This window comes from Marmota flaviventris, chromosome 17 (assembly GCF_047511675.1).
Source record: "Marmota flaviventris isolate mMarFla1 chromosome 17, mMarFla1.hap1, whole genome shotgun sequence".
NCBI classification, from domain to species: Eukaryota; Metazoa; Chordata; class Mammalia; order Rodentia; family Sciuridae; genus Marmota; species Marmota flaviventris.
The window spans coordinates 36,806,093-36,873,144 of record NC_092514.1 but is presented as its reverse complement, the minus strand read 5'-3'; the positions used below and the strand labels follow the sequence as shown (position 1 = coordinate 36,873,144).

At 40.1% G+C, this 67,052-nt stretch overlaps 2 protein-coding genes across 2 annotated transcripts; both read left to right on the top strand.

Moving 5' to 3' along the window:
• Window positions 1–6,357: 6,357 nt before the first annotated feature.
• Window positions 6,358–40,443, top strand: Utp6 (UTP6 small subunit processome component). The gene is made up of 19 exons (XM_027924190.2): window positions 6,358–6,565; window positions 7,868–7,952; window positions 13,176–13,217; window positions 13,454–13,546; window positions 14,981–15,028; window positions 15,462–15,525; window positions 17,054–17,172; window positions 21,530–21,607; window positions 24,753–24,834; window positions 26,063–26,144; window positions 27,206–27,390; window positions 28,085–28,164; window positions 28,565–28,642; window positions 31,897–32,076; window positions 33,106–33,186; window positions 33,365–33,474; window positions 34,210–34,276; window positions 38,076–38,148; window positions 40,173–40,443. The coding sequence occupies exons 1-19, from the start codon at window positions 6,474–6,476 to the stop codon at window positions 40,325–40,327; spliced, it is 1,794 nt and encodes a 597-aa protein (XP_027779991.1). The 5' UTR covers window positions 6,358–6,473; the 3' UTR covers window positions 40,328–40,443.
• A 3,688-nt stretch (window positions 40,444–44,131) lies between these two features.
• Window positions 44,132–50,005, top strand: Coprs (coordinator of PRMT5 and differentiation stimulator). The gene is made up of 4 exons (XM_027924179.2): window positions 44,132–44,276; window positions 46,750–46,816; window positions 48,551–48,769; window positions 49,566–50,005. The coding sequence occupies exons 1-4, from the start codon at window positions 44,178–44,180 to the stop codon at window positions 49,733–49,735; spliced, it is 555 nt and encodes a 184-aa protein (XP_027779980.1). The 5' UTR covers window positions 44,132–44,177; the 3' UTR covers window positions 49,736–50,005.
• Window positions 50,006–67,052: the final 17,047 nt, after the last annotated feature.

Below are 67,052 nucleotides of genomic sequence, written 5' to 3'. Positions count from 1 at the left end.
AGGCCCTGAATAGATATGTTGAAGGGAAACCAAAGAGACTGGTTTATCAGCAGTGGAGAAAACAAGGGGTAAGACTGGAAAATAAGGACAGAGAGGAAAGGGAGAAGTAGGACACCCAGTCATATTGGAACTTATATGCAAGTGAAAAATTTTAGTGATTGCTCTGAGTTAAGAAACATTGTTTTAAGCAGGGGGAGATGAAGTCTGACTTTTTTTTTTTTTTGATAGTGGAGATTGATCCCAGGCATTCAACCACCAAGCCATATCCGTAGCCCTTTTTAAAAAAATATTTTTATTTTTAAAAAAATATTTAGAGATGGGGTCTTGCTAATCCCATCTCTAAATAAAGGGCCTTACTTAGGCCCTTACTAAGTTGCTGAGGCTGCCCCAGCTCCTGAGCCTCTGGGATTACAGGCATGTGCCACTATGACCTGTGAGGTCTAACTTTTATTTTAACAAAATAATTTGGACTGCTGTGCTAACAATAGACTCTAGGGCTAGGATTGTGGCTCAGTGGTAGAGTGCTTGCCTGGCATGTGTGAGGCGCTGGGTTTGATTCTCAGCACCGCATATAAATAAATGAATAAAATAAAGGTTCATCAATATCTAAAATAATAATAATAATAAAAAAAGAATAGACTCAAGAGGGCCAGAGTCAAAGCATGGGGCCCCATTGGAGACTACTGTAATAATCCAGAGGAGAGCTATGGTGGCTTGGAACTAGTGGTGGTGAGGACTGGTAATATTTTGGCTACATTTTATAGATCAAGGAGAATTGCTGATGAATTAGATAAAGAGTTAAGGATGACTTCAAGGTTTTCGTCTGAGAAACTGAAAGAATGGAGTGCCATGAACCGAGATGGGGCAGGATTTTGGGTGAGAGCATCAGAAGCTTGGTTTTAGACATAAGTGATTTTTTTTTCCCCTACCAATCAAACCCAGGACCTGTGCTTGCTAGGCCAGCATTCTACCACGGAACTATACCTTCAGACCCATTCCAAATGTGATGCTACACATTTGGAAATTAGATAGATCAGTGCTGTGATAACCAAAATCTGAATTAATCAAGGGATATTAAAAATCCATTTTGTCACCAAAATTTAAAAATTCAGTTTCTTAAGCTACATTTCAAGTATTCAATAGACACATGTGGCTAATAACTACCATGTTGGATAGCACAAATACGCGATATTTCCATTATCACAAAAAGTTCAATTGAACAGCACTGATATAGATGACACTGAAGTCATGAGCCTGGGTAATACCATCTAGAGTTAGTGAAAGACAATAAAAACAGACTCAAAGTCTCTTTGTATAAATGTATCTAAGTATACAAATTGGTGGTTGGGGGGGTGGCAGAATGTTAAAGGTGGGCTTCCTTTTAAGCTAAAATTTTTTTTTAATGAATTAAACTTACCAAGTGGATAGTTGGATAAAAGACATTCTAGAGACAGGTAACAGTTTATGTTAAGAGGGTAAAAAATAGGGGTGAGGGCTGTGGCTCAGTGGTAGAGCGCTTGAAGCATTGGGTTTGATCCTCAGCACCACATAAAAATAAGTAAATAAAGTAAAGGTATTGTCCACCTACAACTAAAAATTTTAAAAATAAAAAAAAATAGGGGCTGTGGCTCTAGCTCAGTAGTAGAGCACTTGCCTAGCATGTGTGAGGCATTGGGTTCGATTCTCAGCACCACATAGAAATAAATAAATAATGAGTAAATAAAATAAAGGTCCACCGACAACTAAAAAATATTTTAAAAAAGAGAGATGTATAAAATAATTGCATGGTGTGGTTGAGAAACTACAAGAAAGCTGGCATTTTTGGAGCAAGGCCATATTACTTTAGTATAGTTACACACACACACACACACACACACACACTTTTACATGCACACCCTCTAAACCTCTTCTTTGCTTCAGCAGTTTGGGACTGAGCATGTGGTGCTAAAGCTAATCAGTCCACGTCTAATTGGAAGGCAGAATGAGACTGGAGAAAAAGAATTTTCCTTGTCACTTGCAAATTGTGAATGGGAACAGATGTAAGAATTAAGATTAGAGAAATAGATAGTACCTCCCAAGTTTCTTTCAATGATCAAAATCAAATGTGGTGTTCATTTTCTATTTTTGGAAGTTTTGTTCCAAAAAGATCTGAAAGTTACTTAAGCTGGAGCTGTATTTCTATCTGGATTTGGGCAAACTGAAAAAAAAATTGATGTAGCTAATCAGCTATGGCTTTGATGAAATGTATTCACACACAGACAATCACCAGGCCCCATCCTGGAAGCCAATCATTTCAGAACATGTTTTTTCAAGATGTCAGTTTGTTTTAATAGTAGGTTGTTATACCCAAACTACCATATTCTTGGCTTTCTTTCTTTTTGCTCTCTTTCTTCTTTTTCGTTTGCAAAAAGCAGTAACTTAAACCATAGGGGGAAAAAAATCACGTAACTGCTTTTCACCATTTAAAAGAAAACCTCTCCATTTACATGTGTTTTGAACTAAAATCTCTTAAAACGTGAAGATTTCATGAGAATAAAAAAAAAATCTTTAAAAAAAAATAGAATCTGTTAGAATCTCACGTTGTCATTCTTATGTTCCTGCAGTTAAAGACGATGTCATTATTTCCATTATACTTACCTCTTAATTTTCAGAGCTTATTAGCCCTGCTGTAAAAACTTGTTCCAGTTGAAATTTGGCAAGCTGACAAGGCTGCATGCCAGAAGTAATTTACTATCCAGTATGGTTTGCGAAGTAAAAGAAGCTATAAATAATAGAAAAAGAAATGAAAAGTTACTGGTTCCAAATATTTTAATGTGTGTAATGTGTGTCACCTCAAACTTTTCAGCTTTTGTTGTTGGCAATGGGAGATAACATGAAAGGTTTGAAAAGTACAGATGCTTTGCATTCCCATCAAACTGAGGGCTCTGATGTTCTTAGGCATCAAAGACCAGTCTGTGTCTATCACTTCTGCTCTGACTTTGAAGTATACCAGGGCTCTCTGTGTGGGAGAAGCAGGCAGGGGACTTCGAACAAGGCAGGGGGATGGGATTCCAGGTGCTTTACCACTCATTATTGCTGAAATTAGGTATTTCCCTTTATCAAATAACAATAATAGTGGGGAAAAAAAAGAGAAGCATTTTTTAACCACTGAGCTGTCTGTGAATTTAATCTTCAGATGTGACAATGTGAATATTCCAAGGAAAAGTTCAAGTTTACTTTGAAGTTTATGTTTAAGTACTTTGAAGGCAAGAATGAAGTTTTAACTTGGTTTGCAAACATCTGGTTAGTGTTCCTCTGGCAGACTCCTTAAGAGATTTTCTCAGAGCCCAGGCTTGGTGGCATGCGCCTGTAATCCCAGTGGCTCTGGAGGCTGAGACAGGAGGATCAAAGCCAGCCTCAGTGAGACTGGGTCTCTAGGTAAAATACAAAATAGGGCTGGGGAGGTGGCTCAGTGAGTGCCCCTGATTCAATTCTTGGTACCAAAGAAAAAATTTTTTTAAAAAAGAGAGATTTTCTCAGGTCCCTAACTGAGAGCCCTCTGCAGTTTTCCCACTGGGTCATCACATCAGAATGGGGGCCAAGTGTTCCTCTAAGCCTTAGGATGATCAGGATCCAACATATTGGGATTAATCTTACCTGACAATCTGGGGGAAAAATCATACGAATTTATTTTAAAACAAATACTAATATATTGTGGGTTAGAGTACCAAATTCACGTGAACTCTTTTAGAGAGGGGAAGTACTGCTCATTTATTGCAATATTTCTGACTTTGCCACACACATAAGAATAATAAATTGGAGCTCTTGAAGAGAATGATATATTTAGAGTCTGGTAATTAACTTTTACTTCTTATTTAAGGTATGACTTTCATAAAGTGTACAAATCCTAAGTGTATACCTCAGTGGGTAGATTTTTACACATGTATACATCCATGTGATGGTCACCTAGATCAAGTACAGACCATTCCCAGATGCAGAAAGCTTCCCAGTGCTCCCTCCTGGTCAGTACCACCTTACTAATCTGACATCTTTGCTGAATTTTAAAGATAAAATATAAGACTAAAACAAACAAACAAATTTTCTGAGGGACATCCATTGTGCAAATGGTTTCATCTGCTGTCTTGGGCTTTCTCTAGCAGGTTGTTTTTTTTTTTTTTTTTGAGTGCTGAGGATGGAACCCAGGTCCTAGAGCACACTAAGAACTCTCTACCACTGACCTAGACCAGCAGCCCTTAGTAGGTACGTTTTACTTCTTCATGAGCTCCTTGTGTTGATATTTTAAAATATCTGTGTAATGTGATTAGGAGGGTTAATAAATAAAGAACTTAGAGCACATAGTAGCTAGGCATATAGTAAGCCCTTGAGAAGTGGTGACTATTATTATGAGATGAAGAAGTGAAAAGGAAGTTTGCTATTTCCATTATAATTCTTAGAGCAATATAAACATAAAAGCTAAATTTCAAATAAGGGAGGTGAGTATTTATAGTTAGGTTGGCTTAAAAATCATAGTTAGCCAAGTGCAGTGGCCCACACCTGTAATTCCAGCTACTCAAGAGGCTGAGGCAGGAGAATTGCAAGTTGAAGGCCAGTCTCCAAGAGTTAAGCCAGCCTGTCTCAAAATAAAAAATAAGGACTGGGGATGTATGTAGTTCAGTGCTAAGTTGCCCAATACCTTAAACAAAACAAAACATAGTTAACTTCTTAAGGTCGATATCAAATTTGCCTTGAAATGAAAGATTACAATTTGATAGAGATTGCAATCTTCCTTGCACTTAAAGAAACTTTGTAAGTGCCTTTTCTTATTCTCATACATTTTTTATTTAGTAATTAGTATATGCTAGACATTGCTCTATCATTTCCAGTGAGGAAAATAGGGGGAAAATCATTTAACTTACTATGTAGTTTATCCCAACTCCTACTGTTAACAGGGAACCCAGAGATTTTACTATTTCAAAAACATTGCCTCTTGGTCTTTTTAATTTTTTTTTCTTTGTAATGGGGACTGCACCCAGGGATACTTTACTGGTGAGCTACCTCCCCATCCCTTTTTATTTTTTGACAAAGCCTCCCTAAATTGTCCAGGCCAGTCTTTTTTTTTTTTTTTAAATAAAGTTGTCAATAGACCTTTATTTTATTTATATGCAGCGCTGAGAATGGAACCCAATGCCTCACACATGCTAGGCAAGCTTTCTACCATTGTGCTACAACTCCAGCCCTAAGGGCAGGCTTGAACTTGCAATCCTCCCCTCTCAGGGCCTCCCCAGTTGCTGGGATTACAGGTGTGAACCACCTATGGCTGGCTGCATCTTTGTTTTTCACCCATAATTCCTTTAATTTCCCTCAAATATTACAACTGAATTAAGAAACCATGAAGCCCAAGCCAACCTTTGTCTCATTTCTGAGACCAGGGGGTAAAATGTGAAATGAAAAAAAGGAAGGAACCTGGTTAATTGCTAAATCTATTCCCCTTTCATAATTCACAGAAGATCAAGGTACTAATGCGAATGTTGAAATAAACAGGTTTAGCAAGAATTCCTGCTTTTTTTTAATCATCTTCCAGAACTTAAAAAGAATTAAGCCATGCAGTTATTATTATTATTATTTTTAGGTTTAGTAATTACACCAACAATATGGCTTCCAAGCTGGGTTGCCTGATAGTTTTCTTAGAAATGCTAAGTTGCTTGGGCGGTGGTGTGAGGCGGGTCTGTGTCTCAATACCAAAACCTTCTTTCCTAAAACAAATTATAGTGTCTGATCTACGCAGGGTCACGTGTTTTAAAAGATCGTGTCTACAGAGCTAAGATATTTAAATAACACATTTCTTTCCTTTTTAATCACCCAGTCGGATTCTAATTTGGCACGGGAGAACCCAGTGTAATAACTGTTATCACACTATTTTACAATCTAGCAGAAAGCTAGGACTAAGTCTTTTGGGTGGCGGGGTCAGCCTTAGCAGCCCCTACGATTTCCATGACTGATTTTTTTGAAATGTTTACGTCCTTTACATAATATCTTCCTCTATGAGCTTTTTTAAAAATTATTTTTCAGGACCTCGGTGTTGGGAAGTAGGGCCATGGGACCGGAGCACGTTAAAACCAGACAATATCCTACACCCGCGGGGCTGTCGCCAGGTAAATCACTCAGACCCGGAGGCGCTTTTTTCAATCCCTGCCGGAGTCTGGCTGCGCGCGCATCGGGTCCCACCTCCAGCCTCGCCCCGCCCCTCCGCTTGAGTCCTGCCCAAGACCGCGGGGTCTCTCGCTGCAATTCCACCGTAAGCCACAAGGGGGTGACAGCGGCCGCAAGAGCCGAAGGATCTTTTCCGACGGCGGAAGCGGAAGAGGCGGGACGTAGGGAGCACGTTTCGTCAGTACGTGCGGGCTTTAAGGTTGGGACTGGAGACTAGAAGGTGGGCGCTTCCTGCGCCTGTTGCCTGCTGAGCTTCTCCTGCGGGGACGTCCGGTGCAGACCTCATGGCGGAGATAATCCAGGAACGCATAGAAGATCGAATCCCGGAATTGGAACAGCTGGAGCGCGTTGGACTATTCAGTCGTGCGGAGATTAAGTGAGCGGGGTGGGAAAGGGAAGGGCTGGAGCGGGCTGAGGGGAGGTTGGGCGTGCGTGTGGCCCCGGCCGGGCTGGAGATGCTTTGGTTGTGTTTGTTTTTCCTAACGTGGTATAAACCCAGTGCCGGGCTTTGGGGATGACCAGAATGAAATTCTTATCCTTTACAAGGTGTCCATTTACCCATCGGATATACTGACAGCCCCTCATGGAGCAGGGTTTTGGGGATATAAAGGTGATAAACCGGAATCCCTATCCACCAGGAGCTAACAAGGCACTTTGGATGGTGGGAGAATTTCAGGCAAATTAAACATTTCGGTTACAGTTTAAATCGGTGTGTAGAATGTACTTCTGTAGAGATGTCAGCACAATGCTGCAAGAGCCCGAGAGTGAGTGGAAGACTTGGCAGAGGGGGATCATTTGATTTCGTTTCCTATGTACTCCCAATCCTAGCCACAGCGCCTGACACACAGGTTGGCATTCAATAATCTGTCAATCACTTTTAGTAGTTTTAGTGGTTTTCCGTGACTATTTCTTTGGTAGACAATGACTCTGGATGCAGTCATGTGACTGGGAGTCTAAAAGTATTTGTTAATGAAACAGAATATAGCATTGGGGACTCTTAGTGTTCATTAAATGTTATTATTACTAAACGTAAATATTCTGCACACCTTGCATTAAATTTTCCTAATATACACATGTTGTACATTTAGTCCTTAACTAAGGAATGGTGATTCTTCTCCCATAGATCCGTAATAGTAATAAGCCTTTTTAGATAGAGACAATACAGGTTTCTAAAAAAATTTTACACATTGAACATATAGGAATAAAAGAATTTTAGTATAGACATTTGATTATTATAAAAACCTAAGTGTGGAGGGCTAGGATATAGCTTCTTGGCAGAATCCTTGCCTAGCATGTGTAAGCCCCTGGGTTTAATTCTGGTCTACAAGAAATATACACCTAATAACCTTGATTTAGAGGAAAATAAGTCTTTATTAATACTATATGTAAATAGCATAAAACACTTAACATTAATTTTGCTTGTAGGAATATCAAATACCCTGGCAATCAATTATGATTGGCTATCCTGAAAATTTTAAAATATATCCTAATCTTAGAAATACAGAAGTAATTGTGTAAGATATTATTTGCCTGTGAAAGAAAATTATATATGGGAATTATGTTTTGGTTATTATGTGTCTTAAATATATCCAAGGTAATTAAAAAAATTCTTTTAAAGCTAAAGTTACTTAAGTTTTATTTTTTTCAAGTGTTGCAGTTTAAATAATTTTCTCTTCAGGGCTATCATTAAGAAGGCTTCTGATCTAGAATACAAAATACAGCGAAGAGCCCTTTTTAAGGAAGACTTTATCAATTATATTCAAGTAAGTGAATAATTTCCTTATTTTTAAATCTCCTTACAAATTTTAAGTCAATTAGAGAATGGTGAGATTAACATTAGTTTTTTGCCGAATTCCAGAATTGCAATTAGATCCATATTTTTGAACAGGATTAGAGGTGATTATTGGGAGTTGTATCATCTACTGAGGCTTTAGTCCTAGTGAAACTGAATTTTTTTTCCTCTCTCTTTCTTTCTATTGAGTTAGTAGATCGAGACAATGTGTATCTGGATTTCAGCAAGAGATCTATCTCTTAGCAGGCAAGACAGGGATGTGAATGTGATGATAGTGGATAGCCAGAAAGTCTGTCAATTTGTAAAGAAGTATGCGGCAAGATTCTTTTTTTTTTTTTGGTACTTGGGATTGAACCTAGGGGCATTCTACCACTGATGGCACATTGCCAGCCCTTTTTATTTTTTATTTTGAGACAGGAACTTCTTCCTTCCCTTCCTCCCTTTCTTTCTTTCTTGGTACCACGAATTGAACTCAGGGACACTTAACCACCTAGAGCTATATTCCAGCCCTTTTTTATTTTTTATTTTGAGACAGGGTCTTGCTGAGATGCTGAGGCTGGCTTTGAACTTGTGATCCTCCTGCCTTAGCCTCCTGAGGTATTGGGAATACAGGCATGTGCCACTGTGCCCAGTGATTACTTCCATTTTCTAAATAGGTAGAAAGTTTGAAGATAAGACATATAGGCCAAATCACTTTTTAGATGGGGGAGAATAGCTGTTATGTCAGATGACAGAATCAGGATTCAGAAAGAATAAATAAGACAAAATGTTTATTTTGGTGTAATGGTGAACACCTGGGATCCCAGAAACTCAGGAGGCTGAGGCAGGAGGATCACAAGTTCAAGGCCAGCCTGGGAAATTCAGTGAGACCCTGCCTCAAAATAAATAAAAAAAATAAATGACAAAGAACTGGGGATGTAGCTCAGTGGTAGAGCACTCCTGGGTTCAATCCCCAGAACCACACACAAGAACGATGAAATGTTATAGGACTTAAAAATTTGAGATTGAAGGGCTGGGGTTGTGGCTCAGAGGAAGAGCGCTAGCCTAGCATGCATGAAGCACTGGGTTCAATTCTCTGCACCACATAAAAATAAAATAAAGATATTGTGTCCACCTAAAACTAAAAAATAAATATTAAAAAAAATTGAGATTGATTACAAAAAAACAAATAGTTGAACAAATACTACATGAGACTTAGCTGAGAATGTTGTTTTGTTTTGGAGTGGTCCTAGGGTTTGTAGTACATTGCTAATTCAGAATAAGCCATGGGGGCTGGGAATGTTGCCCAGTAGTAAGTGTATTTGTGTAGCATGCACACAAGGCCCTAGGTTTGATCACCTGTAGTGTCCCCCAAAAAAGTCAAGAGCATATTGTATCAACACTATAACTGAACAAGATTGACAAAAATAGTGTGCTGGGTAAAATTGCAAAGGACATTGGCAGGTAGGCACTGAAAACATGTTGACTTGAAAGATAATGTGTTGTGCTAATCAATCCATATCTGTAGTATTGTATTAGACTCAAGACTACGTTTTTTAAATTATTTTTTATTTTTAAAATATTTGTTTTTTAGCTTTAGGTGGACACAATATCTTTAATTTTATTTTTATGTGGTGCTGAGGATTGAACCCAGTGCCTCACGCATGCCAGGCAAGTGCGCTACTACTTGAGCCATATCCCCAGCCTCAAGACTACATTTTAAGAAGGACTCTTAAAGAGGTTGGTTCAAAGGCAACAAATTTGGAAACCTTGTTATTGGAGCAGTCATTGAAAGCACTAGAGATGCTTGAGGAGATATGTGACAAATGATCTCACTCTTTAAATACTTGAGCTACCTGTGGATTAGTTGGATTAGTTTCAGAGAGTATAACTGAAATAAGCACATTAAAAAGTATACACACATACATATGTACCTACCTGCACATTCTTTTATATATATTTTTTCTTGCCTGCACACAGTTGTATAAATTTGTAAGTGACATTTATTTGTTTTATTTTTTGGTATTGGGGATTGAACCCAGCAATGCTTTACCACTGAGCTACATTCCCCCCCCTTTTTAAAAAATTTCTAATTGTAGATGGATACAATACCTTTATTTATTTTTATATTTATTTTATTTATTTATTTTTATGAGGATTGAACCCAGTGCCTCACCCATGCTAGGTAAACACTCTACCACTGAACCACAAATGCATCCCTTACCCCTTTTATTTTTTGAGACAGGGTCTTGCTATGTTGCTTAGGGCCTCCCTAAATTGCTGAGTTTGTCCTTGAACTTGCAATCCTCCTGCTTTAGCCTCCCAAGTCACTGGGATTACAGGTATGTGCCATTGTGGCTGGTACAAATGGCATTTTTAAATCAATGAAGTTTAAGTTTCAATTAGATCTTGTCTTCACATACCTGAAAATAAATTCCTGATGAATTGAAAGTTTTTTTTTTAAAGAGAGAGAATTTTTTAAATATTTATTTATTTTTTTTTTTAGTTTTTGGCGGACACATCTTTATTTGTATGTGGTGCTGAGGATTGAACCCAGATCCGTGCACATGCCAGTGGTAGGTGAGCGCGCTACCACTTGAGCCACATCCTCAGCCCGAATTGAAAGTTTTAATGTGGGAGAAAACTTTTAAGTATTTTACAAAATCTATGAAAGAATGAGTTCAGGTAGGGAAAGATAAAATAGAGGAGACTGTGAAAGCACAACTCATTTTCAGAGGAGATGTTAAAAACAATAATAATAGTCTATGCAAAAAATATACCACAATTAATGTGAAAAGGTAAGCCACAAAGTGGGAGAAAATATTCATAAGACATATAGTAAGAATGACATATGTACATGTGAATAACTACAAATCAAGAAGAAAGTAACATGGGCTGGGGCTGTGGTTCAGTGGTAGAGCACTCGCCTAGCATGTGTGAGGTGCTGGTTTTGATCCTCAGCACCACATAAAAATAAATAAATAGAATAAAGGTATTGTGTCCAACTACAACTAAAGAGAAAAAAAGAGAAAGTAACAAAGGACCACAAAGAAAAGTGGGCAGATCTTGTTAACATGCAATTCCCAAAGGGAGAACATCATTTCATAATTCAACTTAGGAAACAATGCAAGCCTCATTAGTAATCAGGTAAATAAATTAAGACCATGCATAGTCTGCCTTATGTTCATCACAATAGTAAACATTTTAAAAATAATTGGTACAATCCCTTTTGAGTGCAGGTTTTAATGATCCATAAAATTGAAATGCATATACCTGTGATCCAGCAATTTCATTTATTCATTTATAGAGTAAATATTGAGGGCCTGCTATGTACATGGCACTGATCCAGTCCAGTGGTGTACAGGGAATCACTTTAAATGGAGAAAAGTCATTGCCTCATGATTGCATGTTAGTGTTGGTAGATAGTGTATACTCTGGAGAAAAGTTCCTGTATTCATAAGAAGATATGTACAAGAATATAAATAGCAGCTTTTTGTAATAGAGAAAAATTAGAGGGCTGGGGACATAGCTCAGTTGGTAGAGTGCTTACCTTTCATGCACAAGGCCCTGGGTTCAATCCCCAGCACCACAAAAAAAAAAAAAAAAAAAAAAAAAATTAGAAACAGATTATGGAACAGCAAGAAAAAAGGCAAATTCCACATTGAACATGGAATATTATATAACATGACCTTGAATTTTGGGTTTTTACAAGGATATATCTGAAGTCATTTTGAGGTCTGGTCTCAGTGGTAGACAGCTTGGCTAACACGTACAAGGCCCTGGATTCTATCTTCACCACATGTTCATGAGCACACACACGCATAAGTCATGTTGAAAAAAAATATGGAGTGATGAATGTAGCGTAATATCACTTATAGACAATTAAAGCATTATAGCTGGGTGCCATGGCACACACCTGTAATCTCAGTGATTTGGGAGGCTGAGGCAAGAGAATGACAAGTTTGAAACCAGCTTGAACAACTTAGCAAGACTCTGTATTAAAATAAAAATGGCTGGGAAATACATCATTGGTAAAATGCCTCCAAGTTCAGTTCCTAGTATCCAAAAAAAAAAGCATTATAATGAAGTTCAGGATCATTCTTGGAAGTGATAAACTCAGGATAGTTGCTAGTTCTGGAGAGTGAGAATGGAATAAAAGATTAGTACATAGGGGGCTTTATGTTTATTTGAAATGTTCTATTTCTTTTTTGGTACTGGGGATTGAACCCAGGGACCCTTTACCCCTGAGCCACATCCCCAGCCCTTTTTATTTTTTATTTTGAGATAGGGTCTTACTAAGTTGCTTATGGCCTTGCTAAATTGCTGAGACTGGCTTTAAACTTGTGATCCTCCTTCCTCAGCCTCCTGAGCTGTTGGGATTATAGGCATGCACCACTATTCCCAGTTGAAACTTTTATTTTTGAAGAGTACTTGAAGCAAATATAGGCTTTGGTGTTACTTTGTGATAGTTGCGTGGGATTTTTTGTGCTTGAAATATTTTTCTCAAAGTTTTTTTTTCCCCCTTCTTTTGGAATTTGAATATAGTGTCTCACTCAGGCTAGGCAAGTGTTCTACCACTGAGCTATATCCCTAGCTCCAGGTAAAACAGTTTTTAAATGAACTTGCAATCTTGTGAGATTTCTGTCTCTAGTATTTTTCCAGTTGTGGCTTAGAGAGTGATTATATAGTAGTGCTTTTCTGAGATCTTTGGGATTTGTAAGTGGTATTTTAGAGGTGGTGGTTGGAGAAGCCCATTAGGCTTGTCACACCTGTTTCAGCTAGTACAACCTCTTTATCTGCTTTACTTATGTGTCAGCTCAGACTTACAAGTGGTTTTTTTTTTTTTTGGAAGTATTGGGAATTTGCCCGGAGGTGCTAAATGGGCTACATTCTCCAGCTTTTTTAATTTTTTAAATTTTGAGACAGTATCTCACTAAGTTGGTCTTGAACTTGTGATCCTCCCTGTCTCAGCCTCCCAAGTAATTGGGATTACAGGTGCATACCACCACACCTATGAAGAATTCATTTTAATAAAGTTAAATGAATTTTCAGTGAATTATAGACATTTTATTACAAATTGTTTTCATTGATAGCAAAATTTTTCTATTTTACATTTTCGTATTTGATATTTTATCTTTCATAATTTTAATGTATTTCCTATATTTAAAAGGTTATAATTTTTTTCTCCTTTTTTTGTGTATGTTTTCTTTCCCAGTATGAAATTAATCTTTTGGAATTGATCCAGAGAAGAAGAACAGTAAGTTGATAATTTTTTTGAAATTGGAAAAAATACAGAATTAAGTAGTGTGGCTGCTTAGCTAGAGCTTATGTTTGGGCGACAGGTAATGTTGATAAAATTGTTTAATGTGCCTGGACTAAACTGGATATTTGTAATTATTTGCTTTCTTCACTAATACTGTTAAATGCTCAAGTAGTAATGCTACTTTGTAAATGTGAGTAAACTGAAGCTTTGTTTTTTATGTCCCCTTTCAGCGCATTAAATATTCATTTAAGAAGGATGAGATTGAGCATTCTATTGTTCACCGGATACAAGGTGTCTTCCGACGTGCTTCAGCAAAGTGGAAAGTATGTGATAAATGCATCTGTGACTCTAAGAGCTTTGAAGATGTGTATTATACCTAACTGAGTTGAATATTCCAATGCATTGTTCTCCAGTCTTTACTTGGGTGTCCTTTTTTGCGGGGGAGGTACCAGGGATTGAACCAAGGGGCACTTGGCCACTGAGCCACATCCCCAGCCCTGTTTTGTATTTGATTTAGAGACAAGGTCTCGCTGAGTTGCTTAGCACCTTGCTTTTTGCTAAGGCTGACTTTGAACTCGCCATCCTCCTGTCTCAGCCTTCTGAGCCACTGGGATTACAGGTGTGTGCAACTGTGTCCAACTTAACTTGAGTGTCTTAATATTTATTCTAATGATGGTGGTGGTGGTATTATTATTATTATTATTATTATTATTATTATTATTTTGTGGTGCTGAGGATTGAACCCAGGGCCTCGTGCTTGTGGGGCAAGCACTATTCAACTGAGCTATATCCCCAACCCTCTAATGATGGTATTACTGATGGAAGCATTCTCAGCTGGGTGCACTGGCACATGCCTATAATCCCAGTGACTCGGAGTGTGAGACAGGAGGATCACGAGTTCAAAGGCCAGCCTCAGCAATGTAGTGAGGCCCTAAGCAACTCAGCGAGACCCTGTCTCAAAATAAAACATAAAAAAGATCTGGGGACGTGACTCAGTGGTTAAGCACCTCTGGGTTCAATTCCTGGTACCAAAAAATAGGGAAAGAAATTGATCTCTTAAACCTTCTTTTGATACTGGGGATTGAACCCAGGGTCACTTTAAGCTACATCCTTAACCCATTTTATTGTTTATTTTGAGACGGGGTTTTACTAAGTTGCTGAGAGTAGCCTCAAACTTGTGGTCCCATCTCTACCTCCTGAGTTGCTGGGGTTATTGGTGTGTGCAACTGTGCGGGTCTTTATACCTTCTTGTTTTTCTTTGAGGAAGGTGCTAAAAACAGTGTTATTTGATACATTAAAAATGATAAAATTACCTGGGAGATGTTTGGATGTATTTCTTAAGTGAAGAGCATTGAAGTCGTGGAGGTGGAAGATAAATGATTAGGTGCTGGCTGGAGCTCAGTAACTTGATATTCTTCAAGTTCGGCCTGGGAATGGGCATGTTTCATTGGAAGTACTTTGGATTCCTGGGAATGATAAACTTTGTATTTCTATACTTGAGGCCATTTCAGAACTGCATTGAACAAATTGGATGGACAACTTGTTTTGTTTTGGAGCATGATGGATGGAAGGGGAGAATCTCACTCAATTATGGTTAAGAAATCCAAGACCTCAGTGAGGGAAGAGTTTCAAGGACTGAAGAATGTGCTTAATACATTGGATCTTCTGAAATTCTCCTGTTTCCAATAAAGTTAATTATCGCAAAAATGTATCATATATAAAGATCAAGGCAGCTTACTGCATTGCTTTTCTTGTAGGATGATGTTCAACTTTGGCTGTCCTATGTTGTGTTTTGTAAGAAATGGGTGAGTAAAGCAAAGTCTTGCTCCTCTTTTACTTTCTATTTGTCTACCTTTTAAACTTCTTACTTATTTACTGAACTCCATATTTTCCCCAAAGGTGTAGGATTAACAAATGGGAAAAGAACCCCAGAAGGCTGAAACTGTACTTCATTGTAACTTTTATATATCTGAATGCCTATTTAATTTGCTTCCATATCAGTTGAAAAAAATAGTTTTTGTGCATATTCACAAAAACCTTAAAACATTATAAATTTAGAATGTGTATGTTTAGTAGTTCAAGAAGAAAATGAATGTGTCTTTACTTATTGATATGTCCCTAGCAAGATCTTGCCCTATTAAATTTATAGTTGGTAAGGGTTCAGCAGATACTGTTTATAGATTAATAGTGATGATATCTCTGTGCAGGAAATAGAAAAATTTCTTCCTCTTTTTACAGGCTACCAAAGCTCAACTTAGCAAGGTATTCTCTGCCATGTTGGCTATTCATTCAAATAAGCCAGGTATGGTGAAGTCCTTCTCGTGTTCTTTTTCTGTATTTTATTTAGACTAAAGTCATTTTGGAACTTACTGTGCTGATGAACTTAAGAGAAATTATCTTGAGGACTTAAGCTTATTAGGCAATTGGCTGCAGCAGTTTTTATTCCTGAAGCTGTCTCTTAGTTTATCTCTGGCTACTGTGTACTGATAGTTACTATACCAGGTGTTCTATCTGTGGACAGGAAGGATTATGTTTCTTTTTAGTTGATGGAAAATAAAATCTGTACAATCCTTTGAGGGACATTTAATTTGGAGGCAGTGAAATGTGAGGGATTTCAGTTTAAAGGGGAAAATATTAACACAGATTTTAGAATGTTGACTGGCACAGAGTAGGTACTCATGTTTTATAAGAGAAAGACTTTTCTTGTGAGTAAGGAGTGGATGGTGTGTTATTCTGTACTGGAGGTACTCCAGTACCAGTTCTCAGGGTATTAGGCTCAAGCAGACTGCACAATAAGGCTACATTTGTCACCTGCTTGCTCAGAGACAGAAGACAACTTGTGGCATTTTTTTTCAGCAAAGTGCTCTTATCAGTTGGGAGGCCAGTCTCTGGTCCCCAAAGTGAGAGTTCATTTGTAAGGTGAAGAGACCATAGGAGTGGGTAGAAGAACTTCCTAAGTGGAAGTACTAAAGATGAGATCCTAGGACGGTCCATGCTCAATTTCAGGAGTCACATGCTCAAGAAATCTCAAAGCAATGGCTCGCCACCATTTGTGGCCTTCCTACAAAGTCCATATGGATAGCAGCCATGGGTCATTTTTTATCAGGAGCAGCCTTGCTTGGTATGATGGTTAACCTTTATTAAATCTGTAGGGAAATAGTTGGAGTAGTAACTTGGGGTTAATTTCCCATGAAGAAAAACAACAACTTTTTTTAAAAAAAATTATGTTCTATTCTAAATGTAGAGAAGAGTACAAAATATATTAATTTGTTGATTCTAAAATACGAACTTTTTCCCAACTTTTAACACCTTTAAAATTAGTGACTTACAACAATCGTAGCTTTAGAGCTGATTAAATATGGTCATAGGCCCTTATGTATCCCACATCCAGGATGAATATATTAGCATTTACCTCTATTTGCTTAGAATACTTTTTCTAATTTTGTTTAAATATTTATTTTTGCAGTACTTGGGATTGAACTCAAGAGCACGCTACCATTGAGCTATATATTTCCAGTTCTTTTTATTTTCTATTACGAGACAAACTCTTGCAAGGTTGCCCAAGCTGGCTTCTAAATTGTAATCATTCTTCCTCAGTCTCCTGAGTAGCTGGGATTACTGGCATGTGCCATACTGTCTGGCTATTCTTTCTAACTTTAGTTAGAACAACAAAACTTTGCAGTTAGAAATTCCCTCTGTTTTTGCCTTTTCCTTTTTGGTAAGATTAAAAAATTTTTTTTCATTTGAGTATTCAGTTTGGAGCACTGGTAGTTTCTTGCCTAACTTGATTAATTCACTGAAATGGAAGTCTGGTGTTTTATCATTTATAGCTTTGTGGATTATGGCGGCCAAATGGGAAATGGAAGATCGCTTATCTTCTGAAAGTGCCAGGCAACTGTTTCTTCGGGCTCTGCGCTTTCATCCAGAGTGTCCAAAACTCTATCAAGAAGTAAGTGTGGGGCTGGGGATGTGGCTCAAGTGGTAGCGCGTTTGCCTAGCATGCGTGAGGCACTGGGTTCGATTCTCAGCACCACATTAAAAATAAATAAAGAAAGAAAGAAAGAAAGAAAGATATTGTGTCCACCTAAAACTAAAAAAAGTAAATATTTAAAAAAAAAAAAAAAGTAAGTGTGTGTGTACATAGAGAGTGATGTCTCAACATGACTGATTGAGGGCAAATACTATTTAAAAAAAATGGTACATTTTCTCTTTCATTTTCCCTATTGTTGGGCATTTAGATTGTTCCAGTATTTGCTCTTAACCTTTGTATGTGAAAATACAAAGATTTTTTTCCTTATAATTTTTTGTTTTTTGTACCAGGGATTGAACGAACCCAAGGATGCTTAAGCACTGAGCCACATCCCTATCCCTTTTTGTATTTTATTTAGAGACAGGGTCTCACTGAGTTGTCCAGGGCCTCCATAAATTACGAAGGCTGGCTTTGAACTCATGATCCTCCTGCCTCAGCCTCCCTAGCTGCTGGGTTTACAGGCGTGGGCCCCTGTGCCCATCATTTCCTTATGATTTATTCCTAGAAGCAGAATTACTGACTTAAAAGGTTAAACATAATAATTAAAAAAAACCCTTCATTTTTTAATGTCTTATAAAATTTCAAGTATTCAAAAATTGGCACAAATTTTTTTAGTAGATGTTAATCATGCATTAATTTATCTTCATAGACCTATAACGATACCATGACTTTTATAGAGTTTGATATTACATATTTGTCATTGATTTTTTTTTTTTTTTTTGGTGGTACTAGAGATTGAACCCAGCAGTGCTTTACACTGACCGTTTGTGGTTTTTATTTTGAGATTGGGTCTTGTTAAGTTGCCTAGACTGGCTTTGAATTTGCTGATTGAAGTGGACCTCAAACTTAGCATTCTCCTGCTTTATTCTCCCAAGTTGCTGGGATTATAGGCATGTATCAGTTTACCATTAATTTTGTTTTTTTATGTGTGTGCTGGGGATTGAACCCAGGGTCTTGTGCATGCGAGGCAAGCACTCTACCAACTGAGCTATATCCCCAGCCTATTACCATTAATTTTATTTTGAAATAATTTTAGGTTCACTAGAAGACACAAAGGTAATACAATGATGTACTGTGTACCCTTCACCTAATTACTCCCAGTAGTTACATTTTATAAAACTATAGTACAACACAAAACTAAGAAATTTGTCCTTTATCATTTTTTCATTTTGTTGATTTGTTTAATTCAGTTTTACTTTTTGTTTTGTTTTTAAAATTTCACTTAGGGTATTCTATCTCCTGTTTGAGAAGACCGAGGAACCACATCAGACAGTGTTAGAATTTTTGCTTTATGTATCAAACAACTTAAATATTTGTGATGCTGGGGATTGAACCTGTGACCTTGCACATGCTAGGCAGGCATTTTAACATTGAGCCACGTCCCCATTACATAACCCATATTTTTACTCTTTCCATTTTTCTGTCTTCCTAATGTTCCAGAATCCTTTTTAAGCAATAATTTCTTCTATTTTGAGAGCTTTATGTTTTTTTATGATGGGTCTTCTAACATAGATTCTTAGTTTCACTTTATCTGAGAATGTCTTTTGATCTCTTTTGCTTTTTGTGTGTGTTTGTAGTGGGGATTGAACCCAGAGGCATTCTATCACTGAGTCCTATCCCCAGCCCTTTTTATTTTTTATGTTGAGACTGGGTCTTGCTAAATTACCAAGGCTGGCCTCTAGTTTTATAATTCTTCTGCTTCTGCCTCCCAAGTATGTACATTGTGTGCCCTAATTTTCCCCCTTGGTATTGGGCACTGAACCTAGAGGCACTTTACTACTGAATTATGCTATACCCCAGCATAGCCTTTTAAATTTATTTTGAGACAGGGTCTTACTAAATTGCTTAGGGCCTTGCTAGGTTGCTGAGGCTGACTTTGAACTTTTATTCCTCCTGTCTCAGCCTCCCTGGTTGCTGGGATTGTGGGTGTTCTCTACCATGCCTGGCTCTTTTTCCTTCTTCTTCTTCTTTTTTTTTTTTTTTTTTGGTACCAGCATTTATACTCTGACATGATCAAGCACTGAGCCACATCCCCAGCCCTTTTTTACATTTTATTTAGAGACAGGGTTCTTGCTGAGTTGCTTAGAGCCTTGCTGAATTGCTGAGGCTGGCTCTGAACTCACAATCCTCCTGCCTCAGCCTCCTGAGCTGCTAGGATTACAGGCATGTGCCACTGTACCCAGCTCCCTTCTTTTTTGAATTATATTTTTGCCAGATATTTCTGGGGTAACACATCTTTTCTTGTAGCATTTGAAAATATTGTGTCACTTCTTCCTTTTGGCCTCCTTGTTTTCTGATGAGAAATCTGCCAGCAACTCTAGGATATTTAAGTTTTGTTTAGTAGACCTCTTCTGACACTGTTCTGCTTTTTTACTGTTAGATGATTGTGGAAGTCCAGTTTGAATTGCTTTTCTCTTTTAGGTAGGATGTCATATCTCTCACTGCTTTCAAGTTTTTTCTTTGTCATTATTTTTCATAGGTTTGATTATGGTGGGTTTTATCATGATTTACTTGGGTTCACCAACGGTTCTGTCACCTTCTTGAATCTATAGGTTTATGTTTTTTGCTGAATTTGGAAAATCATGAGGCACTTTTTTCTTTTTCTTATTTGGTGCTGGGGATTGAACACAGGACTCAGTAAAGTTATAACTGATGTTGTGGGATACTGTGCTGCCAGGCAAGTGCTCAACCACTGAGCTAAACCCCCAGCACCAAGTCATAATTTTTTAAGAAAAATTTTCAGCTTTACTCCTTTTTCTTTCCTCTGCAACTCCAAGGACACATACGGGATCATTTATCATTGTCTCACCGGTTTCTGAGGCCCTGTTCATTGTTTTCAACCTATTTTCTCTGTTGTTCAGATTGGGTAATTTTTATAGTTATTTTCAGGATCACTGGTTCTTTCCTCTGTTTTGTTCATGTTGCTATTGAGTCCATTCACTGAGTTATTAGTTTCAGTTCTCAAATTTCTATTTGGTTCTTCTTTATGTTTTCTGTTTGCTGATACTTATTATTGTTTCAAATGTATTTATAATTACTCATTAAAGCATCTTTACTGATTTTAAATCCTTGTTGGATAATTCTAACATCTATGTCATCTCTGTTGTTGGTGTCTTTGGATTGTCTTCATTGAAGTTGTGATATTCCTGGTTCTTTTTATATATATACATATATATATATATACACACACACACACACACACGCATACACATATGTTTATTTGATTTATTTATTTAAATGTGGTTCTGAGGATTGAAACCAGTGCCTCACACATGCAAGGCAAACACCCTAACAACTGAGCTACAACCCTAGCCCCCTTCCTGCTTTTTTTAAAATATTTTTTTAATTGTAGACAGACACAATACCTTTATTTTATTTATTTATTTTTAAATGGTGCTGAGGATTGAACCTAGTGCTTCACGCATGTGAGGTGAGCTCTCTACCACTGAGCCACAACCCCAGCCCCTCCTGGTTCTTTTTATGATTGATTTTAGGCCTTTTGGTTATTTTATGAAACTCTGGGAGTTAAATTTTCTGGCTAGTAGAACTTTTTTCTTCTTGGTACTAGAAATTGAACCCTGGGGCACTTAACCATTGGGCTATATCCCCAGACCTTTTCTATTTTATTTAGAGACAGGGAGGGTCTCAGTGAGTTGCTTAGCACCTTACTTTTTTGCTGAAGCTGGCTTTGAACTCGTGATCCTCCTATCTCAACCTCCTGAGCAGCTGGGATTACAGGCATGTGCCACTGTTCCCGGATAGTAGAACTCTTTTGATACTATTCTGCCTATTTACTGCTAAATAGAGGAGAGGAAGACTGAAGAGGATAGAAGTCCAAATTCCTTACTTGGCTTCTGTTGACACTTTTCATATACATGGATGAAATCATAAGTAAAATTACTCATGGAAACCTTCAATATTAGATTACAAACTTATATTCTTCTCAACTGGTTAAGGACATTGAGTGTGTTTGTTGCTTCTTTTGACAATTTAGGGCTAGACTTTATGGTTTGTTTAATTGTGAAGTGATAACCAAGGATATAAAAGCATTTTTAAAGTTTTTGATTCATACCTCTAGATTGCTTTTAGAATAGCATAAAATAATATTTTCACCTTACCTTGTCAATGTTAGCTAGTTTGTTAACAAAGAAAAATATAATACTCCTCCTAAATTTTCCCACATCTGAAAATTATGCATAAAAACAAGGTGTATTATATATCTTGAATTTAAGAAAGTATCTTTAAAGATTTTCAGGCCATTATTTCTCTTCTGTAGTACTTCAGGATGGAGCTGATGCATGCTGAGAAACTGAGGAAGGAAAAACAAGAATTTGAAAAGGCTGACATGGATATGGTGAGATCCTACTGTATTGTCACTGAGTCTGCTTAAGAGATAGAACACTTGTAATATATTTTTCTTTCTAATTTAATGTTATTTTAAAACTTGAAAATGAATAAAAAGTTGGTTTAATTAAATGGGGTTAGTAATAAAAGAAATAAGATTTTCTGCTTTAAAGATAGATATTTAGGGGCTGAGATTGTGGCTCAGCGGTAGAGCGCTCGCCTAGCACAGGCGGGACCCGGGTTCAATCCTCAGCACCACATAAAATAAATAAATAAAGGCATTGTGTTGTGTAAAAATAAAATAAAATAAAGATAGATATTTAGAGTAATTGAAGTTATAACTGATGTTATGGTCAAATGCTGTTCTTTAATGCTGTATGATTTTAGTAAGTGGTATATTAATGGGTTTAAGAAGCCTGAGAAAGATTGTGGAATGCGAGGTTTCTAGTTTCTTTTTTTTTTTATGGTAGGTACTGGGGATTGAATTCAGGAGTGTACTACCACTTCTTAATTTTTATATTGATCCAAGGTCTAGCCAAGTTGCAGAGGCCAGCCTTGAACTTGCAGTCTTCCTGCCTCAACCTCCTGAGTAGCTGGGAATACAGTCATGTGCCACCATGCCTACTTCTTTTTTTTTTGCATTACAATTCTTAATACACATATATACCACAATTTTTCATATCTCTGTTTGAATATAAGGTGTGTTGACACCAAATTCAAATCTCTACATGTATTTTGTATAATGATGACTATCACATTCCACCATCCTTGCTGATCCCTTTCCCCCTCCCTTTCCCTCCCGCCCCTCTTCCCTATCTAGAAATAATCTTCCCATGTTCTTCCTCCTTACCCCACTTTGAGTCACCCCCCTTATATCAGAGAAAACATTCGGCATTTGTTTTTTGGGGATTGGCTAACTTCATTTCGTATTATCTTCAGTAACACCATCCATTTACCTGCAAATGCCATGATTTTGTTCTTTTTTTAGTGCTGTATAATATTCTATTGTGTATAAATGCCACATTTTTTTAATCCATTCATCCACTGAAGGACATCTAGGTTGGCTCCACAGTTAGCTATTGTGAATTGTGCTGCTATAAACATTGATGTGGCTGTGTCTCTGTAGTATGCTGTTTTTAGGTCCTTTGAGTATAGTCCGAGAAGAGGGATAGTTGGGTCAAAAGGTGGTTCCATTCCCAGATTTCCAAGGAATCTCCATACTGCTTTCCAAATTGGCTGCACCAATTTGCAGTCCCACCAGCAATGTATGAGTTTACCTTTTTTCCCACATCCTTGCCAACACTTATTGTTTGTCTTCATAATAGCTGCCATTCTGACTAGAGTGAGATGGTATCTTAGAGTAGTTTTGATTTGCATTTCTCTGTGCTAGAGATGATGAGCATTTTTTCATATATTTATTGATTGTGATTGTATATCAATCAATAAGTACAGTCATGTGCCACCATGCCTACTTCTTCTTCTTTGTTTTTGCATTACAATTCTTAATACACGTATATACCACCTCTTAGAAGTGTCTGTTCAGGTCCTTGGCCCATTTATTGATTGGATTATTTGTTTTGGGTTGCTCAGCTTGTTGAGTTCTTTATACCCTAGAGATAGTGCTCTATCTGATGTGTGAGGGGTAAAAATTTGCTCCCAGGATGTAAGCTCCCTTTTCACCTCACAGATTATTTTTTTGCTGAGAAAAAAACTTTTTAGTTTGAATCCATCCCATTTGTTGATTCTTGGTTTTAATTCTTGCGCTATAGGAGTCTTATTAAGGAAGTTGGGGCCTAGTCCCACGTGATAAAGATCAGGACCTACTTTTTCTTCTATTAGACACAGAGTCTCTGGTTTAATTCCTAGATCCTTGATCCATTTTGAGTTAACTTTTATGCATGTTGAGAGATAGGGATTCAATTTCATTTTGTTGCATATGGATTTCCAGTTTTCCCAGCACCATTTGTTGAAGATGCTATCCTTTCTCCAGCGCATGCTTTTGGCACCTTTGTCTAATATAAGATAGTTGTGATTTTGTGGGTTACTCTCTGTGTCTTCTATTCTGTACCATAGGTCTACCAGCCTGTTTTGGTGCCAGTACCATGCTATTTTTGTTACTATTTCTCTGTAGTATAGTTTAAGGTCTGGTATAGCGGTATCACCTGTTTCACTCTTCCTGCTTAGAATTGCTTTACCTATTCTGGGTATTTCCAGATGAATTTTATGATTGTTTTTTCTATTTCTATGAGGAATGCCATTGGGATTTTCATCGGAATTACATTGAACCTGTATAGTGCTTTTGGTAGTATGGTCATTTTAATAATATTAATTCTGCCTATCCATGAACAAGGTAGATCTTTCCATATTCTATGGTCTTCTTTGATTTTTCTCTTTAGGGTACTATAGTTTTCATTGTATAGATCCTTCACCTCTTTTGTTAAGTTGATTCCCAAGTATCTTATTTTTCTTGAGGATATTGTGAATGGGGCAGTTTCCTCATTTCCTTCTCAGAGGATTTGTCACTGATATACAGAAATCCACTTCTTTTTTTAAAAATATGTTTTTTAGTTATTGATGGACCTTTATTTTATTTATTTGTTTATATGTGATGCTGAGAATTGAACCCAGTGTGACACACATGCCAGGCAAAAGCACTCCCCCAGTAATCTACAACCCCAGCCCCTATGCCTATTTCTTTTACTTTTTATGTGATTTTTTAACATGATAGAATATCTTAAAGAAGATTTAGAATGTTAGAGCTAAAAAAGGAACTTCGCTTTTGTCTGTTATTGTGGTTTCCAACTCAGAACTTTTTTTATCCAAATAAAATCTTAAAACAGAAGGATAATTAGATCTTGTACAACTTGACTTGTTAAAAATAGAGATTGAGGCCTTAAATTGTGTGATCTTCCTACCACTCCAGGATCCTGAGAGAACAGAGCTGGAAGATGAGTGTGATCTTGTTTCAGTTTCCCATTTTACAAGAGAGGGAATTGGTTGAGAATAGGGGAGCGGGGACAGACAGACACACAGAGACATGACTTGTAAAGGTAGTGGCAGTCCAAGACTGTTAATTTTCATCCTAGTGCTTTTTTTTTTTTTTTTTTTTTACATTTTCTGACCCTACTTATTGTGCTTAATGTAACACTTTATAGGGGAGTTTTGATCATTCTGAAGAAATCCTTAATGGCGAGTTGGCTCGGATCATCTACAAAAATTCTATAAGCAAGATTAAAGGTAGGTGTCTTTTGGTGCTGGGGTTGTGGCAAAATGGTAGAGTGCTTGCCTATGGCATGTGAGGCCCTAGGTTTGGTCCTCAGCACCACATAAAAATAAATAAATAAAGGTATTGTGTTCAACTACAGCTAAAAAATAAATATTAAAAAATGGTAGGTGTCTTTTGAACATTTATTTGTGGTAGGAAAGTGGAGCATTCTCATATTGAGCTAATTTTGTTAGCTAATTTTGAAAATTTCAGCTGTAATATGTATAAAACTCTGATTGTAGGGATAATGTCCTGTATCTTTTATTTTTTAAATACTTTTTTGTCAATGGATGGATCTTTTATTTATTTATTTATATGCAGTGCTGAGGGGTAAACTTAGGGCCTCACACATTCCAGGCAAGCACTCTACCACTGAACTACAACTCCAGCCCAGAGTCCTGTATCTTTTTGATAATGCTTATTTCTTCTAGACTATAATTGGACATTTTTTAGGAAGTGTTTTTTTTTTGATGTTGTTGTTGGGGTACCAGGGATTGAAGTCAGGGCCACTAAATCACTGAGCCTCATCCCCAGCCCTATTTTGTATTTTATTTAGAGACAGGGTCTTGCTGAGTTGCTTAGTGCCTTGCTTTTGTTGAGGCTGGCTTTGAACTCGTGATCCTCCTGCCTCAGCCTCCCTAGCCACTGGGATTACAGGCATGTACAACTGTGCCTGGCTTCAGGAACTATTTTTCAAATACTTAACTTATTTAGATATTGAAAAGAAGTAGAGAACTTAGTTTGTTTCCTTATGCCCTCAAGTTTAGAATGAAAGTTAGAAGTGCTTATGAATATCCCATAATATTAATAATGGCTTTGCTTGTTTATGGGGACTATAGGATCTCCCCCAGCCCATTTTTTTTCTCATTCTCAAAAAGAAAAAAAAAAAAAAAAAGAAAATCCACAACCAAAATAAGCTTCCTTCAGTTGGAGGGGTGTGTAAGTCTGCAGTAGAGGTGTTTAGCATGTGTGAGTCCCTGGATTCAATCCCCAGACCTCTATCTACCCTGCCACACCCCGCCCCCCCCCCCAAAAAAAAAAAAAAAAGAACTAGTATTCAGGTGCAAGTTTGGGACCAGCCCCAGCAACTTGGTGAGACCCTGTCTCAAGGAGGAAAAAAAAAAAAGGGAATGGGAGTGTAGCTCTGTGGTAGAGTGCCCTTTGTGAAGAATTTCTCCTCCCCTGCTTTTTAAATTTTAGGTGCAGAATTTCATGTGTCACTTCTCTCAATTGCACAGCTGTTTGATTTTGCCAAAGATCTACAAAAAGAAATTTATGATGAGTAAGTAAAATGGTAGAAAGGTGAATTATATCTATTTCTGATCATATGATAAAAATTTGAGGTTGGTTGTTTGTAAGGGAGGAAAAAGATACAATACTAGATCCTTGGAAGAAAGGCTAAGTTTTTTTTTTTTTCTTTTATTATTGACTTTATAGAAAGGTTAAGTTTTAAGAAAAATGTGTATGCTTTACATATTCAAAGAGTATGTTTTTAGAGAATTCTTTGACCTTATTTATTGACTTCCTTTTGGAAATAATTTGTCTATATTCAATAACAAATATATCCTAAGGCTTATATAAAAATCCTATATCCTGCTGGCATGTGGCACATTCCTGTAAGTCAACCTGGTCAGGAGCCTGAGGCAGGAGCATCATAAGTTTGAGGCTAGCTGGGGTTGTAGCTCAGTGGTAGAGTTAGACTGTGTGAGTCCCTGGGTTCAATCCTTAGTACCAAAAGAAAAACAAGAAAACCTGTGTTCTGTTGTCCTGGCATGTCTTTTGTTCATAAAACAAGAGTTGTATTCATAACTGTTCTTACTGGAATGTTGCAAGTAATTTTATTCTTCAATGCCTGATTATATTGTCTAAGAATTTTTTATTTGTGCCTACTTTATATGTACTTCCATTCTTAGGTAGCACCCTGTGCTTTTCTAGGGTATAAGATGAAATGTGGATCAGTTTGTCCTTTAGATCTGTAGAGTTTTGGTAGAGGATTAGGTTGTGCTTTTTCTCTGCCTCCATTATAATAACAGGAAATCCAGAGTTAGGATATAAAGCTGTCAAGAGCTCTTGGAGGCTTGTGTGGTTGCAGATAACTGCTGATTTGACTTTATGAGTTAACTTGAATGTTAACATTTGTCAGTGATGTCTGAAATATTATGAGACAATAAATCTGTGACAGCTTTGTTCCACTGATTATATAGTGAGTGAAGGTACTCTGGCTCTTAAGGTACTGCAGTTATAAAGGTGTCTTGTGTACATTTTTAGACCATGTGGAACTGTCTGTTTGGGAATTCCGAGTTCCTTTTTGTGGAACAAATGCCAATAAACTGTATTTTTCAGCCTTCAGGCTATGCACACAGATGACCCTCTCACTTGGGATTATGTGGCACGCCGAGAATTAGAGATCCAGTCACAACCAGGAGATGAGCAGCCTCTGACAAAACAAGTCAGAGCAGCGGAGGTGGGCCGGAGGGAGGAGAGGTGCTGTGCTGTATATGAAGAGGCAGTGAAGACTCTGCCTACAGGTAAACTTCTTTAAACCGCCATGTCGTGTAGAAGTAACAGTATCCAAGTATGAGCAGACACTCCCCTTCCCATTACCAAAATTGGCACTGGAAATCTCTTTATAGTACAGTTTGCAATGTGCCTGGCTTTCCAGCTTGTTCTTTCTCTGATGGTGGAAGTTGGAGCTTTTGTATACTTCCTCTATCTTTGCGGTCTTTATGTTCATTTGTTTGGAGGAGTTGATACTTAGGAAATGATAATTCAGAAGATTCTTTAGTTATCTTTTGCTAGAGATTTAACTTCTTTTATAATATTGGAGAATAAAATTGGTGAGGATCTAAAACCTGGATAAAGCTTTTGATTTTGAATTTTATGTTTCTATTATTACTCAGATGCTTTCCCCCAGTATTTGAAATGTTTGGCTGTAATTCGAATAACTTTTTTTTTCCCAATATTTTTTTAGTTGTAGATGGACATAATACCTTTATTTTATTTATTTATTTTTGTGTGGTGCTGAGGATTGAGCCTAGTGCCTCACGTGTGCCAGGCAAGCGCTCTGCCACTGAGCCACAACCTCAGCTCCCGAATAATTTTCCATTAAGCTAGTTAAAACTTTTCTTCAGAGGCTTTTTCCCTTTGAAGAAAACACATGTGATGATTATTGAACTAAGAGAATTGGTGATCTTATCAATGTAATGTGATTTTTTTTCCCAGAGGGCATGTGGAAATGTTACATCAATTTTTGCTTGGAAAGATTTTCTAAGAAGACGAGTAGTGAGTTCCTCAGAGGGAAGGTAAGGGCTTGTATTTCATGGTTACAGTGACTGATTAGAAAGTGCCTATCTTCTAAAAGAAGAACAGAAGCACAGCATTTTGCGGGAGGGTCTGGGCCAGCTTTTGGAACTTCAAGCTTAACCACTTTCTCCTGACAGCCAGGAGGGTGGCCTGTCATTTTCAAGGTCTGATTTGGTTTGCCCTTATACTGTACACAAGGGTAGGAGGGGCCCTCTTCTTACTGGGCTGTGCCCCATACAAGTGATAACCTCCTCTAATGATGAGTGACACCATAATGCAGGAGCAACCAGTCCTTTCTCTGAATTGTTAGAAATATGCAAAATTGTTTTTGTTTATATCAGTGGACAGAGGCCTCTGATGAGATCTTGGTAATAAACTGAGGAATTTTTCTGATTTTAGAGACTGGAAAGAACCATGATTTCATTCAGGAAGGCACACGAACTCAAGCTCCTTTCAGAATCCCAGTACAAGCAGTGGGTAAGAACATTGAGAGCACATTCACTGTCAGTTACATATACTTTATTTTTGTTGTTTTGTGCTGTTGTCAGTGTGTTTTGTATGTATGGACTAATCTATCTTACACAACTGTGGCCATTTGGAAGATGGTATTTACGTGTGGTTGTATTTGGTATACACCAAAATTGAAATCTGTGAAGGGGAAGGTATTATACAGTGGAAAGTACTTGAACAGAGAGTCTGAGTTTGTTTATTCACCCATCCTTTATTTATTTGTGATGCTGGTGATCAAATCCAGGGCCTTGTGCATGCTAGGCAGGTGCTCTTCCTCTGAACCTCACCCCAACCCCATTCATCCATCTTTTAATGAACATTTTTTTCCTGGCCCAGAGTAACCATTAAAGCAATGAAATATGTTCCTGTATTTCAAAAGCCGACATTCTAGTAAGAGGCACATTAACCCTCTATACTTTGAGTTGAGGGTAAAGAAAGTCCAGAATACTATACTGTGGAAATATATAGTTTTAGATCAGGTTTTACTGATGACTTAGAAAAACCACTTAACTTTGCTGAGTTTATTTGGTTTTAAAATAGTCATCTTTGTTTTTGCCACCTCACAAAGTCGTTGAGAGCATTGCATAAAGTAGTGAATGTGTTAATATAACTGTTCAGCGGGGGGGAAAACAAAAATTTTTATATTTATTGAGTTTTTTATTTATATGACTTCTGCCTCTTTTTTTTTTTTTTGGCAGGGGATGGGGCAGCATACCAAGGATTGAACTCAGGGCCACTTAACCACTGAGTCACATCCCCAGTCCTATTTTGTATTTTATTTAGAGACCGGGTCTCACTGAGTTGCTTACTTTGCTGAGACTGGCTTTGAATTCACGATCCTCCTGCCTCAGCTTCCCAAGCCACTGGGATTAAAGGAGTGTGCCAACACACCTAGCTTGCCCCTTTTGATCAATATTATTTTTATGTAATTGTAATGAATGTTTTTTCTATTTTGTATTGTGTTCTATTTTGTATTGTGTTCTATTATTTTTGCATTAATATTTCCCTCAAGATACTAGGTAGTATAACCTGTTATATTATTCCAAGGCTGAGATACTCTTCTCCTTTTAAGGCAACTACTCAGGAAAATCCCAGGGCTGGAGTTATTAAGTGTTGGAAAGTCATTCACAATGCATAAATTCAAGTGGTCTTTGAATATTACCTTGGCAGTCCTGTTCTTCTGTTATCATCTTTCTTATGTTGTTTACAACTCTGGCTATTTCAAACATTCTTACAATACTCAAATCTCTGAAGTTGCCTTTCCTAAGACTACCACCTCAGCCATCATTGATGACCTTACTTTTAAAGAGAATCCCTTAGCATACTGCCATAAAAGTTAAATGCCCAGCTAATTCTACACCCATCCTTTTTCCAGATTGTTCTCCACAGAATCTCTACTCTTTAACTTGGCCCCTGCCAGTATTTCCAGACTCATCTTCCAATCCTTTGGTGTGTGTCCTACCCTCCAGTCATACTGAACTTGGATTTCCTTTTATCTGAGCCATCTCTGGCCTCTTGCTAGTTGGGAAAGCCTTCTCTTTTTCTGGAGGTCTTGTGTTCATTTGGTTAGTACGTATTTCTGTTTTAAGTCTTGGCTTAAATGCTCCTTTTCTGAGTCCTCTCTGGTAATTGCCAAAGCTCTAGTTGGTGTTTCTGGTTTGTACTCGTGTAGCAGGTGATTCTTTTTGTCATGGCACATGTCAAACTGTCTCTTTTGGTAGGCTGTCTTTTTAGGAAGTCTCTCTGTAGGCAGTAGGAGTATAAATTAAATCTAGCATATAATATGGGTGAACTGTTTATATATTGCCATTTACTCACTTTTTCACACTTCTGTAAAATTGGAATTGTTTTAGGGTTTTTTTTTTTTTTCTCTCTCTTTTTTTGGTATCTGGGATTGATCCTGGGGCATTGAACCTCTGAGCCACATCCCCAGCCCTTTTCTTATATTTTATTTTGAGACAGGGCCTTGCTAAGTTGCTGAGGCTGGTTTTGAACCTGTGATCCTCCTACCTGAGCATCCTGAGCTGCTGGGATTACAGGTGTGTGCCACTGCACTTAGCAGTTTTTTTCCTCTATTAAAACTGTGGACGCTAGGGTGCAGTAGTATATACCTATAATCTCAGCTACTTGGGACAATGAGACAAGACGATCACAAATTTGAGGCCAGCCTGGGCAGTTTAGTGAGACCGTGTCTCAAAATAAGTAAGTGCTAGGAATATAGTGCAGTGGTAGAGCGCCCCTGCTTTCAATCTATGGTACTACAAAAACAAAAATATAGCCAACTAGTGTGGATATAAACCTTTGAACAGATAAGGTTTCCTTCTTTTTTTTGTCAGGCCATATTTGTTAAAGTTCAAAACTTTTAAAAAGATGAAAACTTCTATGACTTGTTACACAGTGCTAAATTACGTTTTAGAAAAATTGTAATGTAATGTATCCAACTCCATTTGATTGAATACATCTATTTAATTACTGTGCCCCAAATACTTATTTTATCTTTATTGACTTATATTCTGGTGGGTGTGAGCACCAGTCTAAATCCCTGCCCCATGCCATGCTAGGGAGTTATACCACTGAAGTACATCCAGTCCCCCAGCGGCCCCCTGAGTATATTTGATAAGTCTTTGGAATTAAGTCATGATGGCCCAATTTGTGTTTGTATGTGTGTGTGTGTGTGTGTGTGTGTGTGTGTGTGTGTACTGGGGTTTGAACCCAGGGGTGCTCTACAACTGAGCTAAACCTCAGCCGTTTTTAATTTTTTATTTTGAGATAGGGTCTTGCTAAGTTGCCCAGGCTGGCCTCAAACTTGTGATCCTTCTGACTCACCCATCCTAGTAGCTGGGATTATAAGAATATGCTCCTGCACACCAGCTTTTGTCCCTGTTTTTTTTTTTTTTTTAATATTTTTTAAGTTGTTGATGGACCTTTATTTATTTATATGCAGTGCTAAGAATTGAACTCAGTACCTCACACATGCCAGGCAGGCGCTCTACCACTGAGCTACAACCCCTGTTCCTGTTTTTCTTGATTGTCTTTATGTATAGGAGTAGGAAAAGGAAGAGGAATTCCAAATTGTTCTCTTTGGGCCTATGCAGCAGCCAGGGTAAAAATTTTAGTGGAAAGGCTGTTGAAATTATTGTCTCACATGAGGTCTTTGTCTCTATTTACATATGTTATTTATGTTTCAGTAATTAACTTTTCAGTAATTAACTTTGTCTTAGATTGAGTTGTTGCTGCCCCGTGACTTCTTTACGGAAGCTCTGGAGGTGGCAGAAGCTGGGATTGAATTGTTCAAGGACTCCGTGACAATGTGGCAGATGAAGCTGCAGGTGCTGATTGCCTCAAAGAGTCCTGACATAGCCATGTTTGTTGAAGAAGCCTTTGTGCACCTCAAACCCCAGGTCTGTGAGTTGGGTCTTTCATGTTTCATTCTGTTTGGGAAACCTGTTAAGACTTTAGCCAAAGCTCCTTTGAATACATATTTGCTGAGAGCTGACCCTAGAGTGACATTTATTGTAAAGTGGTGATGGTTTGAGGGATCAGTAGTAGAATTCATTTCATTTCTTTCTTTCTTTTTTGTTTGATACCGGGGATTGAACCCAGGGGCACATCCCCATCACTCTTTTGAATTTTATTTGGAGACAGGGTCCTAAGTTGCTTAGGGCCTTGCTGAGTTTTTGAGGCTGGTTTTGAACTTACCATCCTCCTGCCTCAAATTCCTGAACTTTTGGGATTATAGGTGTGCACCTGCCACCATGCCCAGCTTCAACAGCTTATTTCTAACCCTTATTTGAAAATTGGCTATATTATATAAAACTTTCTATTCTGTTTAGATATCTTGGAACAAGTGATAAATTTGATACAATATTATTCTCACTTGCATCTAAAGCTGAACATTGACCTGACTTTTAATTGAAAATATATTTCTAATCTTTAAAGATCAAAACTTAAAACTATACAGTAAATCTTTTTATATCAGTGAGGAAAATGTACTCCAGAAGGTAAAATGGGAAAAACACTATTTTCCTGTTCATTTGTGTTTGCTTTTGGCAAGTGAGTGAAAAATCAGCCTTGATTAGTTAGTTCTTGTGTTGTAGGTCCTAGACAGCAGAGCCATGGCCTGGGTAGCTGTGGGTTGGGCTGTCTGTCTGCTGTTAATGGTTTAAGTAACTGAATGATGATTGATGATGGCAACTACAGGAAGTATTCCCCAACAGAAGGGAACTAAAATTAGCAGGAGAGGATTGCTCTGGATTACTTAGAAGGCTGTCTATGTTCTGACATGCCAATTCCTGCTGGGCAGAAATGAATCCATAGTTTGCATATTGATTGTCTTAGGAGGAGCCCATCTTTATAGTGATAAATTTTCAGAGCATAGTGCTGAACGATCATTTTCTAACTTTTTTTTTTTTTTTTTTAATTGGGAGTAGGTTTGTTTGCCCTTATGGATTTCATGGGCAGAGTGGAGTGAAGGTGCCCAAAGCCATGAAGACACAGAAGCAATCTATAAGGTGTAGTTCCATGTTCTAAGTCTTGTGGTTTGGGGAATGGGCTCACTAGTTGGAGGGTTCTTTCATCAGCATATGTCCTAAAGCCCCATTAAGTAGCCTGGGGTGGTTCTGGGAAAATTTGTTTTGTTATCTATAAATTTCCTCATACAACTTGTTTCTTTTTTCTTTTACATTGTAGAAAGCTATTTTAGCTATCACAGGTACCAGCTCAGTAACTCTGAAGGATAAATACTTGGATTGGGCATATCGAATTGGTGGCAACAAAAAGGCCAGAACTGTGTTTAAAAGGTACTCACAAACTTTTATAGCCGTTTCTACTCTCTCTACTCCATGGCCCATCATAGCCAAATTGTATGTATCACAAATAGTATCTGGGAAAGGATTTTTTAAAAAAGTAATGCTTCCTTTTACTGCTTTTGAACAATAAAAGCAATTAAACCTCTTTGGCAGAGAAAATCAACAGGTGATTCATTGTAATCCCATCAAAAGAAAAACCACTGTTAATATATTTTAGAATTTGTTTCTTATGTAGTTGAGGTTAAACTATAATCATAGTTTTGTGTTCCATCTTTTCCTCTTTCAGTATACATTCTTCATTAACATTTATTAAAAACCACTCTGTGGATTTGGTATAATTTCTTTGGCCATGGTAATACTGCTTGATGAACATTTCCTTGGCAGTAGTATTTGTCCGTAAGAGAAATTATTTCCTTAGGATGTAGTCTTAGAAATGGAACTATTGGCCTCCAAAAAGATCTTAAGATATAGTTGGGGAAACTTTAGACTCCAAATGTGAGAAAGAGGAAAGCAGAAAGAAAAGTGAGTAGGAAAGACTTTGGTGGTGAAGGGGAAGTCACTAAAGGTTGAGAGTAGTCACTGGGTCTAGACCTTGCATGGAATTACAGCAAAGTCTTTGTTAAACCCCCTCTTTTGGAGGCACTGCCCTGGGTATTTATTTTTATTTATAAGAAGTAAAAGGCATCCTATCACTGTGGAAGATGACATTTTTACATTCTATTTTAGTTTACAGGAAAACCGGCCATTTTCAGTAGATTTTTTCAGGAAAATGATCCAGTTTGAAAAGGAGCAAGTAAGTATTCTAAGCATGACTTGTCTGGGAAAATGGGCTAGTAGTTACTAATCTATGGCAGCATCTCATTGTTTTAAAAACTTATTATAATACAGTATAAATTTCTGGTATAGTATAAATTTCTGGTTCCACTGGGTGTGGTAGTGCATACTTGTAGTCCTAGCTACTTGGGAGGCTGAGGCAGGGGGATTGCAAATTTGAGGCTAGCCTGGACAACTTTAGGGAGACCCTGTATCAAAATAAAAAATGATGTAGCTCAGTGGTGGGGCACTCCTGGATTCAATCCTCAGTACTGTGGAGGAAGAAAAGATATTTCTGGTTTCTTGGTCCAACCCATTTTCTATAGAGCTAGTAGGAATGGTATCAAGAAAGTACCTGTTTGGAGAGTAAAAAACTTGGACGTCACCTCTGACAGGAAGCCTTACCTACCATTCTGGATGAGGGACTGCTTCTGCTTTGCTTTCATAGTGTGGATGGTGAGGTACAGAGTGAAGACTCAATTACTATTCCTGGTGTTTTTAAATGGAACTTGTGAGCCAGGAGAAAGGACAGGAGAGTCGCATTTAAAAATAATTCACAAAAATCCTAATGTATCTGTAATCCCATCACATTAATATAGCCTACTATTATTTAATATTTTAATTCACATGCACTTGGTTTTGTACTGTTATATTTTGGACTTAGGTGTCAAATGAGAGATCTCCTTTTATAGACACATTCCTGTGTTTTTATATGTTTATCACATTTTTAATGGTTGTAATCCTTTTTTTTTCCCCTTTTTTCTTTTGTTACTGGGTATTGAACACATGGGTGCTTAACCACTGAGTCACATCCCCAGTTCTTTTTTATATTTTATTTTGAGACAGGGTCTCACTGAGTTGCTTAGGGCCTCACTAAGATGCTGAGGCTGGTTCTAAACTTGTGATCCTCTCTCTTCAGCCTCCTGAACTGTTGGGATTACAGGCTTGTGCTACCTGTGCCCTGGTGATGAGGCTTTCTTTGAACTTGCAATCCTGTCTGAGGCTCCTGAGCAGCTGGGATTATAGGCATGTAATGCTGTGCCCAGCTCTAATGTAATTCTTAAACCTGTAATTTTCATATCTATTCCATTATATATATAGATTCTTATCTCTTTTTTTTTGTATATTGAAAACACTGCTGCAGAGATTGTCTTTATGTAGCTTTTTTCTACATAAATTACTGATATAAATTTCTGGATTGGGGGCATATTTTGTATGGTTTTATTATATTGCCATATTATAGCTCTCCAAAAGAATTAGGCTTGGGCTGGGTTGTGGCTCAGTGGTAGAGTGCTTGCCTAGCATGTGTGAGGCACTGGGTTCGATTCTCAGCACCACATAAAAATAAACAAGTAAAGCATTCTATTCATCTAAAACTACAAAAAAAAAAAATAGGCTTATTTATAATAAGATATACTGCATCCTTGTTTCCTTTTAGCTTCTCCAAGTATCCAATTTTGCTTTTTCTCTTTTATTTTGGTACTTCACTTGGTGTTTTTTTATATTTGCATTTTCAAAGTTACCTGGGCATGATGGCACATGCCTATAATCCCAGCCACTTGGGAGGCTGAGGCAGGAGGATCAAGAGTTCAAAGCCAGCCTCAGCAACTTAGCCAGACCTTGACTCTAAATAAAATATAAGGGCTAGGGATGTGGTTCAGTTCCCCTAGGTTCAATCCCTGGCACCCCCCCACCCCCCAAAAAAAAGTTACTAGTGCGGTTGAACTCCTTTTTTCATAGTTTGACCATTGTTGTCTGAGTCAAGTGTCTATTCATGTTCTATAGTATGTACAGTCTTATAATACTAGAGATAGTTTAATATCATCAAACAGCCAGACTTTGTATTAACATGTGCCTTGGGCAGACCACTTAGTTCTAAGCCTCACATCCTCATCTATAAAAGGTCCTTATACCTTTTTCAGTTGTATGAGAGTTATAGGGCCTAATTGGGATACTACGTAGAAAGGACTTTGCATAGTGCCTTGACCATTAGGAACCCTCAGCAAAGTATGATTCTGTTTTTTTTTTTTTTTTTTAAAGCATATGAGGTTAAATTGACTTCCTGTAATATAATACAATCTCAGTGAAGTGAGATTTGAATTAGGAAGATTTTGGTTTTTTTTTCTGTGCTGCTAGGAATCTAACCCAGGAATTATACATGCTAGACAAGTGCTGTGCCCCTGAGGTAACTCCCCAGCTCAGGAAGTAGTTATTTTATTATACAAAAGGATTTTTAAACTGAAGATGTCAAGTCTACTGTGAAAAGAAAGCAAAAGGGGGTGTATTTTTAAAAATAGATGAAGAATTAGCAGTTATTGATTGTCTAAAATTAGCGGTTCATCATTAATCATTACTTTAATACTTATCATTAGGCTCATCATTAATCATTACTTTAATACTTATAGTTGCACTAAGAAGTACAAACCTTGTTTTCCATGTGAGAAAATATTGACAGAGGGTTTAAAACACTTGTTGAAGGTTAGCCAGGTATGGTGGTACATGCCTATAAGCTGGGCAACCAGGGAAATCAGCTGAAGCAAGAGGATTACAAATTTGAGGCCAGTCTCAGCAACTTAGTGAGCCCCTATCTCAAAATAAAAAATAAAAAGGACTAGGGATTTGACTCAGTGATAAAGCACCCCTGGGTTCAAAAATTCTCATCCCCCCCCCAAAAAAAAACCACACTAAAAAACCCCCCAAAACTTGCCAAGGGTCATATAAATTTGTTTCTTTATTTTACTCTTACTCATCCCCCAAGCCTTTCAAATGTTTCCTGTGAAGCCTTTCATGTTTCCCATTAATTTTTTTTTTGTTCTTTTTAGTTATATATGACAGTAGAATGATATATATATATATATATATATATATATATATATATATATATATATTTTAGAGAGAGAGACAGAGAGAGAGAGAGAATTTTTAATATTTATTTTTTAGTTATCGGCGGACACAACATCTTTGTTTGTATGTGGTGCTGAGGATCGAACCAGGGCCGCACGCATGCCAGGCGAGCGTGCTACTGCTTGAGCCACATCCCCAGCCCTATATATATATTTTTTTCAATTGTTGTTGGACACAATACCTTTATTTTATTTATTTTTATGTGGTGCTGAGGATCGAACCCATGTACTAGGCGAGTGCTCTATCACTGAGCCACAACCCAAGCCTCGAGTAGAATATATTTTAACATATCATACATACATGGAGTATAACTTCCCATTCTTTTTTTTTTTTAATATTTATTTTTTAGTTGTAGTTGGACACAGTACCTTTATTTTATTCATTTATCTTTTACGTGGTGCTGAGGATTGAACCCAGGATCACACGTGTGAGGCGTGCACTCTACTGCTGAGCAATAACCCCAGCCCTAACTTCCCCTTCTTATGGTTGTACATGATGTAGAGTTACACTGGTCATGTATTCATTTATGAACATAGGACAGTTATGTCCGGTTCATTCTATTGTCTTTCCTATGCCCAATCCTACTCCCTTCTCTTCATTCCCCTTTGTTTAATCCCTTACTGAAAATTTATTAGACTTTTTTCCATGCCACCAGAGCAAGGTGTTTTTACGAATTGACATTGACTTCACTCTGGTGGGTAGTGCATTTGCCTTTTTTCTGGGTAAGTTGACAACTAGGCTGATTCGTCTTATACCCTGACCCTCCTTCCCCTTCAAATATCTAACAGATGGTAGTTGTTAACTCTAAGTTTGAAATGAACTTGTGATTTTATAACCAGGCTTTTGTGGCAAAATTGTCTGATTGTTTTTGTTAGGAATCCTGCAAGATGGCAAACTTAAGAGAATATTATGAGAGAGCTTTGAGAGAGTTTGGATCTGTAGATTCTGGTAAGTAAACTTCAGTTATGGACACATAACTGAAGAAGTGTTGGCTTCTGCAGTCTGTGACCTGTGAATAAGTTACAACAGTGTTTAGCTTTTTTGTATCATGGCCTTTGAATAGCACTTGATTCCTTCCCCTGCCTTCTCCCTTGCCTTGTGTACAAAAACTTATTGGACACATAGTTTTACTTAAAATTTTAAGTTTCCAAGAATCCATAAGTTCTTCTCTTAAGAACTCTGGGTTAGAGAAAGATATGCTTGGTTAGGTTTTCTTAAAAAAAAAAAAAAAAAAAAATTTAGTGGGGTATAGTGATGCATGTCTGTAATTCCAATCACTTGGGAGGTTGAGGAGGAGGATTGCCTTGTTACTTGGTGAGTCTCTGTCTCTAAAAAAAAAAAGAAGAAAGAAAAGAAAAAAAAAAAGAGGGCTGGGGATATAGCTCAAGGATAAAATGCCCCTGGGTTCACCCCCCAGTGCTAGGAACAAAAAAGGTGGGGGGAGGGGTAAGGAATACTTATTTGTAAGGAATATGTTCATAATGGAGGTGATTAGTCATAGTAGGCCATAGTAGTGGGGAGGGAGGATAGGGCAAGATTGATCAATGGGTACTAAGTTACAGTTTGATAGGAGCAAGTAGTTCTGATGTGCTGTTGCACAGTAGGGTGACTATAGATAATAGTAATGTACCACATATTTCAAAAAGCTAGAAGAAACAATATTGAAAGTTTTCACCATAAAGACATGACAAATGTTTGAGAAGATATGTATAACCTCATTTAAACATTGTACAATGTATGCATGTATCAAATGTTCTGTTACCCCATTAATATATACAGTTTTTACATATCTATTTGTTTAAAATTTTAAAGTTAAAAAAAAATAACTTGTCAGAAGAACAAAAAGGTGTGGGAGTTAGAGCTGATGGTAACATGGCTGTCAACTACACTGCCCACTTGTAAGAATTGCCCAACATACTTCTGGGCATAGTTTTGTCATGTAGAATATGGGGCTTTAAAGTTTTCCCCCATTTTTTAATGGTTCGATTTGTTGTTACATATTCATATATGCACATGATATGACAGTATAATTTGGCCAATATCATACCCCAGTATTTCCCTTTTTCTTTTCTTCCTTTCCCAAGTCTCTTTCCTTTCTTCTACTGATCTCACTTCAATTTTCATGAGATTCCACCTACTTTTCTTTTTCTTTTTCCTCTCCAGCTTCCCCATATGAGGGAAAACATGACCCTTGACCTTAAGTTTGACTTATTTTGCTTAAATTCATGGTTTCTAGTTCCATCCATTTTCCAGCAAATGACATAATTTAATTTTTCTTTATGGCTGAGTAAAACTCCATTGTGTGTGTGTGTGTATTTTCTTTATTCATTTGTCTATTGATGGACTCTTAGGCTAGTTGGTTTCATAGTTCGGCTTTTGTGGATTATGCTGCTATAAACATGGTTATGCAGGTATTGCTGTAGTATGCTGAGTTTAATTCTTTAGGATAAATACCGGGTAGTGGTGTAGCTGGGTCGTATGGTGATTTGAGGAACCTTCATATTGATTTCCATAGTGGTTGTACTAATTTACAATCTCACCAACAATTCCTGCTGGTTTTCAATAGACTATATGTGGTGAAATAGATGAAAGCAGCATTTTTTGCTAACACAAACAAATTTTATTTAAGCACAGTAATAAGGTTATTTGTGAATTGATTGAGGTTACTCTTGCCTTGAAAGAGACTTCAACAAAATCTTCCCTTTTAAAAAATCTTAGTATTTTTAGTTGATTAAATAACATAGGCTGTCATGATTAATGGGAAGGTTTTCTATTAACCAGAAAACCCTTTTCCTATACCTTCATGTAAAAAAGCCATGAGAAGTATTGCTTCATATAGGGCTCTAGGGAAATAACAGGAGTTAAGTTTCTTAGAAATTTTGAATCAATATTAAATAATTGCCTAAAAAGCCTTATTAGTTGTCTAACTATGTTTACAGTATTTTTTTTTTTTTTTTTCATTCCTTTTTAAGATCTTTGGATGGACTACATCAAAGAAGAATTGAATCACCCACTTGGTAGACCTGAGAATTGTGGGCAGATCTATTGGCGAGCCATGAAGATGTTGCAGGGAGAGTCAGCAGAATTGTTTGTAGCCAAACATGCTATGCATCAGGCTGGACATTAGTGAAGAGAAGAATACAACGAACTTTGTAAAATCCTCTTGCAAGCCTCCTGGACACTTTTGTATTATGAATCAGTCTGTAAATTGAGGTGACAGATAAAATGGCTGATTGATTTTGAGATGTTTTGTGTTGTGTTAATCTTTAGTTTCAGGAAAAAGAACTGCTTCTTGAATGACTATTGGTTGAGGCCAAATCTACTAGTTTTTTTTTTCCTCCTTCCTCCTGTACTGGGGATTGAACTGGGTGGGGTTGGGGGGGGAGAGATACTCTACCATTGAGCCACATTCTGAGCCCATTTCCCTCCCTTTTTAAACAAAAATTGAGACAGGATTTCACCAAATTGCTCAGGCTGACATCAAATTTGTGATTCAACTGCCTCAGCCAGGATGCTGAATAGCTGGGATTACAAGCATGTGCCAAGATGCCTGGCAACCATAGTTCTTAAATGTTTTTCAAAATATATGGAAATCCTGCACTGCATTGTATTTATTATTTCAGGTCAAGCAGACATACTTTAAATCTAGACCTAGCAGCCAGTTAAAATGAAAGAGGACACATGGTTTTATCTGTTCTCTCTTTACTGTGAAACTATATGTGATACGCATTTGAAATATGGATGAAATAGGATAGTGAGAAGTTGAAAACCTCCTGTAATCCAGCTTAAGTTGGATTTAGTAATTTGATTTTCTTTTTCAGAATTGGATTTATATTTTTAGATCATTCCAGAAGTATTTGAGTGCTTATCATTTGCACAAAAGAAGGAAGGCTGTGGGGGATAGAGGTAGGGGTTGGAAAAAAGCATATCCAAAGAGCTGGTTGGAGCAGCAGAGATGAAGGTGCTGGAATTTGAGTGGGGCAGGGGGAAGTCCTTTAAGAAGGTTAAAAACTATAAACGTGTTTTATCTGTCCTAAGGATAGATAAGCAGAGAATTGTTTGTATTTGTATTGGGGAGGCAACCAAAGGGCAGGGTAGTGGATTAGAGTGGCAGAGAAGTATCTCACTGGGGAGACCTGGAAAGACGGCTTTGGGCAGAAAAGGGCATTCTGGGAGCAGGGGAGAGAATTGTTTGAATTTATATCATTTAACTTAACATTGTGATATCACTGGGAGAAGCATTCAGTGCAGTCTCACTTAATAGTACATTATTATCCTATGTCATTAAATACCCTTAAAACATTTTAATTAATTTGTAACATTCCATTATAAAAATAGCCCTGATTTATTTTATTAATCCTCTGGTTGGACCTTGTCATTTTATATATATTTTATAAATGCTTCTGATAGAGATTTTTGTCATTCTTTGTTCACATCTAGGATTGTTTTCTTTAAGAGACTGAATTTCTGGTATGAGTGGAATTTCTGGATCAAAGGATATATTGTAGAGAATATTGATATGTATTGCCATTTTGCTCCTTTCAAGCAGTATGAAAGTGGCAATGTCCTTGTTTGCACTAGATATTATAATTTATATTTTTGCCATTTTGAAAAGTGATAGTTTTGACATGAGTTTTTCTGAGATTAATGAAGTTAATGTGTTTCTCATCTTTCATAATATTTTTAAATTACTTTTTCTAACTAATTTATAAGTTTAAGAAATATTTTTATTAGTTGTTCACGGACCTTTATTTTATTTACTTTTTTACATGTGGTGCTGAGAATCGAACCCAGTGCCTCGAACTTACTAGACAAGCGCTCTTCCACTGAGTCACAACCCCAGTCCTAACTTATAAGTTTTTTAATATGTTGAATGCCAATCTTTCCTTTGTTTTGTTGCAAATAATTTTATGTGCAGTTCTGTTGTTTTAGAAATGCGTTTAACTAGTTTTCCAGCGCTGTTTGGCCATTTTTCTCTCTGCTGATTTCTGATACTACCTTTAGTATATATTGAATTTCTATGCCTGTTAGAGTGTTTTGGGACATATTTATTTTGGGCTTTTGTGCTCTTACATGTTGTTTGCTTGTCATTTCCTTTAAGAAAAATTTATTTCTCAAGTCCTGGGAAGTTTAACTTTCTAAATTTTACATGGCATCCTTATTTTAAGAGAGATACATGCTAACCTATAAGATAGGGAAAAAAGAAGTTGGGTTACCCTGAGATCATAACATCTTTGTATATGGCTCTCAGTGTTGCAGGTTATGAAAATGCTAGTTCACCTAGAGTTGTATGTAGGTGTGGTGGCCATGTGTGACAAAGTAATTCAGATTCTCATTCATACTGGCCATGTCTTTCCTTTTTTTATATATTTATTTTTCAGTTGTAGGTGGACACAATATTTTTATTTCATTCTTATGTGGTGCTGAGGATCGAACCCAGTGCCTCATGTGTGTTAGGTGAGCACTCTACCACAGAGCCACAACCCCAGCCCCATACTGGCCACATTTCAGGAGCTTAGTAATTTCTACCATGCAGAAGATGCTGTTGAGCATTGCTGACTAGAGCCTGTGCAGACTCACGGGTCAGCAGAACAGAACATGTGTTGATTAGTTGCATTTCCTTTTCTATAGGAAAGTATATAAAATAATATTGAATATTATGTGTCAATTTTAAGTTTTTTCAAATGCTTTATGTCACTTACAAACATATTGAGGGAGATGAAGAAAGGCAAATGTCCCCAAAGACTGTCATAATGTTGCCTGGTAACTGAGCTGGGTGTGGTGGCACATGCCTGATCCAGTGACTTGGGAGGCTGAGGCAGGAGGATCGCAAATTGAGGCCCGCCTTGGCAACCTAGTGGGACCATTTCTCAAAAAATAAAAAACACTGGGGGACTTAGCTCAGTGGTTTAGCACCCCTGAGTTCAATCCCTAGTACCAGAAAAAAAAAAAAAAAAAAAAGAAAGGTGAGCAAGGAATCCAATTTTCATGTTGACTGGTAATGTGATCACTCCTTGCATTGATTTGTTAGAATTTAGTCATTGCTGGGGGGGGGGGGGGGCAGGGCGTGGTGGGGGGTCCCAGTGAAGGCTGCTGTATAGTTGGGTTTTGGGAGGGGGGATGTCAGGCTTTGCCCGTTGCCGAATACCACCTTATTTGCTCAAGGGAAATAGACTGTAGACTACCAGACTTTGGGCATTAAAAGATAGGACTTCCTGTCAGATTCTGCTGTCACAGGAGCCGGTCTAGGGTTTTCGGGCCTCTACTGTGTCCAGACATTGTAGGAATTTGTTGTTTTGGTCATCTATCCTGGTTTATAATGGATTAGCTTTATTGACTAAACTCCAAGTGAGGACTTACTGGGCTGCTGAATTGCCTTATTTATTTGTGGATGGATAGGTGACAGTACAATTCTAGCCTGAAGTCTAGGGGAGACCTGTGAAGGGATATGGAGTGAAATGTGAGCCTCAATGGCATTAGCAGGTTGTGGGTTTTTTTTTTTTTTTTTTTGGTACTGGGGATTGAACCTAGGGCCTTGCACAACTGAGCTGCATCCCCAGCCCATCAATAGCATTAAGTGTTTTGACAGCTGGGCTTTATGTCCTATCTGGTAATTTCGTGTTCTAACGGGAATGGAGGTGTTGAAGCTGAAATACATCCAGTATGGTTGGGCAGGGATAACACTTGCCATGTCGGACCCAGCTAGTAGTCCATCCCGGCTAGTTGTTCCCAGAATCTGCACCCGGGATTGGACTGTTTCTGGCTCCGCGTGGGGTAGGTGGGCAGTGTCTACCCCCGCGGCGGGCCCCGCCCCCTGCGCCGCCCCGCCCCTGGCTTCCTGGTGACCCCTGTCCCGCCCCGGTCGGGAACACCCGTGGCTGATTGGCCCTTCTGCGGCGTATCCTCGAGCTGGCAGTCGGGCCGGCGCATCACGTGGCCGCGCCGCGTCCCGGGCGCCGAGCCGCGGGCAGCCGGGCATGGACCTTCAGGCGGCCGGGTCCCAGGCTCTGGGGGCCGCTGGGCCGCCGCGGGGCCCCCAGCTGCAGAGCGCGCAGGAGGCTCCCCCCAGCCCGGAGGTGAGCTCCCCGCCGGGACCGGACGCAGCTACTGCCAGCGGCCCGGGGCGGGAAGTTGCGGGGCTCGCGGGGCGGTGCCGGGCGGCGACAGCGGAGCCTGGGAAGCGCCTCGGGCGCTCCTGAAGGCTGAGCGCCGTTTGGGCGCGCGCTAGGGCTGGAAACAGCCGGTGGACTGGCTGCCGGGCGGGGAACGCCAGGGCGTGGGTGGGCGCGTCGCAGGGCTGGGAAGGCTGTGGGCTTCGGGGAGCCTTCACATACTTGGTAAATGGGAGGTGATGCTGATGAACGAGAGCTGGGGCCCGCCGCCGGGGGCCTGGGCCAGGATCTGGTGAGGACAACGAGGAGAGGGGCTTTACCTTGGGAACCTCTGTCCATTGGTGGGCATGCTCAGCTAACCTAAGCACCTGATGATGTCACATGGGCACTCTTTTTTTCTATTTAATGAAATCAAAGGCCCGTTTGACGCAGGTTTTCCAGAAACTTGTTTTCACGTGCGCGCCAGAAAGCACCGTTTTTTTCCCCCAAGACCATTCTTATAGTTATCACCTGCTTTTTGAGGGTAGAACCCTCTCTTTAGGGCTCTTTACCCAAGCAACTAACATTGTGCCTGGAACATACAAACGTATATTAATTGGGTGGATGAATGGAATGCTTATCTAAGCATCAAAGGTGGTATTTAACCAAAGATATGAAAAATATAGCCATAGACATACAGCAGATTACTTTGCATTACAGAATAGAATGAGACTAATTTTAATTTTGTCAAGACAAAGTAGGAAAAGATGTGCATTTCCTCTCAAAGATGAGAGGATAGTGGTGCCTGCAAAGGCCTGGGAATGAGGAGGTGCAGGACAAATGGTTGGAGCTTGGGTCGCAGAGCAGGTAGAGAACTATGTTCAACAAGTCCATGGTGGGGAGGAGAGGGGGAGTGTGAATGTCATGGCTGATCTTGCACTCTGCAGTGGAGGGCTGTTGAAGGTTGTAATTGTGATTAACTCTGTAAAGCTGAGCAAGCTGGGTGGGTTCAGAGGTAGTTAGGAGACTATGGCAGTGGTTTAGGTGAGAGGTCCAACTCCTTGATCAACAGTGACCAGTGGTTGTCACTGACCATAGGAGGTGAAATTGAATTATTAAACCCAGACATAGGTAGTGAATGCTAGTTGGGGCAAGTGCCAAGTGCAATTTGGGTGTAGGATAAAAGGTGAATTTAAATTCAAGAAATGTTACATTTCTACAACATACTAGGTGTTTGTATAAATGTTATGTCATTATCGTAAGCCCCCTGCAGGGTCAGAACAGTGACCCCCAATTTCTAGGGGGTCATATTCTGAATGAATGGTGGAGCTAGGATTGAAATCAAGTCTAATTATACAGGTTGTGAACATTTCTTTTTTTTTTTAATATTTATTTTTTAGTTTGTAGGTAGACACAATATCTTTATTTTTTATTTTTATGTGGTATTGAGGATTGAACCCAGCGCCCCGCGCATGCCAGGCGAGCCTGCTACCGCTTGAGCCACATCCCCAGCCCAATATTTCTTGTTTCATTAGAAAGCGGTCTTGGAAGCCAGGTGTGGTGGTACGTGCTTGTAGTCTCAGCTACTTGGGAGACTAAGGCAGGAGGATCAGAACTTCGAGGCCAGCCTTGGCAATTTAGTAAGACCCTGTCTCAAAAAATTAAAAAAAGTGCTGGGGATATAGCTCAGTGGTAGAGGAATCGTGAGGAGACAGGAGTTCGATAGAAGGAATTGTTAACTAGATGTGAAGTATTTTAAGTATTTGAAAAGGTAAAAGGTAAAAAGTGCACACAGAAGCAGCAACTGCAGGAAATAGCTGCCAACCCTGTGACTGAGGGAACAGGGATAAAGTCGAAGATTAAAATTTATAAGTTTAGAGGATAGGCTTTTTGGGGAGTGGGTACTGGGGATTGAGCTCAGGGGCACTCGACCACTGAGCCACATCCCAGCCCTGTTTTGTATTTTATTTAGAGACAGGGTCTCACTGAGTTGCTTAGTGCCTCGCTTTTGCTGAGGTTGGCTTTGAACCCGTGATCCTCCTGCTTTAGCCTCCCAACCCGCTGGGATTATAGGCGTGCACCACCCGGCCTAGAGGATAGGCTTTGCAGAGCTGCAATGCCAGCCTTTGGTCATGGGGCATTGCTTCAGCTGGTGCTAGGGTCCCTGAGCTTGAAGGAGAGGTCTTGGGATGAGGCTGGCTCTGCAAACCTGGCAAAACTGGCAGCCGGATTCAGTGGCTGCTTTGGGCTGGCACTCCCACTGCCAGGGGAGAAACAAGGTGCTTCTCTTGCCATCCCTGCTGAGTGTACCACGACAAAGCAGAAATGTGGGTTGAAGGTCCCAGCCCTGCACCAAGGTGGGGAGTATTAGAGGGTGACTTTGGAGCTGGGAGGCAGTGGCTTTCTACTGGGCATGTCCAGATACCCAAGTCCCTGGTAATTATTTCTTCTTCCTCAGGCTGGCTTTGGCACAGTGGACCACCCTGATCAGGAGAGAGAGACTGATGCAGCCATGGATCGACTAGGCAAGTAGACAGCAGAGACGGGTGGATGTCGGGAGAGAGGGAACAAAGGAGAGAGGACAGTCCCTTGTGTCTTGTTTGCCTTTCCTGTTAGCCGGTCCTGTGGGCCATTGAGTTGCCTTCTCTGCCCAGTGTTTCAGCAGTGTCCTCATTTGGAAGCTATTACTAGAGCTTCCATGAGGGAAGCTTCTCAAGTTCTATGTCCTTAAATATGTCACTGAGCCTCTCTTCATCTTTAAAATGGGGCTAATAGTACCTACCACCTAGGGTATTCTGAGGAGTGGGGAGAGGATCCCAAACTATCCTGTCTAATATAGTCCACTGGCCACTGATACTCGGTGAAGGTAAGTTAAATAAAATGAGAAATTCAGTTCCTTATGTACACTGGCCACATTTCACGTGCATAGTAGTCACATATGAGTAGTGCTATTGAGCAGCACAGATAATAAAACATTTCCATCAATGAAGAAAGTTCTGGTGAATGCTGCTGATCTAGATCGAGCTCATAACATGTATATTCACATTTAGCACAGTGACAGTGTTGTACAGTCATTACCATTGTCTAGTTCCAGAACATTTCATCACCCCAAAAGGAAATCCTGTAGCCATTGAATAGTCAGTCTCTATTCTTCCCTTTTCTGAGTCCCAAAGCATTAATCTACTTTCTGTCTCTATCAATTTACCTATTATGGATAGGCAAATGTGAGTCAACTATAAATGGAATTACAGAACGTGTGGTTTTTGGTGTCTGGCTTCTGTCAACGCATCGTAATATTTTCAAGGCTTGTTCGTGTCGCAGCATGTATCAGCACCTCAGTCCTCTTTATGGCAGAATAGTTCCACGCATGGATAATACCACATTCATGTATCATCGTCTGTTGGTGCACATGTGGGGTGCTGTATACCTTTTGGTGATTGTGAACCATGGTGCTGTGAACATTCTTGTTTTGTTTAAAACCTGTTTTCAGTCCTTTGGGGTATATATTTAGGTGTGGAATTGTTGGATCATATGATAATTCTCTGTTATTGAGGAATCAGCTAAGTACATTTTGGCTCAGTTACACATTTAGGAATTGGCAGATGAGATTTGAGCCCAGGCAGTCTGGCTCCAGATGCCATATTGTGAATATTACCTTGTTGCTTTTAGCAGTTGTTCTTTATTTATTTATTGCATATATATTTAGTTGTAAATGGACACAATACCTTTATTTTCTTTCTTTCTTTCTGTCTTTTTTTTTTTTTTTTTTTGATGCCAGAGATTGAACCCAGGGCCTTGTGCATACAAGGCAAGCACTCTACCAGCTGCCGCTGGGATGCGTTCTGCTTTTCTGCCTGCATTTTCCCAGTGCCCCTTGTACCTGCATTCACCCCTGCCATGCTCTTTGAGGCTGAGGGGAGGAATTGAAAAGCAAAATTCAATGTAAGCTTGTATTGTGAAAGCGTATCATTTGCCAGAGTTACTTTGGTGTGGTGACATGTCCACCACCTGCTACTGTGAACTGTGCTCAGCCCCCTGTACCAACTGCAGAACATTGATGGTCTTATTGAAGACAAAACATCGACTCTGCTTCTAAAAATATAAACAGAATAATATTTTTGTAGGTTCCCAGGTGACTAAAGAGCCCCGTACCCTTGTTTTACTACCCTCTTAGTAAGTCTGCCAAACATTTTTCAAGCTCACGAGCAGGTCTTCTCTGGTTTGTCAATTTTAAGACTTTCCTTTTGTGGATTTCTTAGCCAGTGGAGCACAGAGCATCCCTAATGACATTCCTACCCATGGTGAAGGCACACATTCTGAAGAGGAAGGCTTTGCTGTGGAAGAGGAGGAGTCTGATGGGGAACTGAATACCTGGGAGCTGTCAGAAGGAGCACACTGTCAGCCCAAGGAGCAGACGGCTGATCTTTTCAATGAGGACTGGGACTTGGAGTTGAAAGCGGATCAAGGAAATCCTTACGGTAGGTGTGGAGTTTCTGGGGTGCTAACAGTTTAAAAGAGGAGTCCATGTGTAAGAATTCTGTCTCTGATTTGTTACAGGTCTGAAATTTTTGTGACAGCTGCTTTTTTATATCAACTACCCCCCTAATTTTTCAGTGGACTCCATAATATAGCACTTTATTTTCACATGGAAAAAAAAGTTCCTCTCTAGAAATCTTTGTATGAATTGAGCAGCTGTGATACCCACCCCCTTGCTTCCTCTCCACTGCTTAGAACCTTGTTTGAGAAGCACAACCATGGATTGTTCAGAATGACCGTGGGTGCACTTATTCAGAAGGGTGCAGTGTGTGTGTGTCTGTCTGCACTTATGTGTTATTGTAGAAAACAAATCAAGTGTCTGCCCCCTAGGCATTTTTTTTTTAAATTTGTTTTTACCCTCCCTCTTTCCTTTAGTCTGGATTATTTTCTTTTGGTACTGGGGATTGAACCACTGAGCCACATCCCCAATCCCTTTTATTTTTGATTTTTATTGTGAGACAGGGTCTCATAAGTTGCTTAGGGCCTTGCTAAGTTGCTGAGGCTGGCCTCAGCCTCCTGAGTTTCTGGGGTTACAAGTGTGCACCATCGTGCTCAGTGTTTAATCTTTTTTTTTTTTTTTTTAAATATTAGCTGTAGATGGACACAGTACCTTTATTTTATTTATTTATTTGTATGTGGTGCTGAGGATCAAACCCAGTGCCTTATACATGCTAGGCAAGCACTCTACCACTGAACCACAACCCAGCCCTTAAGTCTGTTTTTTGAAACTGTCTGCAGATGCTGATGACATCCAGGGGAGCATTTCTCAAGAGATCAAACCTTGGGTATGCTGTGCCCCACAAGGAGACATAATCTATGACCCCAGTTGGCACCATCCACCTCCACTGATACCCCACTATTCCAAGATGGTCTTTGAAACGGGACAGTTTGATGATGCCGAAGATTGAATGTGGAGCTTTCTGCCTTATGGGTAGGTGGGTCCTCTCAATCAAGATCTCTCTTCCTGTCTTTGAGGTGAGATGTCCTAATTGAGACAATGTTCCCAGTGGTTCCTGAGCCTGGGGTACGCAGACTGGTATAAAATAAGGTCCCACTGTTCTCCCCAGCTCTGTTGTTTCTGTTGTTGTTTGTAAGACTCCTCCTTGGGATGTGTGTGTTTTCGTGTCTGTGTCAGGAGGACTTGTGTTCTTTATAAATAAAGGTAGGAAAAAAGTCAATACGCTTTGTCTCCTTTCTTCCTTTAAATTAGGTGCTTCTGAGCAAGGCCCTACTCACTTTATTTGAAGTCCCCAAAAGACATTTTAAGGATTGACTATCAGGGAACTTAAAAAAAACTATTCTAGGGAAGAAAAAGAATTTTAGTTTTGCTTCTGTAGATCTGACACTTAAAAAAAAATATTTATTTTGTAGTTATAGTTGGACACAATACCTTTATTTCACTTATTTATTTTTATGTGGTGCTGAGGATCGAACCCAGAACCTTGTGTGTGCGAGGCGAGTACTCTACCACTGAGCCACAACCCCAGCCCCTAGATCTGACAGTTTTGATGAGTGGTTGGAATCCAAGAGACATTGTGACTTTGCAGCTGATTTCTGTCCCATTAGTTGGGAAAATGGAACACTGACTTAGTTTATAAGGATTTTTCTGTAGGCTGAGAAACTAAATGGCAAACTAAGTAAGCCAACAATTGTATAATCCTTAATTGGCAGAAAATTTTGTTTTTCATTTAATCTTTCTTTTTAAATTATTTTTTATTTAGTTGTCAATGGGCCTTTATTTTATTTATTTTTATGTGGTGCTGAGGATCAAACCCAGTGCCTCACACATGCTAGGCAAGCGCTCTGTCACTGAGCCACAACCCCAGCCCCTCTATTTAATCTTTTTTTTTTAATATTAATTTTTAGTTGTAGTTGGACACAATACCTTTATTTTTATTTATTTTCATCTGGTGCTGAGGATTGAACCCAGTGCCTCACACATGCTAGGCAAACGCACTGTCATTGAGCCACAACCCCAGCCCTCCATTTAATCTTTAGCCTTTTCAATTATATGAAGTTACCCTCCCCCCCCCACACATAAGTTTTTTTTTTTAATTTTTAAAATTTATCTCATTTCAGAGTTGAGGATGCAAGACCTCCCTAAGAGGTCTTGAGTGGCCTAACAGGGACCCAGATGCACACAATCTGTTCTCACGGGCCTGGCATATGTGAGAACGTAGCAGGGGAGTCTGGACCCCACCTAGGATTGTTTCTCATCTGTTTGAGATCTAAAATTGAAGTAAATATCAAAGCAGTTAATTAAACATATGACTATTTGAATTCTTTGACTTAAAAAAGTTTTTTTTTTTTGTTATAGATGGAAACAATATCTTTATTTGGCTTATTTATTTTTTTATGTGGTGCTGAGGATTGAACCCAGTGCCTCACATGTGTAAGGCAAGCTCTGCCACTAAGCCACAACCCCAGGCCCTGAACCCTGAATTATTTTTCTTTCCTTTTTTTTTTTTTTTTTTCTTTTTTGTAGTACTGGGGATTGAACCCAGGGGAGTTCTTCCGCTGAGCTATATCACCAGACCCTTTTATTTTTATTTATTTATTTAAAGTTTTTTTCCTTTTAGTTGTAGATGGACACAATCCCTTTATTTATTTATTTTTATTTTTATATGGTGCTGGCGATCAAACCCAGAGCCTCATGCATGCTAGGCAAGCACTGTGCCACTGAGCCACAACCCCAACCCCAGACCCTTTTATTTTCTGTTTTGAGACAGGGTCTCATTTTCTCAGGCTGGCCTCAAACTTGGAATCCTCCTGCCTCAGCCTCCCATGTTGCTGGTATCACAGGCATGTGCCACCACACCCAGCTAAACATTTTTCAAATCTGATTTAAATATTGTTTTGGTGTCCACCATGTAAAGAGAAAGATGTAGAGAACATCATTAATCACAGAGGCAGGAATGAAGAAAAAGAAGTATGGAGTTGGAAGTGGAAAAATACTAATGACATGATCAGTGCCAATGTAGACTAAAACTACTCTGAGAAGATCATGTATAATTGCATGAGCAAGTGATAAAACTTCAGAGGTAATCAAATTGGTTTCCTTTGTTCATTATTAGGTGATGAATGTGTAGGCAATTTTGCTCTTATACATAATATTTCTGCTTTTTTTGTTGGAGGGTATTTTGGGGATTGACTAGAGTCTTGTGCATGCTTAGCACTTGCTCTTCTGTTGAGCTATACCCCCAGCCACTGCTTTTATATATTATTTTAATATAGATTTTACACTCAGGTATTTAAAGCAGACAGAAAATGTTATTCTAGAGCAGAATGTGTCCTATGTCTAGTCTTCCTTTTCTGACTAATTAGGAAACTTGCCTTACTCTGCCTCGGTGGTTGGTCTATGGTCTGCCTCCCTCTTTGAGGTCAGGACCGTGGCTCACCTCTCAGCATCTCTTTATTGGCCAAGCATGACAATGTTCAGTTAATATTGTTCCAAACTCAGTTCCCTTCAGTAATGGGTATAATATTTGCCTTGTCTGATCATATACCAGACTGGTGATGGAAAGGAATCAGTTTTTTGTTGTTATTAGTTTTTGGTACTGGGAATTGAACCCAGGGATGCTTTACCACTGAGCTATATCCCAAGACCCTTTTTAAAAATATTTTTTGAGGCAGGGTCTCACTAAGTTACTTAGGCCAGCCTTGAACCTCCTGCCTTAGCCTTATGAGTCCTTGGGATTTGCGGGTGTGGGCCACCACACATGGCAAGAACCAGTTTTTGAAGAACCTTTAAAAAGTCTTTGTGCTCAAATTAGATTAGGATTAATCTAATTTGATTAGATTAATTAAATTAGGATTAGTTAGAATTCTTTATTAATTTACCATTTTAAAAACAGTACATAGGATCAGGTGTATGGTACACTCCTATAATCTCAGCAGCTTGGGAGGCTGAGGAATGAGGATTATAAGTTTAAAACCAGCTGCAGCAGCTTAGTGAGGCCCTCTGCAATTTAGGCCCCATTTCAAAAAGGGCTGAGATGTGGCTCAGTGGTTAAGCACCTCTGGGTTCAATCCCTGGTACCAAAAATCTAAACCCCAGAAAACCAACATATAGGAGCAGAGGAGAGAGATGTCCAGAAATGGTGAGTTTACTGCTGTACTTTAATCTGCAAACCTTTGATTCAAAATAAGTAAACTTTGTTCTCTAAAACTAGTATATGTCTGAGAAGACATGAATTTGTAAAGGAGATTATTTATTTGATAAATAACAAATCATGGTTATTTAAAAAACAATTGGCGGGGGTGGCTGGGGTTGTGGCTCAGGAGTAGAGCACTTGCCTCACGCCTATGAGGCACTGGGTTCGATCCTCAGCACCACATTAAAGAAATAAATACATAAAGTTAAAAAAAAAAAAAGAATTGGGGGGCTGAGGTTGTGGCTCAGTGGCTTGTCTCTCACATGTGAGGCACTGGGTTCGATCCTCAGCATCATATAAAAATAAATAGATATTGTGTTCATGTATAACCAAAAAATATTTAAAAAAATTAGGTATGGGGGTATAGCTTAGTGGTAGAGTATGTGCTTAGCATGCACAATCCCTCACACACACACCCACACCCACACACACACACACACACACAGTCGAATTAAAGGAAATACCACAATGATTTCTAATCAGCTTTTTATAATGAAGACTTAACAATTTAGATATTCAACAAAAATGAAAAAAATCTTCTGTTTATCCGAATCTCTGGTACTAAGTGTTTTAGTTGGCTTTTTCGCTACTGTGACTGTAGGACCTGAGCAGAGCAATTTTAGAGAAGGAAAAGTTTATTTGGGGGCTGGGGTTGTGGCTCAGTGGGAGAGCGCTTGGGAGACCATGGGTTCAATCCTCAGCACCACATATAAATAAAATAAAGGTATGGTGTCCAACTACAACTAAGAAATAAATATTTAAAAAAAGAGTTTATTTGGGGGCTCACGGTTTCAGAGGTCTCAATCCATAGGCAGCAGACTTCACTCCTCAGGGCTCAAACTGAGGCTGAGCATCATGGCAGAAGAGTGTGGCAGAGGGAAGCAGCTCACATGATCAGAAAGCAGATCTCCACTTGTCAGATAAAAACATATACCCCAAAGCCATGCTCCACCCGCCGTGCCCCACCTGCCTTTAATTACCACTCAGTTAATCCCATTAGGTGATTAATTCACTGACTGGCCAAGGCTTTCATAACTCAATCATTTCTCTGAAACTTCTTCCATTGTCTCACATGTGAGCTTTTGGGGGACACCTCATATCCACACCATAACACTAAGCTAAGAAGCCTCAGTCTCAGAATTGAGGAATGTGGCTGTTGCTTACTGGCCTTAACACTGTCTACAAATCTTTTTGTGCTATTTGTTACAAGTCTTGCATTGAGCTGCTCTCTACCCATTTGACCCTGGTCAGCTCTGTGGTCCTGACGCTCAAGTACTGGAAATTAGCAATCTTCTCTTCTCTCTGGCTGCTTATTTTCTGTATTTGAAATAGTGAGGGGAGAGATGAGATGCTGGAGGTGCAAATCTGGGACTTTTGGAGGTTTCTGTAGGTTTCAGCACTGAGGGAGGTTGACATTGTTGCGTGAGGCTGGGTATGTTGAGAAAGAGAGCTGAACTTGAGTAGGAGGAAGGATCTGACCTCGAGGGCCATAGTGGCAGCAGAGGGTGAAAACCAGGTGAGTGTAGGTGCCACTCTTCCCAAGTCTAATAAGAAAGTCTTAAGGAAGAGGAAATGGCTGTCTTTTATAAAGTGAAGCCAAGGAAGACAAAGCCTAAAAGTCCTTTTTGGACATGGGAATCAGAATGTTCACATGATGTGATGATTGGAGCCACAGCATTTGTGTGACCACTGAGCTGCTGCCTGTGGCACTGTTATCTCACGGGGCGGTGGTGACTTCTGGCCAGTTTTTCTCAGAATGTGTGAGGGGAGAGAAAAGGAGGGAACAGAGAGAGGGACAAAAGTGTACAGAGGCTGCTGAAAAATATAGGTACTAAGGGGCCGAGAAGAACAAATGAGAAACATTTATTCTGATACTTCTTTCAAATAATATTGTCTTATCAAGAAAGAAACTAGGGCTGGGATTGTGGCTCAGCGGTAGAGCGCTCGCCTAGCATGTGTGAGGCCCTGGGTTCGATCCTCAGCACCACGTAAAAATAAAAGATATTGTGTCTAACTACCATTAAAAATAATAAATATTAAAAAAAAAAAAAAAAAAAAAGAAAGAAAGAAACTGGCTAGGGGTGGTGGCGCATGCCTGTAATCCCAGTGGCTCGGGAGGCTGAGGCAGGAGGATCTTGAGTTCAAAGCCAGGCTTAGCAAAAGTGAGGCGCTAAACAACTCAGTGAGCCCCTGTCTCTAAATAAAATACAAAATAGGGCTGGGGATGCAGCTCCGTGGGCAAGTGCCCCTGAGTTCAATCCCCAGTACCAAAGAAGAAAAAGACCCACCATGACTGTGGCCAAAGTCTTGGATAAAGGAAGGGAGAGTAGATATGTGTTCATCAAGTGTGTCTGGACGACATTGGAGATGAGCCATTGCTTATCCTCTGTTGTTTGTCCATTTCCCTGTGCAAGCAGACCAGTGGGCGTTGTGCTCATCACCTTAGCAGAGGCATGTGGCAGGGTACAGAATACCAAAAAATCTTTTACAAAAGGGATTTATTTAGGGTTTTGTGTATCCTCTTAAATTTTTTTCCCATTCTTTTATTGGTGCATCAGAGTTGTACATAAAGGTCATATTCATTGTGGTATATTTGTACATGCAAGCAATATCACTGTATAATTTGACCACATTGTTCCCCAGGCTTTGTGCTTCTTGAGGAGACTTGGAGGGATAGTGTTTTCCGTAGGGCAAAGGAAAAAAGCCTCTGGGGAGTCAAGTCCTCTGGGAGGTACCTCTGGACAGCAGGACATCTTTCAAGAGAGGCTCATTCCTTGAACTTTCCAAGAACCTGATGGACCAGATGGGCCCTGAGAATATGGCGGACCTTTTAAGATGGACATTAGAGGACTTGTTGTCCACCTGCATGTGCCTCACTGCATGAGGCCCTGGCACAGCTCTAAGGCTGTGACAACTCTAGACAGTGAGTGGGAGCTGGGGACAGGAAATTAGGATGATTGGAAAGAATGACAGTTTTGCTTCTTGATCCCCAGGATATAAGAGATACAAAGTTACAGATGCCCGGATGGTAAACTCCTTTCTGCCAGGGGCCTGGGGACAAATCATCAATGAGTTAGAAATGGTGTACTTGAGGTATCATCATTGTTTGATCAATACCAAGGTGCTCCTAAGTCTTTATTTTTATTTTCTATCTTGATGAGAAACTTGCAATTTTTGTTCTGTGATAGTACAAACAGAATTGTGCTAGTCACAATTTTTTGAGGGGTGTGTGCTGCAGATTGAACTCAGGACTTCACTCATGCTAAGCATACACGCGATACGATTGAGCTACACCCCAGCCCTGGCTGTTTCCAATTTGTATAGGTAATTTTGTGTATGTTTCATGGCTCCCACTTGTTTCTGTCTTATGGCTTTCTTGTTTTGGGGTGGTTCTGGGGGAATGTACCCCTTCACCCCATCCCTTAGTTTGTTGCTTTGTTACTGTGGCTGTCGGGGCATCATGAGACCCTTGCATAGGAGGTTGCGCAGGGCAGGGCTTCCCCTGCCTTCACTCCCAGACTTCTGTGCCTGGGTCTAGAGGAGCCTTTCCCCCCACCTCAGAAGTTAATTGTAGGGCTGTGGTTGTGGCTCAGTGGTAGAGCGCTCGCCTAGCATGCGCGAGGCCCTGGGTTTGATCCTCAACACCATATAAAAATAAATAAATAAACAAAATAAAGGTATTGTGTCTAACCAAAAAATAAATATTAAAAAAAAAGTTAATTGTAGAGGCTGTGTAGAACATTCTTCAGGTACGGAAGCAACTGGCTAGACTCCTTTAAGCGCTGTTGTCCCAAGGAAATCTGAGACTGCCTCTCTGGGAGTAGGAAGCAAACTCATTGGCTAAGTAAATACTCGTCGCTGCTCTGCCCTTGGTTTTCTGAAGTTTGCATTGTTTTCCCAGGATGGCTGGAATATGGAGAAAGAGAAAAACTAACCCTGGCTGCAGCTCATGTGTACCCCCTGCACAGTTCTTCCAGACAACTGGGAATGGTGAATCTGGAGTGCTCTGTGTGTAAGCATGTGTGTGTGTCCTGGTGTGAGCGTGGCAGACCAAGGAGAACCAGCTTGGAGGGAGAAGTAGTTGGAGGGTGTAACAGGAAGGCAAGAGGCAGGGCTGGCTCCCACTTTGTTGACTTAGCAAGTCTGACTGCAAAGCCAAGGCCTTTGGAAAGAATGGCCTCCCTGCTTCCGGCAGTTTCTTTTGAGCTGGTTCCCAGACTGAGCTAGATTCTGCCTTGTTGATGTTCAACTGGGTTCCAGAGCACTCAGGTTTGGAGAATTCCACCAAGATTTGTACTTGGTGATGACCTGGGGGGTAAAATAGGGCTGTGTTTTCTTCTAAGGAAGATCTTTCCCTCCACTTCACAGGCTTCTTGGGTCCTTCTTTCCTGTGAATCGGAATTTATCCCAGGGGCATGCTTCCACTTCCTGATCATTGCAAGGTGAAGTAGGTTTTCTTTTTCTTTATTTTTTTTTCTGGTTAGGTGGTTTTGATTTCAAAAGCAATCTCCTCTGACAACTTTTCATTAGCTGTTGAACAAATGTGGCAGATATAAGTTAGAGCCATGTGTTTGGCAACTCCAGGCTGGGGCCTGAATTTCTCCTGGCTGTGGCCTCTGGTTTTATTCCACTCATCCAGCAGGTGGCACTAAAGACCCACTGACTCCACAGTCTCCAGCGTGTCCTATGGGGAAATTCAGGCCAGCTCAAGTTTACTTCCCGGTTTAGTCAGTTTCTTGCTAGTTGACAGACTCACCTGTGCATTCTTAGTATTTATTCCAGATTTTATACCTAAGTGTTCTCAGAAAAGGTTACTGTGAGATCTTAGGTAAGGGACATCAGATACCCTGCCTCCAATACCTACCTTCAATTCTGACTTCAAAGTGTGTGCAGATGCAAAGAATGGTAAACGTAATGCTCTGTATTCCTCTACCACATTATATGCTAGGTGCTTGTTCTAATGAAGCAGGTTTCACAGAGGCTTGGGGAAGGCCAGATAGCTAGCCCAAGGTCACAAAGGTAGGATAGGATGGAACTCAAGTTTTCTGATGCCAAGTTTTTGGGCTTGTGTATTTGTGCTACCAAAGTGGGAAACATTTAGATTTAGCAGAAGTCTAGGACTTTCACACAAAGCAAAAGGACTTCTTTGTAGATTTGGTCTTTATTCATTCATTTATTTCTGAACTTCTGCTATATACTGTGTACTCAGGGTGAAGAGGCAGAGGCCCCACCTAGTTCTTGCTTTTAGGGAGTTCAGACTCTAGAGGGGGAGGTGATAGCACACACAAAGGCCCTTAAAACACTGTGGAAGGACCATGATAAGAGTAAACTCAGAGGAAGGGCTGGGAGGTCAAGGAGAGCCCTCAAGGGAGACAGCCTCTAAGCTAGTCCTTAAGGACTTGGTCAGGCAAGTGGTGGGGGGGACGTCACCCAGCCTGAGGGAGCAGTGTATACAAAGACCTCAGGTATGAGAAGACTTGACGTATTAGGGAGAACTGGCAAGGTACAGAGTGGGGGAATGAAGTCCCGTAAACAAGGCACCTTGAACGTTATGCCAACAGCTTGAAGGTTTCTTAATAGGAAGGCAACACAGACACATTTTCACTTCAAGAAGATTCTTCTAGTTTCTGGTGGGGAGAAGTGGTAGGAGGCTGAAGGCAGGGAGGCCAGGCTGGTGGGGGCTGTCAGTTGTCCAGCAAGAGAGGACAGTGATGGAGGTGGAGGGTGGTGGGCTGGTTGGGACTCCGTAGAGAAGGTAGGGCTGACAGGAGTGGGAATGGATTGCTGGTGAGAGTGGGGCAAGGGGAGGAGCCTCTGGGATGACCTCAAGACCCTGGCTCCTGCAGCCAGATGGATGGAACAATCTGTTAAGTGTGAGTGATCTTCATCATTCAAAAGCATTTCTACAGTCATTATTTCAAGAAGACAGTGTTCCACATTTCAGACGCACATCTGTGTTCTCAGAGTTTGGGGTCTCCCAGGACTTTGTAGCCCTGCACCTTAAGATGTGAATGTCATGCCTCCAGAGAACCCTCTGCTTGCCCTGTGCTCTCTTTTCTCTTAGAGCAGACACTCAGGATGGTGCCTTCCTTGCACAGGGTGCCTGCAGTGGACACCCCAGGTGCCTCCTTTACACCCTTTCTCCTTTTTTTGGTGACTAGACCTTACCCATAAAGCCTGTGGGCTTTGGGAAAAGCTCATCCCATCCCCCGATATAAGAGCCGGGCATAGTTTCAGGCCTAACATAGTGCTTATAATTGCATTCTTTGGCCGTTATATCTGTTTCCTAGGCTTGCCAAAGCAAATTACCAAAAAGTTAGTGGCTTAAGACTGCAGAAATATGTTCATCGTCAGTGCTGGAGGCGGGGGCCAGAAGTCTGAAATCAGGGTGTCAGCTGACTTCTCTCAAGTCTGTGTCTTGTCTGTCTATCTTCTGGTGACGGTCAGCATTCCTTGGCTTGTGGCTGGCTGCTCTTTCCGGTCATTGCCAGTGTTCACATGGCTTTCCACTTTCTTATAAGAATGCTTGGGATTAGATTTAGAACTCACTAGATTAATCTAAGATAGACTTTTCTCAAGAGCCTTAATGGCATTTCAAAAAAGGTCACACTCACTGGTTCCAGAGGTGGGAAGGTAGCATAATGTTGCCTCTAAATGGCAGAACAACAAAATTGTAACCAGGATGACGTTGTTGAGCCCCAGTCCAGAGGATGGCCTGCTCCTAGGCTTTCTGAGACAGAAGTCAGCAAACCCTCTTTCTTGCTTTAATCCAATTTGACACAGTTTGACCCCTGCCCACCCCATCGCTAGCTGCTGAATGTGCCCTAATTGACACACAGTGTCCATCTGGAGTCCTGTCTAAAGGCTGTTGAGTGTGGTAGAGAGATGGTGGCAAGAGCCCGGAAGCCTTGGGCTCTACGTTGGTACTCTGAGTGACCTTGGGCAAGCCACCACTTTGCTGACCATCAGTTTGAATATAAATGGGCCCTTGTCCTTGCAAAAGGCTCTTCAAAATGGAAGCCAGTGTGGTTTCTTTTGTTATGGCCTCTGCATTCCAAGAAAGACGTAATAGAACTGGAAAAGGGCCAGACGCTGGAGTGATGAAGGGCTTTGACCATGAGGGCAGGAGCTCCAGATAGAATTGTGCAGGCTGAGGAGGGAATGTAATCCAAGTCCTCTGTATGCTAACGCACCCTGGCAAGGCGGAACAGGCCTTGTTCACCAGATCCCAGGGTCCTTAGAAGCTCAGAGAGGTACTTCTAAAAGTTTGAGAAGTTGTTTTAGGGCAAACAATAGAAAGCGCTGTTTTACAGGGTGGAGAGGTGAACTTGAGGTGTACTTCCCGCTCCAGCCTCGTGATCGTGAGCAAACCTTTTCACCGAGTCTGAAATTGCTCATTAGTAGTTTTGGGGGTTATAAATCTGTTAGTCAACCAGCAGGGAATTTATGCAGACTAACCACTGCTCTACCCACCCACCAGCACGGGCACCCCTCTGACTCCATTTCCTGCTTTTTACTATAGACGATTTACTGCAGACGGGTGAATGCATGAGGTCTCATTTTCTGTCCTTGCTCCAGGACTGCTTAAGTGACTCTCCTGTCTCCTGCATCACCTATTACCCGCTCTCTACCAGATAATGCTCAGATGTTTATCTTAGTTACTTATGTTATTTCGTGCTGGGGATTTAACCAGGGAAGCTTTACCATTGAGCAACATTCCCAGCCCTTTTTGTGTTTTGAGATAGAGTCTTGCTAAGTTGTTCAGGCTGTGGCCTCTAACTTCTAATCCTCCTGCCTCAGCCTTGCAAGTCTCTGGGATTACAGGAGTGTGCCACTTCCCCCAGCCTCTGAAATGTTTCAAAAATGCTATCATTTTTCCCATCTTAAAATAATTTTCCCTTAATTCTACTTTCCCCTCTAGCTACTGCCCCACTTTCTCAGCAAAACTCCTTGAAAGAATCATCTGTACTCATTGTCTTTTCTAGCTCAGTGAATCTTTTTTTTTTTTTTTTTGCTTAGTGAATCTTCACAAATTGAACATACCTATATAACTACTACCCAGATTTTATAAAAGAATATTAACAGTAACCCAGGAAATCTACACCTTCATGCCCCAATTAACTACTATCCTGATTTATTATGCCATACATTTGGTTTATGTTTTTAATTTTACTATAAAATATGTACCACATGGGGCTGGGGTTGTAGCTCAGTGGTAGAACGCTTGCCTAGCACACGTGAGGCACTGGGTTCAATCCTCAACACCACATGAAAAAAATTAATAAACTAAAGATATTGTGTCCATCTACAACTAAAAATATCTTTAAAAATGTATAACATAAAATTTATCATTTCAACTACTTTAAAGTGTACAATTTACTGGTGTTTTGTACATTTACAATGTTGTGCGACCATTACCATTCACAGTTTCAGAATGTTTTCATCACTTCAGAAGAAAAACCCAAACCATCCCAGGTACTCAGGAGGCTGAGTTAGGAGGATCACAAGTTTGAGGCCAGCCTCAGCAACTAAGTGAGACCCTGTCTCAAGATTAAAAAAATGCTAGAAATGTAGCACAGTGGTAGAACACTTGCCTGGCAGCTTGCATGAAGCCCTAAGTTCAATTTCTTAGCACTGCCCCCTACCCCTGCAAAAAAAGAGAAAGAAAACCCATACTTATTTGTAGCCATTCTCCAGTCCCCATTCTTTTCAACCTCTTGCAACCTCACTAGTCTGCTTTGAATTTCTATGGACTTGCGTATTCTGGATGTTTCATATAAATGGAATCATGTCATATATGGCCTTCTGTGTCTGGTTTCTTTCACTTAGCATATTTTCAAGGTTCATCCATGTTGTAGAATGTAGCAGTACTCCATGCTTTGTTAAGGCTGAATAATATTCCTTGTATGATTGTACCATATTTTGTTTAACCATTTATCCATCCATGGACATTGGATTGTTTTGACCCTTGGCTATTGTGAGTAGTGCTGCTATGAATATTAATGTCCAATTTTTTAAAAATATTTTATTGGACACACCTTTATTTATTATTTATTTTTTTTATGTGGTGCTGAGGATTGAACCCCGGGCCTCGCACGTGCTAGACAAGTGCTCTACTTCTGAGTCACAATCCCAGCCCCTTAATGTCCAGGTTTTTGTTTGAATACTAGTTTGGTCTGTTTTTAAACTTTAAACAAGTTCTTATATTCTATTTTTTGTCTGACTTTATAGTCTACCAATATCAAAATCATTGTATAATATGAGATTCCTCCATGTTGTTGCACATAACAGTAGTTTGTTCATTTTCGTTCATGTCACTATATGACTGTGTGGCCATTTAGCTAATCTATTTTTGTGTGTGTGTGTGGGGGGGGTACCAGGTATTGAACCTGGGGGCACTTAACCAATGAGCCACACTCCCATTTTATATTTTATTTAGAGACAGGGTCTCCCTGAGTTGCTTAGGGCCTTGCTAAGTTGTTGAGGCTGCTTTGAACTCACAGTCCTCCTTCCTCAGCCTCCTAAACTACTGGGATTACAGATGTGCCCCACCACACGTGGCTAATCTACTGTTGAAGGGTTCTTTGCAGTTTGGAGTTATGCTGCTATGCTAATGCTGCCGTGGATGTTCTCCTTCGTGTCTTCTGATGAACCCAGGTATAGCTTGCTACTGGAGGGATGCTACTAGGAGTGGAATTGCTGGCCACAGATTGTGCATGGTACCTTTTGTAGGTACCGCTAAAGGATTTCCCCAGGCCTTCCTATTTTCACTCCCACAGGAGTGTGTGGAAGTCACATTTGCTGCCCATCTTTGCCAACACGTGGCTTTCAGTCTTTGCTTTTGATCTTACTTTGCTGGCATATGGTCGTCTCCTCTGGGTTTACCTTGAGCCAGGTGCTCCCCTCATCCATTGCACCCTTGCTTTTGCCAGTGGTCAGCGCTCAGTCCCTATCTCACTGACCAACCTGCAGCCAGTGGCAGATTTGCACACCCACCTGCCTCAGCGTAGCTCCTAGGGCCCCCTCTCCTGGCCTTCCTTCTCCATACTGGCTGCTCCTTCTCAGCCACCCCACTTCTCCATGGTTGTTCTTTTCTGACCTCTGACTGTTAGGTGACCCTCAGGGCTCAGGACCTGATCTCCCTTCTCTCTAACTCATCCCTCCAGCGATCACAAACAGCACCACGGCTTCTCGTACCATCCCTATACTGGGATCACCCCATTTATATAATTGCAAGCTTGACACGTCCCCTCAGATGTTTAGTAGATATCTCAAATTTGGCAGAACAACTTCTCTTCCTCCAAAACTGCTCTCTGTCTCGGTTGATGGCAACTTTTCCAGAAAAGTCATCCTGAGCTTCCCTTTTGTTCATACCTCACAGCCAATCTCAGGAGCCTAATTGCTCTTGTACTCCAACACGTCCAAATATGGCTGCATCCCGCTCCTGCCTTCCATGCCAGAGCCGCCAGCAATTTTCACCTGGATTTTTGGAATAACTTACTGTCCAGTCTTCCTGCTTCTTGTCATGAATTTCAGCCCAGAAGCCAGGTGGTGCTTTTCGTGTTAAGGCCATCTTCTTCCCCTGCTCACTCTCCTCCAGCGGCTCCACATTTCAGAGGAGGAACTAAGGTTTGCAATGGCCCACCAGGCCTCTGTGCAGCCGCCTCCTGTACTTATCTCCTGCTTCTCCTTGGCTTCTTCACACCACACCCTCAGGCCTTCTCCTGTTCCAGGACCAAGCCAGGCATGTCCCTGCCTTAGGGCCTTCAAGGTGGTTCTTCTCTTGCCTGCCTGGACACTCTTCCCCTAGGTCTTCTCATAGCTAAATCCCTTTCCCCCAAAGCCTCGCTCAACGGCCTTGAGGATTTCTGCTTAGTATCTATGATCTTGAAAACTGGCTTGTGGTCTACATGAGGCTCCAGTGTTTTTCTTTCCTTCACTTTCAAAGTCTGACAGGGGCCATTTTCCTCATGTTTTTTGAGGATGTGCATTTATTTCTGACCTGCCATTGAAGATGTGTCCTGACTCTGTTGGCGGGTTCTCCTGGTGGGTTCTCCATCTTGGTGGGGCTTGGGTTCATCTCTCCCATGCGCTGGGAGGCCTCAGATGCTGAAGTTCGAGATCACTTGGCTGTGGTGCATTTCTTTGGGGAGAAAGCCAGCTTCCACATCCTCCCTGAGTTCCCGCTTTCCCTTCTTTTTTTGGCCTGTGACTATTCTTTTCTTTTTTTTAAATACCTTTATTTTATTTGTTTATTTTTATGTGGTGTCGGGGATCAAACTCAGTGCTTCATGCATGCTAGGCAAGCTCTCTGCCACTGAGCCACAATTCCAGCCCCTGCAACTATTCTTAACCCTTCTGTCAGCTCATTTGCTGCTGTGAAGGATTAGAAACTTTTCATCCAGCATTTTTAATGTTTTCAGCAGGAAGCAGATCAGAGTGTCCAGTTTGTTCTATTGTCAGAAACAGGAGTCCGTTGACCGTGTGCTGGAGGAAGGAAGTGTGTGACTGGAGAGGTGGACAGGTCCAGGACGACTCAGCCCCAATCCTAGCTCTGCCTTCACCAACTGTGGTCTTAGGAAAGTCCCTGTCCCTTCTGGGCTTCAGCTGCCTGCTTGGTAAAATGAGGGCTGGGGGATAGGGTGGCCTCAACGAGGCTGTGATTCCTGGCTGTGGGTTTTCTGTGTCTCTGTCTTGAGGGAGTTTATGCATGTGTGAGGAAAAACTCTCAGTTCAGGTGGCCTTTCAGGTATCCTCAGTGACCTGCCAGGCCCTGCGTCTGGTTCAGAAGAGATGGCAGCTGGGCACCATGGCACACACCTGAAATCCTAGTGACTCAGAAGCTGAAGCAGGAGGATCACAAGTCCAAGGCCAGCCTCAGCAACTTATCAAAGCCCTGTCTCAAAATAAGAAATAAAAGAAGAAAGAGCAGATTTAGAATGTCAGAGGTAAAAAATATAAAATAAAGAACAATTGATTCCCAAAGATCTGAGAGAGGAAGCCAGGTGTGGTGATACATACCTGTAATCCCAGAGATTTGAGAAGGTGAAGCAGGAGGATGACAAGTTCAAGGCCAGCCTGGGCAACTTATCAAAGCCCTGTCTCAAAAAATAAAAAGGGCTGGGGTGGAACTCAGTGGTGGAGGGCTCCTGGGTTCAATCCTTTTTACTGCAAAACAAAACAAAACTAAATACAACTGGGGTGAGAGGGACATAGAGAAAAGAGATGTGACACATGACACGAGGGTCCCTGTTTTGGGTTGATACTTGGGAACAGGAGTTTGGACACGTGAGTTTGTGTCGGGTTTGAGTTTGATCTTCCACTAAATCTCTGGAAAGGAGGATCCTAAAGATAGAAATCATTGCCTTCCTCCTTCCTTTCTTTAGTCTCCTTTGTTCTTTGTTTGAAAAATATATGTGTGTCTACACAATTTTAATAGATTTTATTAAGTAGATGCACAGCATTGTAAAATGTACTCACTGTCACTGAAATATGCGATTAAAAATAGTACCATGGTAAATCTTATGTCATGACTGTTTTGCCACAGTTAAAAAAAATCAAAACAGAAACAACTGAGAAAAATCTGAGAAACTGCCACAGTTTCCATATATGCCTCACCAGGTTCCCTATATATGGGGCCAGTGTAAAGAAGAATAATAAAAATGAATCCCCATGCACAGAACTCAACTTAACCCAGATAATGTTTATCATCCTAGAAACCCACATGCTCCCTCCAATGTCTCTTTCCCCTCACCCCTTGCAGAGAACCACTATCCCGAATGCTGTGTCATTTTCTTGCCTTTCTTTAGAGTTTTATCGCATAGGCTTATATCCCAGATGTCAGAATGTTGTTCAGTCTGGAGAGTTTGGGTGCTTCTATTGAAGGAAATCACATTGCATATATCAGGTCATAATTTGCTTTTTTTCCCACCAACATTGTGTTTGTGGGATTCCTTCATGCAACTGTAGTTCTTTCACTTTTATGGCTGCAGACTAAGGTCTGGATACAACATACATTTTCTAATCCAGTCTCATGTCTATGGGTGTTTGAGCTGTTTGTGGTTTTTATTTTTATGAGCTGTCTGAGCCTATGTTGTAGGAGAGCTTCTCTAGGTACATTATGGAGAGTAGAATTAGTGCCTCATAGAGTGTGTGTACTTGATAATGCCCACCGTTTTCCAAAGGTGTGGGGCATCTGCACTCCCACCAGCAGTGTATGGGACGTCCAGTACTCCATCTCTTCAGAGCTCTCTGGTGTTGGCCTGTGTCCCACCTCAGTTGTGTGTGTCCATATCTCAGAGGCCCTTGGCCATACTCAGGCCTCACTTGGCCTCTGTCCCGAGTACCTCTGGTTTGTCTAGCCAGCCCAACACCAACCCCTGGCTGACCCGAACTTCCTGCTTTCCTGAGAGTTTGAGCCCTTGATTGGATTGTTGGCTGAGGCTCTGGGTCCAGGCACAGAGCTCCAGCCATGGCTCTGAATTCTGGGTTCCAGGAGGGCCCTGTAGACCCGAGGGGGTCAAGGAGGTTAGACGTCATTTTCTCATGCTAAGCCAGGTAGCATCGGAATTTTCCACCATAGAGGAGATGTGTTGTCCGTCTTCTCCTCTGGCTCTTCTCACCCTGCTGATAGGAATCCTTAAGAGAGATTTAACAACTTTTCTTGAGGCCTTTTGGCAGGTTAGCACCGGCACTGTCAGTGCTGGCAGGAGGACATGACATCTGTGCTGGCCCTAGGCCAGGCCACATGGACGTCTCTGTGCGTGATGCCAGCTCATCCTGCCCAGGGCCTCAGGTGTGCTGCTGTACAGATCCAGGGCCTGCCCGGCTCAGGACAGCCCCAGAGCCCACCTCCTATTGTCTTCATCTTCCTGCCAGACATTCCTTTTTAGATCTTGGCTACCCTCTGTCCCAAGCTCAGAGTTTCTGGGTTTTTCCTTATGGTAATCAGGACAGCAGTATGGCTACCCACACAGACCAGTGGCTACAACACCAACCCACCTGGCTTAGAATCTCAGTTCTACCTCTTTCTGCCTTGGGCATCTAGTGTGACTTGATAGCTTAGCTGCTA

Bases quoted from the DNA above. Each gene is read 5' to 3' on its own strand.
- Utp6 (XM_027924190.2), top strand. From the start codon at position 6,474: ATGGCGGAGATAATCCAGGAACGCATAGAAGATCGAATCCCGGAATTG. The intron at 7,953-13,175 runs GTAAGTGAATAA...TTTCTTTCCCAG, and splicing joins ACTTTATCAATTATATTCAA to TATGAAATTAATCTTTTGGA. The intron at 33,475-34,209 runs GTACTCACAAAC...ATTCTATTTTAG, and splicing joins GCCAGAACTGTGTTTAAAAG to TTTACAGGAAAACCGGCCAT.
- Coprs (XM_027924179.2), top strand. From the start codon at position 44,178: ATGGACCTTCAGGCGGCCGGGTCCCAGGCTCTGGGGGCCGCTGGGCCG. The intron at 44,277-46,749 runs GTGAGCTCCCCG...CTTCTTCCTCAG, and splicing joins AGGCTCCCCCCAGCCCGGAG to GCTGGCTTTGGCACAGTGGA. The intron at 48,770-49,565 runs GTAGGTGTGGAG...AACTGTCTGCAG, and splicing joins GGATCAAGGAAATCCTTACG to ATGCTGATGACATCCAGGGG.